At 45.0% G+C, this 70,960-nt stretch overlaps 2 protein-coding genes across 4 annotated transcripts; both read left to right on the top strand.

Annotated features, from left to right (window-relative positions):
- The first annotated feature begins 12,109 nt into the window (after positions 1 to 12,109).
- ARPIN (actin related protein 2/3 complex inhibitor) lies at positions 12,110 to 20,628 on the top strand. Of its 3 annotated transcripts, none has more exons than XM_027521973.1 (6): positions 12,110 to 12,339; positions 13,621 to 13,696; positions 17,078 to 17,210; positions 18,205 to 18,411; positions 18,831 to 18,994; positions 19,829 to 20,620. In XM_027521973.1, the coding sequence occupies exons 1-6, from the start codon at positions 12,248 to 12,250 to the stop codon at positions 19,835 to 19,837; spliced, it is 681 nt and encodes a 226-aa protein (XP_027377774.1). In that variant the 5' UTR covers positions 12,110 to 12,247; the 3' UTR covers positions 19,838 to 20,620. The 3 variants fall into 3 exon arrangements, with proteins under 3 accessions (XP_027377774.1, XP_027377776.1, XP_027377775.1); XM_027521975.1 differs by lacking the exon at positions 12,110 to 12,339 and adding an exon at positions 12,507 to 12,586 and having other exon boundaries at positions 19,829 to 20,628; XM_027521974.1 differs by lacking the exons at positions 12,110 to 12,339; positions 13,621 to 13,696 and adding an exon at positions 15,408 to 15,705 and having other exon boundaries at positions 19,829 to 20,628.
- A 3,809-nt stretch (positions 20,629 to 24,437) lies between these two features.
- On the top strand, positions 24,438 to 65,670 carry LOC113880014 (AP-3 complex subunit sigma-2). Its single transcript, XM_027521976.1, has 6 exons — positions 24,438 to 24,583; positions 29,070 to 29,161; positions 29,853 to 29,964; positions 34,779 to 34,850; positions 62,325 to 62,432; positions 63,999 to 65,670. Exons 1-6 carry the CDS (start codon positions 24,515 to 24,517, stop codon positions 64,125 to 64,127), a joined length of 582 nt encoding a protein of 193 aa, XP_027377777.1. The 5' UTR covers positions 24,438 to 24,514; the 3' UTR covers positions 64,128 to 65,670.
- The last annotated feature ends 5,290 nt before the right edge of the window (positions 65,671 to 70,960 follow it).

Here is a 70,960-nt window from a genome sequence, read left to right as displayed (position 1 = left end):
ATTCCAAAACACTTGTCAAGGGCCTAATATGTGCCAGATCCTTGCTTCTAGAGTTGGTTCAGTTGTTCAATGAATATCATCAGAGACTTTAGTCCTTCACAGATTTCCAGTTGTCCGTTTTCTGTGCATCAACAATGTTCCCCTCTGGGGACACAGTGGCTGCAGCAGTCCCTAGCATCAAATCCTCATATGACAATATGCAAGAAAGCAATCTCCCCTCACTTGTCAATTATTATTAAGGGAGAAACCTCAGCAGATTTCCTTGAGGCTCAAGGACTTTTTCCCATGCCCATCTCCAATTATTGAATTGTCTGTTTCTGCTGAGAAGACTCTTGAGAGTCCCTTTGCCGGAAGGAGATCAAACCAGTCAATTCTAAAGAAAATCAACCCTGAATATTCATTGGAAGGACTGATGCTGAAGCTGAAGCTCCAATATTTTGGCCACCTGATGCAAAGAGCCAACTCATTGGAAAAGACCCTGATGCTGGGGAAGATTGAAGGCAGGAAGAGAAGGGGATGACAGAGGATGAGATGGTTGGATGGCATCACTGACTCAATGGACATGAATTTGAGAAACTCTGGGAGATAGTGGAGGACAGAGAAGCCTGATGTGTTGCAGTCCATGGGGTTGCAAAGAGTTGGACATGACTTAGTGACTGAATAACAACACATTCTGCCTCTGATACTCTGATAAATGGAACTGGACAAATGAATTATCTATATAAGTAATAAATTGCATCCCTCCCTAAAATCAATACCAAAAAATCAACTCAGTTTATTATAGACCTGAATGCCTGGAATAAAACTTAAAAACATTTTTTAAAAATATAGGGAATATCTTTCAAATTTTAGAATAGGGAAAGATTTCTTAGACAAGATGCCAAAAAATTCTAACTCTGAAAGAAAAGATTTGTATGTTGCATTTAAATTAAGAGCACTTATTCATCAACAGACACTGTAAAAAATGAGAGGAAAAAGGGGAGAAAATATTTACAACATATGTATCCAAACAAAGAATTGCTGCCAAGAATGCATAAAGAATGTCTTCAAATCTATGAAGAAAAAAATAAACAACTTTATCAGAATATGGGCAAAAGACACAAACAGGCATTTTACAAAAAAGAAAATACATATGGTCAATAAGTACATTAATTTCCATATTAATCAGGGAAATGCAAATCAAGATCACAATGAGATAACTTTTAACAACCATGACAAAAATTAAGAAATCTGACTATACCCAGTGTTGAAGAAGATATGGATTAATGTGACCTCATAAATGTTGCTGGTGAGTGTATACATTGATTTAACTACTTTGAAATATTTGAAATATAAATTTGAAAGATATTCCCTATATTTTTAAAAAATGTTTTTAAGTTTTACTCCAGGCATTCAGGTCTATAATAAACTGAGTTGATTTTTTGGTATTGATTTTAGGAAATTATTGTATACATTTGAGCATTCTTAAATCCTATGGCCCAGTGACTCCTAGGTGGATAGCTGAGAGCACTCTTATACACATGCGCCAAGAGACACATAGGAAGTGTTCACACATGTATTGTGCAGTGTAGTAAAAAATTAGAATTGATGCAATGCCCGTTGGTAGAAGAATGAATGAATAAAATTTGGTATATTTACACCATGGAATATTATACAGCTCTGAAAACAAATGAACTATAGCTCTAGGTGTTAGACAATAGGTATGAAGCTGGACAGCATAATGATGAGGGGGAAAAAGTACTTATCAGATGACCATATAGAATGCAATATATATTTTATAAGACTTTAAAACAAAGAAAACAATACATTGTTTGAAAGTGAAAGTCGCTCAGTTGTGTCCGACTCTTTGCAACCCCATGGACTATACAGTCCATGGAATTCTCCAGGCCAGAATACTGGAGTAGGTAGCCTTTCCCTTCTCCAGGGGATCTTCCCCAACCAGAGATTAAAGCCAGGTCTCCTGCAATGCAGGCAGATTCTTTACCAGCTAAGCCACAAGTAGGCAGCCATATATGTGATAAAACCATTTTTAAAAAGCAAGGACTATACGTATATGAAACCAGAGGCACAGACAACAACAAAAACCTACCCAATAAAACATGGGCAAATGGGAATTGCCTGGAGGTCCGGTAGTTAGGTTAGTAGTTAGGACTCCATGCTTTCACTGCTGGGGCTGGATTCAATCCCTGGTCAGGGAACTAGATCCCGCATGCCGCAACTAAGACCTTGGCACAGCCAAATAAATAGTAAAGAAATAAATATTTTTTAAATGGTTAAGACATTAAATTTTATGTGATGTGTATTTTACCACAATTTTTTTGAAATGAAAAAAAGCAAAGCAATTGTAAGCATGAAATTCAGGATGGTGTGTACTTTGGTTGTGGAAGGATGGGGATGGGAAAGGTGAGGAGCCAACTAGTTATCGGTAATATTCTAGCTCCATGGTGGATTCGTGGGGGTTCATTATAGAAATGCCTACATAAACAAATCAAAGTAAATAAAATGAAAATGATCAGGCACGGAATAAACAATGACAGTGTGATCTTATCTAAGAATTAAAATCTAAATACATGCATTTCAGGTCCAAAAAATAAAAATCATCTTTAAAATGCACTTCAACAACAACAAAAAAGACAAAAAAATAAATAAATAAAATAAAATGCACTTCAAGCAAAAAGAAGAGACTGTAAATCAGTCCCTATTTACTGTTGGAATATTTTCGCAGTCCTTCTATGTATGTGTGTGTGTATATACATACATATATTTGTGCTAACACTAGAAAACGGAACACTCTCTTTTGTACTTTTATTTTTCACCTAACGATAAATTGATAACATGTTTGCATGTCATTAAATATTTTAAGAGTATTTTAAATATAGTCATAAAATTCCATTGTATGGATATACCATAGTTTAGTTAAATAAATGAATATTGTTAGAATTTAAATTGCTCCTAAAATTTCCCTATTAGTAAATGCTAGATTTAATATCCTGGTGGTTAATCTTTGTACCTATTTTTTCTTTTTTTTTTTTTCTTTTTGGCCATGCCAACAGGCTTGGGGCATTTTAGTTCCCCAGCCAGGGATTGAACCCAGGCCACTGCAGTGAAGGTGCTGAGTCCTAACCACTGAACTGACAGGGAATTCTCTTTGTACCTGTTCTTAACTCTTTCTTCTGGGGAAATTCATAGTCATTAAATAGCTGAGGCAAAGATACAGGAAAAAGTTTAAGGAGTTTGATATCAGAAAAAGTTCCATGATCCTTCAGAAAGGTTTACCAAGACTCATTCCCACCAATAAAATAAACAAACAGTACACAAGTCCATTTTCTCATATCCTCATCGACTCGGAGCTTTTCGAGTTTTTAAATCCTTTCTAAAAAGTCTTATTTCTGTGAAGTTTTAATTTGCAATTCCCCGATTACAACTGACATTGAATATTAAGATGTTTCCATAACTTAAAAAATTAAGTAGTTTTTAATTGAAAAAGTAATTCATGTACATGGTAAAAATATAGAACAGCATAAAAAGATACGCTGTGAAACCTGTCTCCTTCCCACCTTGGACCGCAGTCCCCTCCCTGAGCAGCCACCATGACCAGTTTCCTGTTTCTCCTTCCCAAAATATAATGTACATAAGCAAGCACACAAGTAAGAAGAAATGCATTTACGTACAACCATATTATCCTTTTTAAAAGCCAATGAGAGGGACTTCCCTGGTGGTCCAGTGGCTAAGATTCTGTGCTCTTAATGCAGGAGGCCTGCGTTCGATCCCTGGTTGGGGAACTAGATATCACAACTGAAAGAGGCCAAGAGGCCCTTTCAACTATGCTTCATCACAGTCTGAACAGGGAGAGAAAGGAGGAAGAATTTGTCTGCCAGCTGCTGTCCCCCACTGGTCAAAGATTCTCTCTCACAGTGTTATACAAGCCCTGGTGCCCAGAGGGCCCTGGTGCCTCGTGCTTCAGCCTCAATAAGGACGCCCCAGGATAAGAGTGGGCACAAGTGACGCAGGAGCATCTGAGGCACTGTTGGGCTGTACCCACATGAAGTGAGTTGAAGCACTGGTGGTTTGTTGCTATAGCAACAGCTGGAACGGAACAAGACGCCAAAGCCCCCAGAGACAGGTGGGGCTGAAGGTCCGACCCTAGCACGGACACTCAGATCTGCTTGGGCTGCCCCTCACCCACCTGACTGCCATACTGCTATGGGGTATCCATTTTTGTTTTTCTTTTAGCCAAACCATGTGGCATGTGGGATCTTAGTTTCCCGACCAGGGATCGAACCCATGCTCCCTGCAGTGGAACTGCCCAGGAAAGTCCCAGACATGAGAAAAGATTCCTTAGTCTCAGAATTGCCTTCAAGATGGTGGCCAGCCACACTTCCCTGAAAAGACTTTTACTTGGGAGTCTAGTTTCCTGGTGGTGCCCATGTGTCTACTCCCACAACCCCACGGGGCCTCTGAAAGGTAACGACTGGTGGCCGTGTTCTTCCTCAGTGTCCTTGAGCCTTCCTGGGCCTAGTCAGATAGTGGGTTCTCAGTCTTACATAGTAAATTCCTTCTTACATTCTCCTCTCCCTGAGCTTTGCAATCACCTTGTCAAGACTGTCAAGGAGGTTCTGGCATCTCCACCTCATCGTCATGTACAAGTTTTGTAGCCATCTTCACATACAGTTAAGACCAGCTCCAGGGCTTCCCTGGTGGCTCAGTGGTAAAGAATCCGTCTGCCAATGCAGGAGATATGAGTTCAATCTCTGGGTTGGGAAGATCCCACGTGCCAGGGAGCAACTGTGCTGTAGAGCCCACATGCCCAACTACTGAAGCGCGAGCCCATGCTGCACAACAAGAGAAGCCACCACAGTGAGAGGCCCACACGCCGCAACTAGAGAAGAGCCCCTGCTCGCCACAACTAGAGAAGAGCCCACACAGCAACCAAGTCCTGGTACAGTCAAAAACAAACAAATAAATTATTAAAAAAAAAAAAAAAAGACCAACTCCAGGCATCTTCACTATAATGTTGAAGGCCATCTCGCAGGCAAATACCAGCTGGCAATACATTCTCTCAGGACTTCCCTGGTAGCCTAGTGGTTAGGACTCCACAGTTCCAGTGCAAGGGGGCATGGATTTGGTTCCTGGGAACTAAGATCCTGCATGCTGCATGGCGCAGCCAAAAGTGCCTACGTTCTCTCCAACCCAGCCGCATATTTTACTCCCCTGGTCGATCACCTCGGATCCACTGCCACATGGCTTCCCTCTGTTCCAGATGGCCTGCGTGGACCAGGTCCTGTGATTCCTCGGGTGAGTCAGCTGAGTCTCTAGGAGGAGGGACTGTGTAAACTCCTGCTCAAGTTGTGGCGAGTCCTGATTTTCATTATGGTCCTGGAGACAGTGAGCGGTGATGGAGGCAGATCGTAAGAAAAGCAAATGACATCTTGAGAGGCATCTGCTTCCAGTGACGTCTGCACACTGTCTCCAGATTCCAGTGACAGGGGGCTGCTTCTGCTGGTCATGAACACTCCTGGGAATCTGTGGGATTAAGGTTTCTGTTCTCATCCACACAACACCCCCATCCCAGAGTCCCATGCTTTTCCGAGCGGAGCCTGGTTTTGACAGGAGATTTGTCAAAGCTACCCATTCAGTCTCCTTTGGCAGCACGGGAACCCTTACAATCAGCTGCTGAGCCTGACATTTAGCAGTTGGCCCTGAAGCTGCAGGAGATGAAAGTCTCCTTAAAAACTGCCATAAAGCTCTAGTGGCTTTTACACAATCTTAAGTTGGCTGTGAGCTACTCGAAGCCTATCATTTTCTTTTTTTTTGCAAGGTTTCTTTTTTGCAAGGCTCTTACTAAAAGCCAGCCTATTCTACATTTCTTATAATTATCATTGCCAACATACAATCAAATACTGTGTTCTCCTCTCCAGCTCAATCTCACCTTCCACTTGCACCTCACCCCCAATTAACCCCAGATGAAAACCTTAGTCATTCTGATACCACGTCATGCCAAGGGTTATTACCACCACCCACTTACCGTGATCAATATTGTCCCTACTGCAGTCAAAACAATAGGAACTCCAGTGTCACAATCCTATCCTTTTGTGGGATCTTAGTTCCCTAACCAGGAACCGAAGCCTCATTGGCAGCACGGAGCCTTAACCACGGACAACCAGGGAAGTCCCCACAGTCCTATCCTGAAAGTCTGCTTTTCAGGATCACCCTTGGGACCAACTGTCTCTGGGGGCCAGTGGCGCAGTGTGGCCTTGAGATGACGTATGGGGCATCGTTTCCGCGTGGAGTCAGTTGGAGCCCAGGTGGAGCTGGGTCACTACGGAGGGGCTAGGACAGGACAGGTCAAAGACACTGGAGGCTGAGAGGCTCGGATATGGCATTGAGAGATGTCTGCTACAAAGGCTCAGCATAGATTTTCTTTCCAAACTAGGTTTACCCCATTTGCATGTATTGATTCGATGTGATGGATAGGTTTAGTTCTCATTCTGGCATTCTGTTTGACGTTACGCTTTCCTCTCTTGAGTGCTCCCTTTGTTTTGCATCTTTTGCTCTGTGCTGGTGTGTATGTGTGTTTTCTTCAGGCTATTTTGCTGCATTGGTGGTAATTTAGCACACTATTTCTTCTGGAACCCTCAGACTTTGTCAGGGCAAGATGTGTCAGATATGCTAAAATGTGATCTGAGGCATAAAAGCCAAGAATCCACACACCCTCCGCCTCCTGCTTTGTTTTACTGTTACATATTTGTGCCCAGTGGAAATCTTGATAAATTCCATTTTTGCTTTCCACCAAAGGATGAAAAGAAATTTGGTGTGTTTATGATTACATGCACAGCTTTAGTGAGAACACTCCCGAAAGTGCTTCCATTTTGAGTAGGGTTTTTTATTGTTGTTACTGCTGCTGTTGTTTTTTTTTTTTTTCCCTTTTTTTTCCCCTGGCCACCCTGCACAACTTGTGGGAATCTTAGTTCCTCGACCAGGAACTGAATTAAACCCACCAGGCCCGAGGCAGAGAGCGCATGGAATCCTAACCACTGGACCACCAGGGAATTCCCTTGATTAGGGTAAATGAGAACCAAATCCTTTGCTTACAATTTTACCTGCCAAGTGGAAGAATTCTCTTGCAGCCGCTTTTGGCTCCTCAGTTTCACACTTTGTTCCCTCGACACTCCCCACAGTCGGAGCATGTTTTCCTGTAATGGGACCCCTTGACCTTCTCCCCTGTGTTACCCACTTTGTGCCCTACGCCAGATGCATCATGGCGCCAGAGGGTGGCAGGGCACTCCTACACCAGGACAGCTGTCAAAAACTGAATTATAGGTGGGAAGGACTACAGACCACATAAATTTATTCTACAAAAACCAAACTAGATGTATCCCATGTCAGCTTTCACTCCATTATCTGACATAAGGCAAATAAAAATTTGGGCAAAAGGAGGTAGTGTTCTTAACTGACTACACCAAAATTGCCTTCTTGCCTATGAAAATTTTACAAAAGCAGATACCCACGTGAACACCTTGTTGCTGCTGCTGCTGCTGCTAAGTTGCTTCAGTCATGTCCGATTCTGTGCGACCCCATAGACGGCAGCCCACCAGGCTCCCCCATCCTTGGGATTCTCCAGGCAAGAGCACTGGAGTGGGTTGTCATTTCCTTCTCCAATGCATGAAAGTGAAAAGCGAAAGGGAAGTCGCTCAGTCGTGTCTGACTCTTTGCGACCCCATGGACTGCAGCACACCAGGCTCCTCCGTCCATGGGATTTTCCAGGCAAGAGTGCTGGAGTGGGGTGCCATTGCCTTCTCCAGAACACCTTGTTAGGGAACTTCAAACCCTCCTTAAAAGAGACCATGGAACTGAGGAAGCTTAAACGATCTCCATGTTGTACCTTGTGTGTGCTCAGTTGTGTCTGACTGTGTTCGACCCCATGGACTGTACTACCAGGTACAGAATTATCCATGCAAAGATACTGGAGTGGGTTGCCATTTCCTCCTCCAGGGGATCTTTCCAGGGATTGAACATGAGTCTCCTGAATCAGCAGGTACATTCTTTACCACTGAGCCACCTTGGAATCTTTATGCTGTACCTCATGGTTTATAATTTAATATAGAGTCATTGATAACCCACAAATAGTTGTAAGAAAGTCCAATGAAGCTCTGCTGTTTTTTTTCCCCCATGATGATTGATGCTTTTTTAGGAAATGAATATCAGAATTAAAAAAAAATTTTTTTTCTTGTTCTTTTTGGTTCCCTGTCTTGCTGGTGCCTGGTCAGCTGACTGTGCTGATGAAGTCACAGAGCTCAATAAGCAGATTACCCTTCCTAAGAAAGGATTTCCAGCCGTGCAGTCTAATAGGACTTTCTGCAATGAGGGAAAGGTTCTTATCAGAACTGTCCTACATGGTAGTCACTGATCACATGTTGCTAGCTTTTAAGCCCTTGAAATGTGGCTAGTGAGACTGAAAAATTGAACTTTACATTTTATTTAGGTTTAATTAACTAAAAAATCCAGATGTTCAAGCTGGATTTAGAAAAGGCAGAGGAACCAGAGATCAAATTATCAACATCTGTTGGAACACAGAAAAACCAAGAGAATTCCAGAAAAACATCTACTTCTGCTTTATTGACTACGCCAAAGCCTTTGACTGTGTAGATCACAACAAACTGTGGAAAATTCTTAAAGAGATAGGAATACAAGACCACCTTATCTGCCTCTTCAGAAATCTGTATGCAGATCAAGAAGCAACAGTTAGAACTGGACATGGAACAACAGACTGGTTCCAAATTGGGAAAGGAGTGTGTCAAGGCTGTATGTTGTCACCTTGCTTATTTAACTTATATGCAGAGTACAGCATGCAAAATGCTGGACTGGATGAAGCACAAGCTGGAATCAAGATTGCTAGGAGAAATATTAATAACCTCAGATATGCAGATGATACCACTGTTATGGCAGAAAGTGAAGAGGAACTAAAGAGCCTCTTGATGAAAGTGAAAGAGGAGAGTGAAAAAGCTGGTTTAAAACTCAACATTCAAAAAACTAAGATCATGGCATCCGGCCCCATCACTTCATGGCAATAAGATTGGGAAACAATGGAAACAGTGAGAGGCTTTATTTTCTTGGACTCCAAAATCATTGCAGATGGTGACTGCAGCCATGAAATTAAAAGATGCTTACTCCTTGGAAGAAAAGCTATGACCAACCTTGACAGCATATTAAAAAGCAGAGACATTACTTTGCCAACAAAGGTTCGTCTAGTCAAGGCTATGGTTTTTCCTGTGGTCATGTATGGATGTGAGAGTTGGACTGTGAAGAAGGCTGAGCACCGAAGAATTGATGCTTTTGAACTGTGGTGTTGGAGAAGACTCTTGAGAGTCCCTTGGACTTCAAGGAGATCCAACTAGTCCATCCTAAAGGAAATCAGTCCTGAATATCCATTGGAAGGACGGATGTTGAAGCTGAAACTCCAATAATTTGGCCACCTGATGCGAAGAGCTGACTCATTTGAAAAGACCCTGATGGTGGGAAAGATTGAGAACAGGAGGAGAAGGGGACAACAGAGGATGAGATGGTTGGATGGCATCACCGATTCGATGGACATGAGTTTGAGCAGGCTCCGGGAGTTGGTGACAGTCAGGGAAGCCTGGTGTGCTGCAGTCAATGAGGTTGCAAAGAGTCAGACACGACTGAGCGACTCAACTGAACTAAAATTTAAATTTAAATAGCCACATATAGCTAATGGTTGCCATAAAAGGCAGTAAAGATTTGGAGCCATTTAAGGAAAAGATGATACAAAAAGGGGAAGGAGGTGGTGGGGGCGGTATCCTGGCCATGGGGCTGTGACCAACCTGAGAGTATTTTGGTTGGTTGGTTTTTTAAATCATTTTATTCAGGTTTGTTTGTTTGTTGCCCCTTGGTGCAGCATGTGGTATCTTAATTCCCTGATCAGGGATCAAACCTGAGTCCCTTGCATTGGAAGCACAGGGTCCTAACCACTGGACCACCAGAAGTCCCCAGGTATGGATGACATACAAAAAGCTGTACATATTTAAGGTATACACTTCATGAGTTTGGAGATAAGTACACACTCATGAAACCATCACTACAAGCTATGCTGTAAACATATTGTCATCTGCAAGTTTCCTCAAGTCTTATTATTATTTTGTAGTGTGTGTGTGTTTGTGTGTGTGTGTGTGGAAGAACACTCAACGTGAGATCTACCCTCCGTTAATGTTTAAGTATATAATACAATATTGTTAACTACAGGCACTCTGTAGTTATAGATCTCCAGGTATCATTCACCTTGTACACCTAAAACACTGTGCCCTTTGACTACTACCTGCCTGTTTCTCCCTCCCCCTTTCAGCCCCTGACAGCCTCTCCACTCGCTGCTTCTATGCATCTGATTATCTTAGATTCCTCATGTAAATGAGATCACGCACTACTTGTCTTTTTGTGCCTGGCTTCTTTCATTTCCAGGTTCATCATGTTGCTGCAAATGGCAGGCTTTCCTTCTTTTTTTCAACCCAAATAATATTCCATAGTATGCATATACCACATTTTCCTTTTCCATTCATCCACTGATGGACATTTAGATTGCTTCTACTTTTTGGCTGTTGTGAAAGAAACACGGGAGTGTGGACATTCCTTTAATGTCTTGATTTCAGTTTCCTTGTGCATGTACCCAGAAGTGAGATTGCTGGATCACTTGGTGGTTTTCTTTTTAATTTCATGAGAAACTTCCATAATGTCTTCCATAGTGGCTGTACCAATTTACATTCCCATCAATGCCATACAAGGGTTCCCTTTTCTTCATATCCTTGCTAACACTTATCTTTTGTTTTTTTGATAATAGCCATTCTAACAGGTGTGAGGTAATACCTCATTGTGGTTTTGGTTTGCATTTCTCTGATCATTAGTGATACTGAACCGCTTTTCATACATCTTTTGTCCATCTGTATGTCTTCTTTGGAGAAATATCTATTTAGTTCATTGGCCTATTTTAAAAAATCATTTCCCCCACCTTTTCTATTGAGTTATGCGAGTTCCTTACATCAGCCTGGGGAGTTTTTGTTTTTTTTGGTTTGAAAACTGATTTTATTTACCAGCAATGTGATTTTGGTTTAGTGACAAATTTTATTTTTAAAAAAAATTTTTATTGGAGTATAGTTGATTTACAATGTTGTGTTCGTTTCAAGTGTACAGCAAAGTGAATCATTTCACAAATACACATATACCCACTCTTTTTTAGATTCTTTTTCCATATAGGTCATCACAGAGTGTTGCCTAGAGTTCCCTCTGCTATACAGTAGGTCCTTGGTAGTTACCTATTTTATACACAGCAGCGCACAGCGCGCGCATGCTTAGTTGCTCAGTAGTGTCCGACACTTTGCGACCCCACACTTTGCGACCCCGTGCACTGCAGGACCCGCTAGGCTCCTCAGTCCAAGGAATTCTCCAGGCCAGAATACTGAAGTGTGTTGCCATTTCCTTCTCCAGGGGAACTTCCCAACCCAGGGATCGAATCTGCGTGTCCCGGGTTCTTTACCGGCAGGGTTCTTTACCACTGAGCCTCCAGGGAAGCCATTAAACCCGTACAACCTCTCTGATTCGGACCCCGTTTTACAGAGTAAGAAGCTCAGAGAGGTTGAGGCACTTGCCCAAGCTCACACAGCGCGGATTCCAGCCTTGGTAGGTCAGTTGATCCGACACCCAAGCCCAGGCTCCTTCGTGACAGATCCCAAGAACCCCTCCCTCGGCCACTGTGAGGCCTCACCCGGGCAAAATGGGCAGCTCGGCACTTACACCACCCAGCCGCCTCTGGGGCCGTTTCCTTTTTCCTATTCTTGCTCTCTGGAAACGCATCCTATCGGAGCTGATCCTATGGGTTCTCTGAGCCTCGATTTCCCCTTTGTGGGTGTAGGGAGTAGGGGTCTCCCACTAGTAACAAGGACGAGGGAGAGAAAAGAGGAGAGAGTGGCTCTCTCCCTCATCCCACCCCCACCTCCGGGCTAAGACCCCAGCCCGGTCCTCCCGGAAGCGCACTTCCCACCAAGCAAGGTCCTGCGGCAGGAATGGGGCTCGGCCCCTTTAAATCCCGCGCGGGAACGCCCGGGGCCGGGCCGCGCAGCCCGTGATCGGCCGTCGGGAATTGCCGGCCTCCGCGCGTCCTCCGGAAGCTTCCCCTCGCGCTGCCCCCAGCCCCGCGTGCCCACTCGGTTCGCCATCCCTCGAGGGCGCCGCGGCCGTGGGGAGGATGAGCCGCATCTATCAGGACAGCGCCCTCCGCAACAAGGCGGTGCGGAGCGCGCGGCTGCCGGGGGCCTGGGACCCTGCCGCTCACCAGCGGTAGGCTCCGCCCGCGTCTCTCCACCGCCTCCCGGCCCGGCCTCTGTCGGCTGGCGAGCATCTGCTTTGAATCCAGGCTCCCTGATTGCGCGCGGGGGTTGGGGTGGGGATGGCGCCACCGGGATGGTGTGCGGGTGGGAGGAAAGGCGGGGCTCGCCGAAGACCTCCGGGGCCTCGGGATCGTCTCTCACAGTGCTCCCCTCGGATCGCACCCCAGAGACACCGATCCGCGTGAAGCTCACGGACGGTCGGTCTCAACTCCTAAACGGGTCTCAAAAGGCGGTGCTTACTCACCTCCACCTTTGTCTTTACCCCGCCCCGGTGACTCCACGCACCGCCACTTGCCCTTGCCTTGTCTTCAGGCCTTTGCACAGCTCCAGAAGGACAGTGTCCTGCAGGGACGGGGACAGCGGGTGGGAGTTGGCCTGGAAGGGTTGGGGGAGCGCAAGGCCTGCCCGGAGGCCTGTTGGGTCGGGAGGGCCCAGCCCTGCCATTATGGACCCGGAGGTTATGAGAACGAATGGACCATTCCATTTGCAATGACAAAACCTAAAGAGTTTGAGCAAACTCCAGGAGATGGTGAAGGACAGGGAAGCCTGGCGCGCTGCAGTCCATGGGGTCGCCAAAGGTCGGACACGACTTTAACCACTGAACAACCAACCACCACCACCAAAGACTGAAGGGCTTAAGGGGGGTGGGTAGGGACAGGTAAGGTCCAGGGAGGTTTCATTTCATTCCCAGCCTTTCAGTTGCCCCCACCCCTCTTCCATTTCCATGGTTCCGAAGGCGGTAGTCCCTAGGTTCTGCTTTTATGAAAACTGGAATTGGGAAGAGAGGGTCCAGTTCCTCTCAGTGAGGGACCCTGTGACCTTGGGCTTCTCAGGAAACTTCTGAGTCTGGGTTTCTCCATTCTAAAAATGGATAAGAATGAGAACAGAAATAGGAAAGTGCTTTAAAACAGGTGAAAAGGGAAGATACTTTATAGCAGCTTAGACCTTAGAACCCCACCCCCAAATTTGGTTACCTAAAAAAGTAAAGTTCTTTATATTTTGTAAATGCTTAATAGTTTACAAAGCACCTTCGCAGTTTACAAGACACCTTCACGTAGGTAGTCGGATGTCACCCTCAAAGAAGCAAGTGAGGTGGTTGTTACTCGCATTTGGCGGATGTGAAGACTGAGGTTCTGGTTACAGTAACGCCCTGCAGGTGGGGCCATTGCACTTGTGGTTCTTTGCTGAGGACGACAGAACCAGTGAAGCCCTCATTCTCTCTCTTCCTCAGAGGAGATGGCGTCCTGCTGGAGGGAGAATTACTGGATGTATCCCGGCACAGCATCTTGGATGCCCACGGCAGGAAGGTGAGGATGTTTCCCAGGGGGCGCCCTCAGGGCACTGGCTTCAGGGTTCCCACCCACCAGGGTATCTCTCTCTGCTTGACTCTGCCAGTGCCAAGACTTGGGGTCCAGCTCTTTCCTTGTGAGGCTCACAGGGCAGGTAGAGGGTTGGCTGGGAGATTGGCAACCAAAAGGGGCCACGGATGGAAGGGATCAGTAGGGCTGTACTGGGTGGCAGACAGACCAGGGTTGGGGGTGGGGGGTGGGGACTGGGGTCTTGATGAGAAGACAGACCAGGCCCTAAACCAAGGGGTGTGTTTGGGGCCAGGACTGGGAGGGCTGAGAGCAGGATGGGGTGAGGTCAGTGGTTCAGGACTCAAGCTGGGGGTCCTGAGTGGGCTGGAAGGCCCTCTGAAGAGGTCCTGTCTCCCGATGGAATAGAACTAGAATGCGGGGAACTTCTCTGGGTAGGCAGGATGAGTGGCTCTGGGCTGAGGGCCTGGCCCCTATCCTCTGGTCTGGTGGTTCCCATTGCTTCCAGACCTTGATGAACAAGGTCAGAGCAAAGTTACCTGCCTATACGGGTGCGAGGTGAACCGTGACCTTCCCCTTTGGGGTACCAGCTGTGTGGCTGGGAAATCATGTGTACCTTGAGTTGTTTAGAGTTGAATTACTTTAGATGTACTGTTGGAGTCTGCTTTCAGAAGGAGCCCTGAAGCAACTCCATTTGCAGAATGGTGAATATCTTAGCAGGGCTTTCGCATCTTTTTTTTTGTCCACATATAGCTCGTTTTGCAGGGATCTTAGTTCCCTGACCAGGGATCAAACCCGGGTTCCCTGCAGTGGAAGTACGGAGTCCTAACCACTGTACCATCAGGGAATTCCCTTGCTCATCTTTTAATATCCCTGTGTGGCTGGGTGTTTTGGAATACTGGATTTTTATAAAGCGGGTCACCAGTGTGGACCTGGACATTCGTGTGTGCATGAGTGTGGAGCCCTGAGGTGGGAGGAGGGTTGCTGTGTTCTGGGCCTTTGTTTCCAGCTTGAATGTGAGGTCTACCTTGCTGATACCACCCGAGGCTTCAGCTCCCACGTCCATGCCCTTCTCTTCTTGTCCTCTCAGCCTCCTAGTGTCACGTCCTTTATCACCCCCTTCTCAGACGTCCATGGACACACCTGGCTGGCATTCACCATCCCCTACTAGCAAGGGTTTCTTTCCTGAGCACGAGTTCTGAAAAGCTTTTTGGAAGAAAAGCTATGACAAACATAGACAGCGTATTAAAAAGCAGAGACATCACTATGCTGAAAAGGTCCACATCATCAAAGCTATGGTTTTTCCAGTAGTCGTGTATGGATGTGAGAGTTGGATTTTTTTTTTTTTTTTTGAGAGTTGGATTTTAAAGAAGGCTGAGTGCTGAAGAATTGATGCTTTCAAATTGTGGTGCTGGAGAAGACTCTTGAGAGTTCCCTGGACTGCAAGGAGATCAAACCAGTCAATCCTAAAGGAAATCAACCCTGAATATTCACTGGAAGGACTGATGTTCAAGCTGAAGCTCCATTACTTTGGCTACCTGATGTGAAGAGCCAACTCCCTGGAAAAGACCCTACTCGCTGGAAAAGACCCTGATGCTGGGAAATACTGAGGGCAGGAGTAGAAGGGGGTGACAGGATGAGATGGTTAGTATCACCGACTCAATGGACATGAGTTTGAGCAAACTCTGGGAGATGGTGAATGACAGGGAAGCCTGGTGTGTTGCAGTCCATGGGGTTGCAAAGAGTCAGACACAATTTAGCAACTGAACAAGTTCTGAATCTGTACCCCTCCCCCCTTCCAAATAACCCCAGAGGTACTGACCGACTTATCTCCTTGATCTCTAGAACTGAGCTCAGCAAGTTCCAGAGGCCTGCGGCTACCTGGAGCCAGTTTCTCACCCACACCCCTTGTGAACCGCTTCAGCTTCCAGCTCAGCACTAGTTTCAGGCCAGGAGATGCTTTGCTTCACCCTCCCTTCCTTAGCACACGGGTCAGCAGGGTGAGCACCCCAGCCCGTAACCCCAGCCAGCCTGCCCAGCAGAGCCCAGCAGGACCTGATGTGGGGCTGGACTGCCCCGGCTGTCCTCTGCAGGCAGGGTGTTCTCCAGCCCCTCTCCAAACCTTCCTCCTCCTTGTTCCTAATGACAATCACTATATGCCCCCGACCACCAGCCTGCAAGCCTCCAGTCTCCTCCAGCCCTCCCACAAGTGGGTAATGCTTGGCCCTGCAGGTTTCCTACCTTGACCATGTCACACCTCCCCTTCCATGTCCCCACATAGGCCCTTAGGAACTCAGCCTGTCCTGATTAAACCTTGTGCCCCCTCTCCTGCCTTCTGGCTGCAACCCAGCGCCGGTCCCTGCCCTGCAGCCTGCTGGTCTCCTGAAAGACATCTGTCATAGTCTAGGTGCTGTTCAGAAACCTTTCAGGATTCCCTCTGGTCTGCCATGTAAAACCCAAACTCCAGATGCCAACTCAAGGCCTGTCTTATATCATCCCCCACGTGCTTCCGCAGCTCAGACTCCCCTGAGGCTTCCAAGGCCCCTCCGTTGTTCAGACGTCCACATGGGACCTTGACTTTTGTTTTCTGTGCCTGTCCAGGCCTTTAAAATCCTGCCTATACCCTTACTCGCACAGTTGCAGGTTTCTCCACACTATGAGGACTTGCCTTCCCTCTTTGTCCCAGGTGGTGGTTTCCTGTTCTTCAATCTCTAGTTTTTGTTTTGGATTATAGTGTTTATTTAAAATTTTCTTGATGTATAGTTGATTTACAACGTAGTCGTCTCCTGATTAGGACAGCTGGCAGACAGCATGTGTCGCACACTTCATGTTTACACTGTGGTTGCTCCTTTGTTATCTCTTGAATCCTTACAACATGCCTGAAAGTAGACCTCACGTTGTCTCCAGGCAACAGGGGAAACTGAGGCTAAGCGTCACATGCTGTAAGACCCACATTTGTTGGAAGGGGAAAGTGGCAGCCCTCACTCGGAACTCCATCTCAGTGCCCTTTCTGTGGCATCTCGGCTGCTACTACTCCTGCTTTGTGATATTTGGGGTCCTTGGGTTATGGTTTTCTATTCTTTCTGGCTCTGACCGAGTGGAAGCTGTGGGGTTGGGCTCTGAGCCTGCCCTCTCATGGATGTGTGGCCATGGTTCATCACGTGTGGCACATGCTGTACTCAACATGTGAATGAATGAATGATGATTATTGGGAGTGGGGGCCCTCTGGCCAGCTTGAATATCTTTTGGAGCCAAGGTGGGATTCTAGGGTAGAGAGTGAGGCTGGGGGGCTGCAGCCAGAGCACATGGGGAGTGTGTGCGTTGTGGGGTGAAGGGAATGAACAGCCCCTCACTCTCTCTGCTTGGCCCCAGGAGCGCTACTACGTACTGTATATCCGGCCGAGTCGCATCCATCGCCGTAAGTTCGACCCCAAGGGAAATGAAATTGAGCCCAACTTCAGCGCCACCAGGAAGGTGAACACAGGCTTCCTCATGTCCTCTTACAGTAGGTGCCCTCTGCCCTTCCTGCCCCGGGGCCGTCCTACACTGGCCTTCCTTTGCCTCCAGAGGTCTCTTAGGCGCCACAAAGTGTCTTCTCAGCATGACTGAAGTCCGTGTCTGGTCTGAGGGACATCTGGCTGGGCTCTTCCTGCTCTCCATTCACGCAGAGGGTCCCCAGTGCCCTCCCTCAGTGCTGAGGGCCTGCTGCCTTCCCAGTGCCTCCTGTCTCCTGCAGTCTGGTGGAATCATTCTCCCCACCCCCAAGCTGAGATCAGCAGATTTGGGACTTCCAGGGTGGGCAGTGAGAGGCTGTTGGAACCCTGGCTGAGCCCCTGCGCTCTGCCCAGGCCAGGATAAGCAGGCCAGTAGAGAATCTGAGGACCATCCAAGTTTGCTGCTGGTTCCAGCAGACCCCATCCCAGCCAGGGGAGACCTCTGCCTGGTCCCTGGGAAGGCAGAATTGTGTGAAGGGCTTGAATCCTGCCTCCTCCATGGACTAGCTGTGTAACCTTGGGCAAATCACTTAACCTCTCTAAGCCCTGGCTTTCTCATTTGTAAATAGAGAGTAAGAACACTGACGCCTGCTGAGGGTTTGCTGTGTGCTGGGCCTCATGCTAAGCACTTTATGTACATTAGCTCTTTCTTTTATACCTCATGTCAGTCCCATCAGGTAGGTACCGCGTTTCACCCTATTTATCAGGCACAGAGAGGTTAAGTAACTTGCCTGTGGTCACACAGCATGTAAAGCAGATGTGTACCAGGCAGCCTGGCTCCAGAGCCCTTACCCATAATCCTCTGCATGTGCTCCTTGATGAGCAGGGGCAGGATGGGAGCGCGGGTGTTTGTGAGCAGGTACAACAGTCAACCCTCAGCTGGCTTCTAAAGAGCCCTCCCAGAGTGCTTGCTGTCACACTGGTAATGACCACCTCATGCTGGTAGAAGCCCAGGGGGACAGCTGGCAGAGAGCATTTATCGCACACTTCACGTTTACACTGCAGAGGTGGAAGCCAAGGGTGACTCGGACAGACTGACGCCTGAGGCGCTGAAGGGGCTGGTGAATAAGCCGGAGCTGCTTGCGCTGACAGAGAGCCTCACCCCCGCTGAGACTGTGGCCTTCTGGATGCCTGAGTCAGAGATGGAAGCCATGGAGCTCGAGCTCGGGGCTGGGGTACGGCTGAAAACTCGAGGCGACGGCCCCTTCCTGGGTGAGCAGTGCAGCCCTCGCTGTGGCCTGATGCCCCTGTATGGCCTGTGGGGGGGCTCCTGGCTTCCTGTCTCAGGGCCCCTCACCCCTCCTGCTTAGGGCTCACGGAGCAGGTCAGGTCTGGCCTCCCTGCAGACATGACCCCTTGAGATTGATTTCTCAGTTCCCTGGACAAGTGGCCTGGAGGCAACAGCCTGGACGTTCTGGATCCTGGGGTGCTGCTCAATCCTCTGGTTCCTGTGGGTGCCCTCTCTTATCTGGGGCCCCCTCCAGGGGCTCCCTGAGCACACTCAGGCCTAGAGGACCCCAGCAGAAGGGCCGGGCTCCACCAGGTTTCCACCACATGTAGAGAGGCCAGACAGTGTGAGGGAATTCTGAGGGAAAGGAAGGGAGTCTGAGGGAATTGTGAACTTCTTTCAGATTCATTAGCCAAACTCGAGGCTGGAACAGTGACCAAGTGTAATTTCGCTGGCGATGGGAAGACGGGAGCATCCTGGACAGACAACATCATGGCCCAGAAGTCTTCGGAGGGGGCTGCAAGCGAGACCCGCGAGCAGGGGGATGGCGCGGCGGACGAGGAGTGGGTAGGTCCAGGGTGTGGGCCTGGCGCTGGTGTGGTTTCTCTCCTGGCGGGAGTTTTGTATGGACTGGTTGCAGTTGGGTGGTAGCAGAAAGAGACAGCAACTTAACTTTACTCCCAGCTTTGGTGGACTTCCTGAGTGTGAGTCTGATGAAAAGTCCCTCAAGACATGAAGGGACCTTTCTTCCTGGTGGGCCTGAACTGTGCCAATCAACACGAGAGCCCCACAGATTTATAAGAGCAAAGGACAGGACAAAGGGAGCGTAGAGGGGAACCAAGGAGACTTAATGCCAGGAAGGCTCCAGACATTTCCACTTCACGTGAATACATTAGCCGTGTTGAGCCGCTGAATGAACATTTCCACCCACTCTGTTCTGGGCTTCCTGCCCAGAGTGGCTGGAAAATGGCTGACTTGGACCTTAATAGCTTTTTTGGCTCAAAGGTCAGCCCCCTAGTTGATCCTCAACCGATTCACAGTTGATTTGGTTTTTTGAGCTGCATTTCACCCGAAGATTTGAATTGGTGTCAAAAGACTCCCAAATTGAACATTTAAAACCAAGTCTCAAAAAAACGGGCTGTCTATCTAGCTGATGAAGTGAAGACATTAGCCAGAGAAAACGGGCAGATAGAGGAAATGGATTGTCTTTTGTCTTAATAAAGCGAGTCTTTGACTATAAAACAATGGGAATTGCCAGGCTGGCTCCCTGGGCCAACGCTAATGAGATGAGGCCAAGGCAGGCAACTGAGGGCCCGACCGGTACCACTGGAGCGAACCCTTGTTTGATGACAATAGAAGACGTTTATGAAATACACTCTGTTTATCTCTCTTTACCTCTAGGACGACTGAGGTCAGGGAGAGATGGGGTACCTCCCGGACCCACCGGCACCACTGAGCATTTCTTCCATCAACTTTCACTCTGGAGCTCAAGGGAGCAGGTCCACCAAGCCTTACTTGATTCTTCCTTATGGCCGCCATGGAATATAGTCTTCAAACAAGCTCTGCTAAAATCAAATCTAAGACCCCGATGTTAGCCGTGGGGCGCCAGGCTGTGGCTCGTGGAGGGTCACTCCCTGGCTGTGAGTCTAGCCTTCCCCAGATTTTCATGGTAGCCCTTGCCCTGAGCAGCAGGCTTGTTTGTGAAGGCAGGCAGGGGGGTGAGTCCCCCTAGGGCAGTCAGAAGATCTGGAGTTGCTGCAGAATTGGGGGGAATCCCTCATCTGTACGCAGAGTGGCTCCAAGGAGAAGTTACTGGGGCCTCCTCCTTCTGTCCTTCTATTTCCTGTTTTCCTCCTGCAGCTGCCCTCCTCCCCAGTACTCTGTGTTGGGGGCCTCTGCCCTCTTGCTCAAGCCTGCTCTTCCCTCGTGCCCTTCTCAGCCCCCAGAACTGCCAGTTCTTTTTCTTCCTCTGGTTCTCTGCTACATTGGGGGTTCCTGTCTCCTGACCTCCCTTGGCTGTTTTCCTGGGGATGCTCTTTTTACCGAGGCTGAGCTCGTTCATAGGCACGGCCAGCTCATCTCCTTCTCACTGACTCCCTCTGCCAGGCCGCAGAACACATTTTGGATAACACCTTTCTTTCTTGTTTTGTACCTTGAGAATTTTTTATGAATGAGTAAAATTTCAGGAAAGGATTCCTCTATACTGACTATTTTATTATTAGGTATAAACTGAGCTGCTGCTGCTAAGTCGTTTCAGTCATGTCCGACTTTATGCGACCCCATAGATGGCAGCCCACCAGGCTCCCCAGTCCTTGGGATTCTCCAGGCAAGAACACTAGAGTGGGTTTCCATGTCCTTCTCCAATGCTTGAAAGTGAAGTCGCTCAGTCGTGTCCGACTCTTAGTGACCCCATGGACTGCAGCCCACCAGGCTTCTCCATCCATGAGATTTTCCAGGCAAGAGTACTGGAGTGGGGTGCCATTGCCTTCTCTGATAAACTGAGCAACCTCCCTATAAGAAGACAGCCATATCTTTTTTTTTTTTTGGCCACACCACGCAGCATGTGGGATCTTAGTGCCCCCACCAGGGATCGAACCCACGTCCTCTGCATTGGGAGCTCAGAGTTTTAACCACTGGACCATCAGGGGAAGTCCCAAAAGCCCTATGCTTTTGATCATGAACATTATCTTGCAGGGTAATGTGCCCATATCCACATCAATGAAGAGAACAGGTGTTGAAATCTACATATCCTAAGAATGGGTAGGGACTTAGAATGTAGATCCTGCTTGCCTCAGGGAAAGGGGGGTGGTGGTAAACTAACGAAGTCCCCTAATGGGTCAAACACAACACTAGATGCTTTCCGTGATGATAATTATAGTCACTGACTGCGGAGGGCCTCTTGGTTCTAGTACTTGTGCCAAGCATTTGCAGTGTTTTACTTGTTACAACCATCCCAAGAGGCACAGGTGATTATTATCTCCATTTTTTTTTTTTTCAGATGGTTTTCATGGTTGAGATCCCAGCATGTATTATCATGGTTCAAACTGTCATTTGCCTTCCCGTATATTTGAGCCTGGGCTCAACAGTATGGCTGTGAGGCTTGGGATTAACACTTCATTTAGACTGACCGAAGTTACAGGTGGCTGGAGCGCTCATGAGTCTCTTCTGTTCTTGCTGCCCTTGTCTCGGTTCACATCTTTTTCTCTCACTGCGGCTACTCTAGAAGCCGCTTCCCTAGTGTCCTGTGCCTGAATGGGGCTCGCTCACCATTGAGCATGCTGGGACCTCAAGCACGTGGTGGCCAGGGAGGGCTTAAACAGGAGGAGGACTGGGTACACTGACTTGGGGAGAGGCACCCAGGGAGGGCATCCTGCTGCCCAAAGGGTAGGGTAAGCTCCTGTGGGCAGGCCACCATCCTAAATAAGCAGGCACAGTGTGTCAATCGGGAAGCCGGGGGCAACAGCTAGGTTCCGGGATCTCAGCAGGTTGGGGAGGGGCTCCTGGAGGAAAAGGCTATCATGGCTGGCGCTCAGAGAGTGATGGGAGTGGAACTGCGTTGGAGGTGAGGCTGGAGGTCAGGCATGGCATCTTCAGCATGTTAAGTGTTGATGTTTTGGGACATTATCCTTAATATCTTGGAAGCCAGTGATCCCAGGGAGAGTAATATGATCTTATTTGTATATTTCAAAGATTGCTTGACTGCAGAGAAACTGAAGGCAATGAGCCCAATAGGAGACTGCTGCTGTGGTGGGGGTGAGAGCCTAGAGTGATCTGGTCTATAGCAGCGGCAGAGGAGATGGAAAAATATTCAGGCAGGCAGGTGGAAAGGGACTTTCCAGCAAGAGAATAGGACCTACAAAGCCATGGAGATAGGGGAGTGGCCTGACCTTGGATATACAATTTCTGTACATGGTTACTGCAATATTATACCAACACATAAAATTTGATAATCCTTTTTCAACTGATGTTATATAACCATTGTCTATATTGCCACATAGTCTTCATACATTGTTTTTAAGATTGATTAACCTTAATGAAGATGCCCTGGAGGAGGTCATGGCTACCCACTCCAGTATTCTTGCCTGGAGAATCTTATGGACAGAGGAGCCTGGACAGGACTGAAGCAACTAAGCAGCAGCAGCAGCCTTAATAGTTCTGTCATTTTCCAAAATTTGGGTAATTAATTGATCTCTATTTGGAGCTATGTCAAAAACAATTTTAAGTTACATAGTTCTCTCACCTGCCTGCCCCTCCCCCTTGACTATATTTTGGGGGTAATTTCCTTAGGGATGGATTCCCAGGAGACAGATTACTGGAAATCTAGGGATTCTTTGTAAAGATCTTGTCATATTGCCAGATTGCTTTACTAAATTATCTCACCGGCAAGGCAGAAAAGGACTTATTTTCATGCTACTCTTGCCAGATTTGGATGTGATAATATTTTAAAAATGGATATTGATAAGGTGAAAATAATATTTTAACTTTAAAGTTAATACTTTAATTTTAATTAGCCTTTTCCCCCATTAATAGTGAGCTTAAATATTTTTTTCATCTTTGTTTCCTAGATGTATATCCTTGTTTGTTATTCAGTACCTTTGCCTATTTATTACTGAGGGCGAAGGTCTTTTGGGTTGGTCAGTTATATTTTAAATATAACCATTTTCCATATTTTAAAAACTTTTCCATTAAAAAATTGATTTACAGACATAAAAATTTTATATATTAGTAGCTATGCTGTTGCTAAGTCATGTTTGATTCTTTTTGACCTCATGGACTGTAGCCCGCCAGGCTCCTCTGTCCATGGAATTTCCCAGGCAAGAATACTGGAGTGGATTGCCATCTTTTCCCCCAGGGCATCTTCCCCACCCAGGGATCAAACCTGCCTCTCCTGCTTGGCAGGTGGATTCTTAACCACTGAGCCACCACGCAAGCCCTTTTGTGTATATACTTCTAGTCTTTTACAAAGTACAGTGTCCCTGTACATACTTCGTGTAATCTTTCCACTCACAGCTATGCCATGAACATTTCCCTAGACATAAACCTTTCACAACATGATTTTTTATAACTTTAATATTTCTCGTATGCACGTGGATCAATGCATTTAACCAATTTCTCATTTTGGAATAATGAGTTGTTGCTTCCCATTTCCCCCGAAATAAGACTACTGAGATGCACGTTCCTGAGGGTAAATCTTTTCACACATCCACAGTCGTTTTATTATACATTCTAAACTGCAAATGCTGGGTCTAATGTTCAATATATTTTAAAGGCTTTTTTATACGTATTGTCAACAGTCCTTTGGGCAGGTAATTCCCATTTGCAGCTCTATCTGCAATATAAGGACGTGCTCCACTCACCCCCACTAAGGTATTAAAAGAAAGTACAAACCCTACCAATGTGGAGTCGCAGGTACCTTTTAAAAGGAATTGCATTAAAGATCCCTTAATTCCACCATTCGTTATCTACCATGGAGAGACAGCCCTTTTGCACGAGGAGGACTTTTGCACGAGGAGGCACATATGTAATTCACTACAGCACTGCTTGTAATACCAAAAAGTAAAGATGTTCCCTAATGTTCGGAACGCTCTGCAGTGTCAAGCGAAAAGCATGACCGTGTGTGTTGACGCAGACCCAGATAAAAAGAGGCGCCCGCGCGTCTTCAACCGCGCTTCAAAAGAGCGCGGCTGCTTTTGCGGTTTCTGCTTCTCCATCCCATCCTTTTCCGACTGGCTCGGCTTTGCGCAGGGCCGGGATTCTGCGGCAAGCAGTCGTTCTAGACAAAGGGCAGAGAGCCGCGTTCGCGCCCTGGCCAGACCCTGAGTGGGCAACCGACGCCGGCCAAGGTGACGGCCCTCCCCAAATTCGGTGTTCGCAGGAGCCTTTCCCCGCCAGCCAGCCTCCCATCCTAAAGAGCCTTCCTCCAAGGCTTGCCGGGAAGCCGGACTCTTCGTGGTCAGGTCCCTGGGCGCCGGGACATGTTTCCGGGGACCACTCTCAGCAGCGCACCAGCCGGAAGAGTCCTTGTTGTGGCGGAAGGAGAGGCTCCTCTGGAAGCAGCCGGTGGTGAAAGGAGCGTGGCGGGCAAAGATGATTCAGGCGATTCTGGTTTTCAATAACCACGGGAAGCCGCGGCTGGTCCGCTTCTACCAGCGTTTCGTGAGTGCGCAGCTTCGTCACGTCCTTTCAGGGCGCCTGCGCCCCCTTCCCTTTTTTGGGGCCGTACGGCGCTCGCGGGCAGCGGCCGCTGACCTCGGGGTCCAGCAACATGAGTGACCCCAGACTCAGCCTTCCGCGGACGGCAAGTCCCGGAAGGACTCTTCCAGTCTCAGGCCTTGGGTCCCACGCCCCGCTTCACCGGCTCTTCCCTCCCTCTTCCTGGACCCCGACATTTCTGTGCTATTCTGTGACACTTCTCCTAGAGTCTCGGGGCACTTTAAATGATGGTGGGGATGTGCCTCCTTGACAGCTTGAACCAAGTCTTATTAATCTTGTTGGTCGCTAAACGGAGTTTCCTGAGGAGGAAGAAATATGCAGCCTTTTAATGGTTTTGCTTTAGCCAGAGGATTTGAAAAATGCTTTCTTGGAATTATTTTACTTCAGTGTAGGCTAGGAGTGCCCAGGGACTAGACAGCCTTCATTCTGTAGAATTGAAGAAAGTTTCAAAGTGGGAAATATTGAGAAATTATAAATGCTGCCGCGTGGGGGCTCAGTGAGTGAGAATGCGAGTTCTCACTCACGAATTTTCCAAAGACGTTCCTCTGAAAAAATAAGCATCATCATTTGCCTCCTGCACCCCGACGTTTTATTTCTTCGTGGCTAGGTTTCAAAATGTTACGTATATAATTGGTGGACTGAGAAAACCATAAAGGGGAAAGTGTCAGAAAACTTACATTCAGGCTTCAGCAACACCTTCTTTTTTAAACCCTTGTGTCAAGTTAACAAATCTCTTTCAGACTTTATTTCCTCTTGTTAAATAGAATGAATAGAAATGAGAGAAATTTTTTAGGGGGGGTACCTTTTAAATAGACTTGTATAGCTTGGTTACATTTTATTAAATCATACCGATTTATATTAACATTCAGTAACTATTCAGTTTGCATTTGTGTGTCAGTTTTTCTCAGGTTTTTAAAAGTGTTATTGTGATATGTTACATACCTACAGTTCACCTTTTAAAAATATACAGTGGAATGGTTTTTACTACTTTAAAAGTTATGCAACCATCACCACAATTTTAGAATATTTTCATTATCCCCAAAAGGAATCCCTACCCATTAGCAATTACTCTGTATTTCCTCAATTCCCCTAGTCTTAGGCAACCAATATCTATTTTCTCTCTCTCTAAATTTGCCTGTTCTGGACTTTTACGTAAAATGGGATCATACAATATGTGGTCTTTTATTACTGACTTCTTTCTTTTAGTATAATGTTTTCAAGGTTCATCCATGTTGTAGTGTTACCAGTTCTTTATTCCTTTATATTGCCAAGTTACATTCCATAGATAGGTTTCCCAGGTGTTGCTAGTGATAAAGAACCTGCGTGCCGATGCAGGGGACATAAGAGACCTAGGTTCAATGGCTGGGTGGGGAAGATTCCCTGGAGGAGGAAATGGCAACCCACTCCAGTATTCTTGCCTGGAGAATCCCATGGACAGAGGAGCCTGGTGGGCTACTGTCCACAGGGTTGTAATGAGACGCTAGTAAAGTGACTTGGCACATATCCCATTGAGTGGATCTATCACATTTTGATTATCCATTCATTAGATGCTATTTCTACCTCTGGCTCTTGTGAATAATGCTGCTACAAACATTCATGTACAAGCTTTTTGTGTGAGTGTGTATTTACATTTCTCTTGGGTATGTATCTCGGAGTAGAATTGCTGAGTCACGTAGTGACTTTGTAGTTGTCATTTGGATGAACTGCCAAACTGCTTTCTAAAGTGGCTATGCCATTTTACATTCCTATCAACAATATATAAGCAATACAGCTTGGGACTTCCCTGATGGTCCAGAGGTTGAGAATCCACCTTCCAATGGAGGGGACTCCTTGATTGGGGATCTAAGATCCCATGTGCCCTGGGGCAACTAAGCCCATGCCGCAGCTACTGAGCCTGTGGGCTTCCCTGGTGGCTCAGACGGTAAAGCGTCTGTTACAGTGCGGGAGACCTGGGTTCCATCCCTGGGTTGGGAAGATCCGCTGGAGAAGGAAATGGCAATCCACTCCCGTACTCTTGCCTGGAAAATCCCATGGACAGAGGAGCCTGGTAGGCTACAGACCATGCGGTCGCAAAGAGTCGGACACGACTGAGCAACTTCACTTTCCTTTTCTTTTGTGTGCTGCAACTAAGACTCAACGCAGCCAAAAATAAATATTTTTTAAATTCTAATTTTTCTACCTCTCTGTCAACATTTTCTATTATCTTTTTGATTAAAGACATTTTAGTAAGTATTAAGTGGATTCTCCTTGTGGTTTTGTTTTTTTTCTAATGACTGATTTTTTTCCTGCCCTTACTGACATTTGTATATCTTTGAAGAGCGTAGGATTTTTAAGAACTAAATTAGCTCCTTAGTGAAAATAACCTTGGAAACTGCAAAGTACTAAAAGATATGAGGGATTATGAAAATCACTGAGAGATGTAAGCAGTTGGTAATTTGCTATTTTGTTGAATTAGAAATTAGGTAGCCTCAGCATTTCATACTGCTTACCCACTGACTACCATCACTTCCCGGTAGAGTCAGATAAAAGGCTTTAGTTTTCAAGATTTCTTTCAGTTTAAAAATGCTGGTGCTTAGCATGTTTTGTATTTCTGGGTACCCAGAGTTAAGCCTTTACAGCATCCTGGCATCTTTGAACTTTGTGAGTTCTTTAAAATGGGAACCAGAAAATAGTGATTGATTTACTTAAACTTACAGTGTCCAGTTATTAGCAAGTTTTATTATTCATCCATTCATTAAATGTGGAGAGCCACTGTGTACCTGTGTAAGTCAAAGTTTTGAAACATAATTGCTCCACAATGATGTTTTTCCTCTTTTTTCTTCTGTTTGTTTTAAATAACCACTTCTAGCCTAAATTCAGTGCTATGGAGGGAAAGGGGTTAATGTTACTTGAGTTTATTTTCTAACTCTGAGGGTGAGTCCAGTCTGACAGTTTTCTTAAGCTTTGCTACTCAAAATGGTTCTCAGATCAGCAGCGTTCTTATTACCTGGAAACTTGTTAGAACTTCAGTCTCAGGACCTACCCCAGACCTACAAAATTAGCCTGCATTTTAACAGTATTTCCAGGTGAATCATTATTCAAACTCACTGGGTGGTTGTTGCTTTTTTTTGGCTGAGACACCTCGCTTGAGATATCTTAGTTTCCCTGCCAGAGACTGAACCTGTGTCCTTGGCAGTGAAAACGCAGAGTCCTAACCATTGGACCACTGGGAAAATCCCATTATACATTGAGATTTGAGAGCACTGGTTTATAGCTTTTAATTACTTTTGTCTTTTTTTTTTTTTTTGACCAAGAGACACATGGGATCTTAGTTCCCTAACAAGGGATTTGAATCCACACCCCTAGCAGTGGAAGTGCAGAGTCTTAACCACAAGACTGCCAGGGAAGTCCCTGTTTTTGTTTTAATAACTGATTTCTCCCTCTCCATATCCTTTTTTTTTAAACATACTTAATATGAACCTCATATGTATAAATAGAAATCAAACGTGGGTCATCAAGAGATCCCATCACATTTGAGCTTTCTGGTGTGTAGTAAGTGAATAGTAAGTGAAAAAAGGTATTTATAGATCTGCAATTGTTCAAGATTCAAATCTCTCAATAGAATATTTTCTGCTTTCTCAGTAGTACTTTGTTGGTCACACAGCATCTTATGTATAATGTCTGTATTACCGGTATTCAGTTCAGTTCAGTTGCTCAGTTTCCAACTCTTTGCAACCCCATGGACTGCAGCACGCCAGCCTTCCCTGTCCATCACCAGCTCCCAGAGCTTGCTCAAATTCATGTCCATCAAGTCGGTGATGCCATCCAACCATCTCATCCTCTCTCGTCCCTTTCTCCTGCCTTCAGTCTTTCCCAGCATCAGGGTCTTTTCCAGTGAGTCAGTTCTTCGCATCAGGTGGCCAAAGTATTGGAGTTTCAGCTTCAGCATCAGTCCTTCCAATGAATATTCAGGACTGATTTCCTTTAGGATTGACTGATTTGATCTCCTTGCGGTCCGAGGGACTCTCATGCAGGTTTTTAAAACATGTACATGACTACATCTTGACTTCCTTACAGTCGTAGATCTATTGACATTTGTTATTTGTCCTGGCATAGATGTTTTCTAGGGTAATATAAAATATTTCAGGACTGTGCCTTCTAGGTATTTTTTAACCTTGTATGAGAATTCTTTGACGCTGTATGAGAAATATCAGCTCACCTAGCAGGACAGTAATGGTTAGGGACTAGATATCTAGGTTAATATACCTTATTTTATTTCCTGTAACAGAGCCTTTTCCATTTGCTATAGATTCTCCTTTTATTTTTACCTCCACTCATCATTTCTGTCTTTTCAGGAAACTGGTACCAAATGTTCAGATCATTCCTGTTTGGAAGGGGTATAGTTTTTCAGGCTTTCCCACTGACTCACTTTATTTCTTTTATTCCATAGCCAGAAGAAATTCAGCAGCAGATTGTTCGAGAGACCTTTCATCTAGTTCTCAAGCGGGATGACAACATCTGTAACTTCTTGGAGGGTGGAAGGTAAATCATCAGTTTTCTCCGCATATATCCACTTTCGGGTGGCCTTCATCATGCCATTATTGCTTCTTCACGCAGTGCTTAAGTGTCGGGCAAGTATCTGATGCAGTTGAGCTGAGCTGAGCATAGTCTGCTCAGGGAGAGACTCAGCTCTGTTTGGGAAGCTATTAAATGATTGTGCTTCAGATATTTAAATGTTTGGTTCCTGGGAGAATGCTGCTGCTAAGTCACTTCAGTCATGTCCAACTCTGTGCGACCCCATAGATGGTGGCCCACCAGGCTCCCCCATCCCTGGGATTCTCCAGGCAAGAATACTGGAGTGGGTTGCCATTTCCTTCTCCAATGCATGAAAGTGAAAAGCGAAAGTGAAGTCGCTCAGTCGTGTCCGACTCTTAGCGACCCCATGGACTGCAGCCTACCAGGCTCCTCCGTCCATGGGATTTTCCAGGCAAGAGTACTGGAGTGGGGTGCCATCACCTTCTCTGTCCTGGAAGGATGGGTAGAAGAAAAAATGAAGTAAAATGGCTTTAGGCACCTCTGCCAAATTTGGTTGCCCTTCACCTGGTAGAAATGGCTTATTGTTTGGCCTACCCTCCTCCTTTGTTTTGGGCCCATTTTCATTCCTTGGCACAGAGCTTCTCTTTGATATGTTCAATTCCAATACAAGCTTTTAAATGTTTCCCATCCTCCACAGTTTGATTGGTGGCTCTGACTACAAACTGATTTATCGGCATTATGCTACCCTCTACTTTGTATTTTGTGTGGATTCCTCAGAAAGTGAACTTGGGATCTTGGACCTCATCCAGGTATGTGTAGCAGGTAATGATGGTAGCCACTTCAGAAAGTTTGGTCTGGATTTTTAGTAGCTAAAAATCTGTAGTAGCTAAAAATTTTTGATCTGTATGTAGATCCTAATTTAGTCAGTCTCTTTATTGATACTGGTAAACATTGCTGCATGTCCACCAGGTGGTGCTCTGAGAAAGCGCCTTAGCAACCCTCAACCATTCTTAGCGCTTTTAGGTTCTCTGCTTCTCCAGCTCTCACTGCCCTTGGCTTTCTTATGAGTCTGACACCAATTCCTATATGTATACTCCCCCCACCCCGCACCTGAAGCAAGTAACTCAGTTCTCCATGGACACTCACCAGGGGTCCCACAAATTTACTCAGCTCTGACACTTGTCTACCCAAAGATGGACACCGATGTCAGGTCCGAGTTGTCTGTCGCCTGTGCATTTGACTGACAGCCTGTAGATTGACTACGCCCAAGATTGCCTCCTCGCATGATTTCCTCCTCAGGTTCAGTTAATTTGCTAGAGTGGCTCACAGAACTTTATAGAGAAACATTTTACTCTGCTAGCTTAATGTGAAAGGATATAACTTAGGAATAGTCAGATGGAAGAGATGCATAGCACAAGGCAGGGGAAAAGGGCGTGGAGCTTCTGTGCCCTCTCCAGGCGTGCCACTCTCCTCAGATCTCCACTGTTACTAACATAGAAACTCTCTGAAACCTATCCCTTTTGGGTTTTATGGAGGCCTCTTTACATAGGCAGGATTGATTGAGTCATTGCCATTGGTGATTGATTGAGGCTGCATCCCCTCTCCCCTCCCAGAGATCAGTAAGTGGGACTCAAAGTTCCCAGTCATACAGTAGGTTCCCATGGCAACCAGCCCCCATTCTTTGGTGCTTTCCAGAAGTTAACCTTATTAGCAGAATAAGACAACCCTATCACTTTGGAAATTCCAAGGTTTTTAGGAGCCAGCAACAAGGATGAATACCAAATATTTGTCATTATAAATTATACTATCATGTCATGTTTTGAAATATTTTTTTAAGTATCAAACTAAATGATATTTTAAAATACATACTTTATATTTTCACTTGTAATTCTAGCCTGAAACAAAGGAACTTGATGTTTTATCTAATAAGTACAGTCTTGACATAGGTAAACATGATTTTTTAAGGCTTTTTGAAAATTAGAAATGGCTTACAGATTTGTTTTCATTACTTTCATGGAAATTGAGGTATGGGGGACCCTATACTGGGAACCATTAATTAGGACAATAATGGGTACAATATCATGTACCCATTATTTGTTACATGATATTCTAGATAGACTTTGTGTGACTTTAACAAGTCACTTAAGTTGAAAGCACTCAAAAAGAGCATGTGTAAAACCTAATAACACCAATTATAGAAAACTCTAGCTATAAAATACAAACTTTACTTGTTTACAACTATATTTTATTAAGATAAAATTAAAGAAGCTAAATTTAATAAACTTTAGGATAAAGAAATGGAAATTTTGAATGTGTATTTTTATTTTACATATACTATACTCTTCCAAAAAGTTATATTCTTGGATATAGTAACTTTTCATTTTATTTATATATTTTACCCATTCACATTCAGAAAATGATTTAGTAGTAGTTTAAAAATTTCATGTATCATATTCACTTATCATATGTAAAAGTATAAATAAATACTGGAAACAGCCAAAAAAGACTCATCTCTGTGGTAATTTTAAATGCTTTCTTAACACCTGAGTCAGATTGGATATTGAGAGTCAATGTGGGATAACAGAAAGAGCTCAAGATCTAGAATCAGAAAACCTAGGTGTGAGTCATGGATCCCCCATCTGGTATAGAAATCTTAGGTTGTTAGGATGGAAACAGACTTGCAGAGAACAAATGGATGTTTGTCAGGGACGGGGGATGGAGGTGGAAGGCAGCACAGGCAACGAGGACTGAGAATACAGACCTCTGGGTGTCAAACAGATGAGCCGGGACATAGTATACAACTTAAGGGATGTGATCCGTAATATTGCAGTAACTGGGTTTGCAAACAGATGATTACTAGTCTTATTGTGTTCATTGTATCATAATATATGCAAATGTAAAATCACTATGTAGTATATCTGAAGCTAACATCATGTTGTATGTCAACTATATTTCAACTAAAAAAATCCAAAATACTATGTCATAGAATTCAATTGTGACAATGTATTAAATATTTTACACTATAGAATGCCATAGGAGTATGCATGTAACACATGTATTAGAAAATAAATGAAATATAGCGATAATATATTTTTTAAATTGAGATGCAGTTTTTGGAGGAGATGCACTTCAGATATCTATGTTAACAAGACAAAGAGAAAATGTAACTTTATGATATTACGGACATTTATTAAATACTTAGGGTGCATTGGATTTGGGAAGATAGATAAATAAAAAGTGAGAATAATAGTAAGTAAGAGGTTTGATCTTTTAAAAGACAATAAAATCAATAGTTATCCTGATAAAAAGAATAAAAGTCAGGAAAAGAAACCATCAAAATGTTTTTAGAGGTTGAAATACATAGTTATAATGCCAATGTATTTGAAATAACTGACTCCAAAAAATAAATACCCAAAGTAGGTCCACAGAAAGACCTTGAATCCAATATCCTGATGAAATAAGAAAGGTTAAATGAAAAACTGACTCCCTAATAGACTCAGTAGATTTTTTTTAAATGTTAAAGTACAAGAAAACCTCTATTATGTAAGTTATTTTTTAAATTCAGACTAAAAACATCGTCCTGTTTAAGTGTATTTTATGGAGTAGATTGGTTATGATCCAAAAGCCTCTCAAAAAGAAAATATTAGTCAGATATGACATATTACTATTGGACAGAATTGTTCAATAAAATCTTAGCCAGTTATTTGTTGAAGCAAGGAGTCATGAGACCTGTCTCTTGTTTTAGATTCTCCCATTAACAAGCAGTGTGATCTTAAATCATTCATGTTTTGTTGGTGTAAGAATTTTTGTTTCATGTTTTGGCTCTGTGTGTATAAGCATTTGTTTTGATTTATAAGTAAGATGTTCTTTTTTAAGTTTTTTTCTCTCTGGAATACTGCATACTAAAAGAATTATTCAATATGTCCTAATAGTCTTTATTCCAAGGGTACAAGTCAGTTTAACAATGAAATATTCTTGTGTATGTGCTTAGTCGCTCAGTCATGTCCAACTCTTTGCAACCCCATGGAATGTACCCCGCCAGGCTCCTCTGTCCATGGGGATTCTCCAGGCAGGAATACCGGAGTAGGTTGCCATTTCCTCCTCCAGGGGTTCTTCCTACCCCAGGAATCAAACCCAGGTCTCCTGCATTGCAGGTGAACTCTTTACCATCTGAGCCACATCTCTGTTACAGCAATAAGAAAGATAGTAGAAACTAATGTAATTTCATCCAGTAGATGCTCAGAGAAATAATTACCCAAATTATTTTTCTGAAGTACTCTTAAATTGGAATAGGAAGTATTTTTACTTGGGTATTCAGTGTTTATTGTTGAAGAAATAATACACTTATGTGGCTCAAAATTCAAAAGGTATACCAAGAATATAGTGAAAACATCTTTCTTCTCCTCTCCCCGTCACCCAGAAACAGCCAATTTTAGTTTTAAAACCAAGAGCCAGAGTGTTCTCAGGGGAGAAATCTACAGGCATTTATCAAAAGGGTGTCTCTTACTGTTCACTCTAATTTGAGCAAACATTTTAATGAATGATTAAAAAATTAAGTGGACCCGCACTGTTCAAACCTGTGTTGTCCAAGGATCAACTGTGCTTCCAGCTTATAAATTACTAAAAACCCAATCAGAATCCCAATAAGATTACTGTTGTTTTTAAGTAATTTTTATTGTGAAACATGTATACATAACAAATACAGAAAACATGCCTATATAGTTTGAAGAATACCAATTTAAAGAAGAAATTGTCACCCAGATTAAGAAATAGTACGTTGCTAGGGCCTTAAATCTCCTATATGTCCCCCCTCAGTTCTATCCTTCTCATTCACTTTTTCATACTTTTAAGTTGATCATTGCTTTGCTTCTCTGTATTGTTTTATCATGTGGTATGTATTCCCTAAATGATACTTTGCTAGTTTGGAAAAACTTGAGTGTAAGTAGCAATGTAAGGAAAGGATAATTTGCCACCTTTTATGTAGATTCAGGGGCTGGCAAAACTAAATTGATGGCAGGAGTTAGGATGGCGGTTACCTTTGGAGAGGGGGCTTCTAGGGAGCTCTAATACTGCATTTCAGTATCAGGATGGCATTTATATGGTGTGTTCATTCTGAACTCATTATCATTTGTACACTTTTCTGTTTAAGTCTTATATTTAAAGGTAAATTAAAAGTGTTAAGCATGTTAATTAAGTTGATTCATGGAAAAGTATTTTGAAGTTAACGTTCATTGAAATTAGCCGGATAGATCTGTTAACACCATCATAATGAAAAATTCTTTCGCATGTGTAAGTGGTGGCTTGGGGAAAGGACATAGTTAAATAGTTATTTTGTTATTCTTTTGTATATTGATAAATTAGCATCTTATAAAAGGGGAAAGAAAGCCATATGTGTCTGCTGGTTGTGTTGCTATACTGACAACAAGGTGGTCCTATCCTCAGTTGCCCCCTTCAGATTGGGATAAGTAGGGAGATCAGCTGGAAGGTTTGGAGTGCATTGGGGTTTTTTGAGGGTTTTTGAGATCTATCATAAGGCAAATAGTATCTTGACTGCCCCCTTTACTTTCTCATGTGACATTTTATGAAGATAGGAATTGTGTATCTATTTCTCCTTGTTTCCTAGGTTTTCGTGGAGACTCTGGACAAGTGTTTTGAGAATGTTTGTGAATTGGATTTGATCTTCCATATGGATAAGGTACTACTCTCCCAAGCCGGGGTTACTGGGAAGCTAAGAACTTTGACCATCTCTAGCCACCTGTACACTTTCATGTACTTCTTCTTCTTTTTTTTTTTTTTACTTTGGAGATAGTCTTAGAACTTGTTTTATTTAGTAACTTAAGTTTATAGTTTTGGGAGTACTTTGCTAAGATTTGTTACCAGTTTTAACACACACAGGATTATTACTGGGCCTATATTATGGTTCATTTTTCACAGACAGACTTGTTGGTTTAGGACAGTGATGGCTACCAGGCCAATGGTGAGATAAGTAGGTTTATGTTGATTTTGAAATGAGTTTCCTAGGTATAGTCCAGTCACAGTGAAGCTTTGAAATAAACACTGCGTGGAGTTATTTTGGGTTTTTTTTTGCTGCTCCGCAGGGCATCTTAGTTCCCTGACCAGGGGTCACACCCATGCTCCCTATACTGGAAGCACAGAGTCTTAACCGCCAGAACACCAGGGAAGCCCTGACACAAGGGTTTTTGACTTAGTGAAATTTACATTTTTCCTAAAGAGTAATGTAGTGACTGAGACATCAGTAACATGTTTTGAGGTCAGGTGATTGATATTCTATAGCCTGCCAGGCAGAATTGAAGTGGGCCAAAGTACATGTCCGTAGTTACGAGTTGTTAGCATCTAACAGCGACATGGCTAATATCCTTGTGTGAAAAATTATATGTGGGAGATAGCCAGCAAGGGGATAGATAGGGGCTTCTTTTATCCAGCTCAGCACACGCTGTACCCAGTGCTGTTCACTGGTGGAGGTGCGTATATCTTAGGTTTGCTTGGCTCTGGTCTTTCTCCCACCGATTATCATCTCTATGATCCATGGCCCTTGGAGGGAGATAAAGATGTTTAGGAGACTATTCCTCATTGCTGAGCCATGATCCTTTATTAGTCTGTTTTCATCATGACAAGGCAGGTTATTTTTAGATCCATCATTGCCATCGTGAGGACTTTGACATCTCAGTAGAATCTTCAGTCTCGGTTAACTTTCCCAGAGTTTTCCTGGGGCACATTCTGGGCCAGTGCAGTGGGTGTTGGAATGGAGTAACGTTTTCTCTCTCAGCATCTGGCTTGGCTCTGTGGCTCCCTGAGCAGCCTGGTACAGGAGAATCACAGAACCTCATTCCTTTGGTATTAATAGGTACTTAACTTGGGGCTCCCTGATAGCCTCACAAGGCTTCCGGGGCTCACCAATGCTTTTGAGGTGGTCAGTCTCTCTTTTCATATGAAAGGATCTTAGAAACTTCAGAGACCTCTTACCCCTCCTCTTTGCAGCTAATAAGAGTTGTTGTAGACCAGGGCTTCCCTGGTAGCTCAGCTGGTAAAGAATCCACCTGCAATGCAGATGACCATAGTTCTATTCCTCGGTTGGGAAGATCGCCTGGAGAAGGGAACGGCTACCCACTCCAGTATTCTTGCCTGGAGAATTCCATGGACAGAGGAGCCTGGCGGGCTACAGTCCATGGGGTTACAGAGTCAGACACGACTGAGTGACTTTCACTGTCAGTTGCTAAAGATGCTGCTCTCTGGTAATTTCTGTCAAGGAGAGGCATAGCTCAACTCCATTTTCCTTCTGTACCAGTGGGGAAAAAGGTTAAGATTAAAGAGACTTGAGAATATGGAAGGAATCGAGGAATGCCATCCATAGGCCGTATTGTTACTATTATTTTAAAGCAATTAAAAAAAATTGTGAAATACAAGGTGTTACCTTGGGGTTACCACCTGGTTTCAAAGTGGATTCCTTTTCAGTCATCACCTGTTGCTTACCAAGCCGGATCCACATCTCAGATCACAATTTAAGGGGTAGATTTTCCCAGGGAAAGGAAATTCCCAAGCAATAGAAGAGGAGGTACTGGTCTTATCCTCCCGTTGTCCCCATGGGGAGGGCCTGTCTCTGCTGGTATCCCCCACCTCCCCCCCATACCCTCCTCCTCCTCCCAAGGCCCTCTCTTTTTATCACGCAGCTAAGGGAGCAAACTTACTAGTGAGATACACAAACTGCCTGGATACTAGACAATCTGTGTTTGGGTGCCAGCTTTCTGTAGAAGTTGTCTCAGAATGCCAGCTGCCTAACACCTGAAAACTCAGGGGCCTATGGGATGATATACCTGGAGGAGGCAATTGAGGGTCCTGTGGGAAGTTGAGCTTGGGTCCTTTGCATTTTAGTTTACAATTTAGGGTCAGTTTTTAAGTTACACATGTGCTCATGCACACACACACATGCCTGCTGGAATTTTGATTGGAATTGCATTGAATCTATAAAACATTGAGGAGAATTTACTTTTTATAATATCGTTTTATCCATGTTATGGTATATCTATTTATTTAGGTCTTTGAGGTTTCTCTGAACTTTTACAGTGTTTCCCATAGAGATTTTACATATGTTTCATTAAATTTGTTCTTAGATACTTGTTTTTTTATGTACTGATGTTTTAAATATTCATTTTTTCCTTTATTGCTGCTGTCGTCATATAGAAATCACTTTATTTCTGCATGTTGATGTTCAATTCAGAATTATGTTAGACTCTTACTAATTCTGATGTTTTATCTGTAAACATTCTGCTCCTTTCTTTTCAGTCCTGTACATTTCATGTCTTTTTCTTGCTCTACCCTACTGACTAGGAACTCCAATGTAATGTTGAATAGAAGTGGTGATAGTACTCATCTCATTTTGATCCTGATTTCAAAGGGAAGTTCTCTTCCTGTCAGTATTTGCTGTATATATAGTATTTGAAGTATAGTAAATTTGGAGGGAAATGTTCTTTATTAGGTTAAAGGAAGTGTCTTCTCTTTTTAGTGACTAAGAATTTTTAGTCATGGAAAATTGTTAAAATATATCAAGAGCTCTTTGTCCATCTCCTGAGGGAAACACTTTTTTTTTCTGTATTATTCTAACATTGTTTTTTAATTATTTATGAGGATACTTGCTAAAGCAGTAAAGTCATCTCAGTCCCATCTATTTTATTGCACATGACTTTTGCAGGAAATAAAAGGCCATAAAAATATTGTTCTTTCTCGTATGTCTTATCTTCACATGAGTTCTATACAGTGTTTTGCTGTGGCTGCACATTTCTTTTACAGGTTGTAAAACTGTTTTATTTTTAGTTGCTCTATGACATCAGGAAATTGCTATCCATATCTCCTAAGGCTTTTGAAAAGTGATGATCCAAGGGACCCACATCTCACTCTACTAGCCGTATAATGTCAGCAGGTATCTTCCAACAGGTGGCTTTCTTTCAGTGGGATTTCAGGCTCACCTTTGCCCTCAGTGTAGAGCAGCTGCTAATCCAGGCGTAGCTTCTGTTGATAGAAGAAAATGGTCTTTTTACTCAGATAAGTAAAGGATCTATCAAAAGACAATAAGAATGTCACCTTTAATGCCATCCTTCTTAATTGAAGAGTCTCTCCACCTCAAGTCAGGATTCCCCTCAGATGGTTTTACACTGTGCATTGAGTCGTCACAGGGAGCTGCCCCATTCCTCTATGCAGTGGTGGCTGGAGCAGGAGGCCTGTGTAAGGACCAGAAATGACTGAATTCCTGCGGTCCTAGGAGTTGTTTTTCTTTCTAATCTTGAGATTTCTTTCTCAGCTTCTAAGTTATTTTTGTCAATGTCCTGTTTTTATTACTGTGGCTCTCTTCACCTCTTCTCTCACCCTTTCTTCCTGTATTAAAGAAAGTGTAATCCATTCCATTTCTAGAACTAAGTTCTCTTCCTGTCCCTAATATGCATCATAAATCTCACTTGTTCAGCTCATCTCTGAGATGTCTTTATTTGCTCTTTCTTCTGTAACTGCAAATTTCCCCAGATTGCCCCAGTCTCCCACAGAATACAGCTCTCCCATGCTTCTGCTGCTCCTTCTAACTGTCATTTCATTTCCATCATTTCATTGAAGGTAAACTTCTTCAGTACCCAGTCTTGCATTTCTACTTTATCTGTTCTTTTTCTGGAGCCTATAGCCTGGTTCTCACTTCTACCCAGAATTCACTGATTATTTCCTAATTCCATTTGCCAGTCATCACCTTCTGTAATGTTTCTGCAGCATTTGATGCTGTTGATCATTCCATGGAGCACTGCCTTAATCCTTTTCCTGCCTTAGTTTCTGTCACATAGCTCTCCTGGTTTTTCTCTTATCTCTTCCCACCTTCTACCAGTAAATTACGATGTCAGTCCTCTCTCGCTTTACTCATTTCCTTCTCATGCTTCCCTCTTAGGTCCCAGTTGCTCAAAGACATTTCTTTCTCATTTCATTCTAGTGTGTTGTTTCTTCTTGCCACTTCTTATCTGTAGCCAGGTTCAACATGTGTCTCCTGAAAACTGTTTCTTCCCTTAGCTTCCCTTTTTTGGTGGCAGTACCAGTATTCTGTGTCAGGTACATGCAAAACCTTTCCTCCTTCTTTCGTGCCCCCAACAGCCAGCCAGTCACTAAATCCTGTGCTTCTTTCCATAGGGTCCTTCTTATATCTTGTTCTTAGATTCACTGGTTATTAACATTTGTCACACTTGTATTTGTATTAATCTCTCTCTAGATGTATACGTTTTTTTCCTGAACCATTTGAGAGTTGCAGACATCATAACTTTTCAACCCAAAGTACTTCAGCAGACATCTCTTAAGGACAAGGACGGCATGTTATATAATACGTTGTGTATAATTCTCTAACATACTGAATTACAGCATAATTAATTATTAACCACAACATAATTAACTCTCAGGAAATTTAACATTAATAAATACTGTTATCCAATATATAGTTTATGTTTAATTTTCCACATTTGTTCCACTAATGTCCTTTATGTGTATGTATATTTTATGACCCTAGTTTCAGTTATGAGTCCAGCACGCCTTTAGTTATGGTAGCTCCTGATTTCAGTTGTGTCTGTCAGATTTTCTAACTGTGTTGTCCTTTATGTGTATGTATATTTTATGACCCTAGTTTCAGTTATGAGTCCGGCACGCCTTTAGTTATGGTAGCTCCTGATCTCAGTTGTGTCTGTCAGATTTTCTAACTGTTTTCTCTTATTGTTGGTCCTACACACTGGAATTAGATTCATTTTCTTTCTTTTTTTTTTTCTTAGATGTTTTCAGTTCATTTATTTATTTTTATTTATTCAGTCATTCATTTTTTTGTGCCATGTGGGGTCTTAGTTCCCTAATGAGGGATTGAACCAGTGCCTCCTGCAGTGGAAAGCATGGAGTCATAACCACTGGACCGACAGGAAGTCTCCTAGATTCATTCTCCAAACACTTTAAACAAGCTCCCTTGATCACAAACCTTTTTTGGTCCCCCATTGTCAAGCTTTGACACCGTGGCCGGGCATGCAAGGTTCTCCACCATTTGTCCCTGTTCTATCTTGTCCTCACTTACCATTACTTCTAGCCAGATACCTTCTGCTCTAGCCAGACTGAATCAGTCTTTATCTCTTTGTAATTCCTGCTCCAGAGCCTCTGCCTGAATTGCCTTTCAACATCTTAAACAACTGAATCCAGCTTGTCTTTTAAGCTCAGCTCAAGTCCTACCACCCTAAAGATTGTCCTGGTTACTCTGGCCCGTTGTCATCCCTGTGAACAATACGTAGTGCTATTTCTGATTTGTGTACCTTAGTTTATGTAAGTTTGTATGTTTTTCCTTCTTCATTAGACTGTTCTTTTCTTTGTGTTTGCCCTTTTCTCCCTCACTGGATCTAGCGTGGCCCCTTTCACTGTGGGAGTGTCTCCAGGTGTATATCAATAAAGAGTTCTCATGCCTCTAGCCTCACAAATTTCTTCATGACTTAAAGTGCTGCAGGTTGGAGTCAAGTTTGTTTTCATAACCTCTGGCATAGTCCCCAGCTCTCTAGACTGTGCCATTTGGAGCTTATCTTGCCTGGGGCAGTTGGTTCCCTTCCACTTTCAGAAATCCCACCAAGTACATCCTGGCTGAAGTGGGAATTGGCGTTGATCTTGGTGAATTGAGTTTTGTTCAAAGAAAGTCATGTGAGTAGCCTCCTATTCTGTTCTACTGGTGTCTCAGCAGCAAAGCTGGAACTCAGTTGTGCTTTCACAGTTTTGGTCATCAGAGTCATCATTTAGTGGCTGTGTCAAGGGAGGGCATCTGGTTTTTATAGATTTCACTCTGCAATGGGCTGTCTCAGGAGATTTGGAACATATGTTTTGGGGCAGGTCTGAACCCAAGAAACCTTGTAGTATAGAATTTAAAATCTCTGCTAAGTATAGGCTGCTGAAATGGGAAAATGCTGACGGCTCAAAATTGAAATGAACTGTTGAGCCTTAAGATGAAAGGATTGTAGATAGTAATAATGCATGGTGCTCCTTAAATGTCCCTTCTGAAAACAGATGCTGTGATAAGAAAGCTCATTAATGCTCTCTACACCAGTGACATTTGAAGGAGATATCCTGATTTCTGTCTCAAAAACTGGAGGAAGAATAAAGGACACACGTTTTGTGTGGTTTCAGTGAGGAAGGAGGGGCTGTTTGGGCCCAAAAGGACAAGATATTCTGCTTGAGTTTCAGTTCTTATGAAGGGTGGTAGTTGGCATATCTGGCTACCTGTGTTTCTGTTTCTGAATGGTCCCAAGAGAGTGGAGGGGAGCTGAGGCCTGTCTTTTGTCCCATTGCATTCCCAGGCCCTGATGCTTGAGAGAGAATTTTGTGGCAGAATATTTTTCAGAGGCCAGTATCTCTTTCCATCAGGACAACTCAGAGATTAGCAATAATGATTTCTTAAATTTCTAACATTGCTATACTTGGTTTAAAAAAAAAAAAAGGAAAGAAAAGCTTAGTTCAGTTCAGTTCAGTCGCTCATTCGTGTCCAACTGTTTGTGACCCCATGAATTGCAGCATGCCAGGCCTCCCTGTCCATCACCAACTCCCGGAGTTCACTCAAACTCACGTCCATTGAGTTGGTGATGCCATCCAGCCATCTCATCCTCTGTTGTCCCCCTCTCCTTCTGCCCCCAATCCCTCCCAGCATCAGGGTCTTTTCCAATGAGTCAACTCTTTGCATGAGGTGGCCAAAGTACTGGAGTTTCAGCTTTAGCATCATTCCTTCCAAAGAAATCCCAGGGCTGATCTCCTTCAGAATGGACTGGTTGGATCTCCTTGCAGTCCAAGGGACTCTCAAGAGTCTTCTCCAACACCACAGTTCAAAAGCATCAATTCTTCAGCGCTCAGCTTTCTTCACAGTCCAACCCTCACATCCATACATGACCACAGGAAAAACCATAGCCTTGACTAGACGGACCTTTGTTGACAAAGTAATGTCTCTGCTTTTGAATATGCTATCTAGGTTGGTCATAACTTTCCTTCCAAGGAGTAAGCGTCTTTTAATTTCATGGCTGCAGTCACCATCTGCAGTGATTTTGGAGCCCAAAAAAACAAAGTCAGCCACTGTTTCTACTGTTTCCCTGTCTATTTCCCATGAAGTGATGGGACCAGATGCCATGATCTTCGTTTTCTGAATGTTGAGCTTTAGGCCATCTTTTTCACTCTCCTCTTTCACTTTCCTCAAGAGGCTTTTTAGTTCCTCTTCACATTCTGCCATAAGGGTGGTGTCATCTGCATATCTGAGGTTATTGATAGACTGCTCCAAACTACACTTAACATTGGGTACAGTACACACTATCACTTTACTTACTTGAACTTTGCACTGCCTCAGCGTGCAGTGTCATTGATTCCCACTTGAAATCGCAGAGAACCCTTTTGGTTTGTTTAATTGTTCCTTATTGCCGGTTAAGGGCATTAGGATGACAGTGTACACAAAACAGCCAGATTTGACCTTTAGAGCTATCTGTTTGTATCCGGCCTTTTCAGTAAAACCAGTGTTTGATAAGATTGTAGTTAGAGCAGAGCGTATTACCGATGATGTTACTTGGTTGTGTTGCTGCTGCTGCTGCTAAGTCGCTTCAGTTGTATCCGACTCTGTGCGACCCCATAGACGGCAGCCCACCAGGCTCCCCCGTCCCTGGGATTCTCCAGGCAAGAACACTGGAGTGGGTTGCCATTTCCTTCTCCAATGCATGAAAGTGAAAAGTGAAAGTGAAGTCACTCAGTCGTGTCCGACTCTTAGCGACCCTGTGGACTGTAGCCCCCCAGGCTCCTCCGTCCATGGGATTTTCCAGGCAAGAGTACTGGAGTGGGGTGCCATTGCCTTCTCCAGGTTGTGTTGCAGGTAAATTGTATATCCCTTTGATAGCTAATGTGTAGGTGCCCTAGAAGTTTGGAACAGAGATTTAGTTGTGTTGTTCTTGCTGTTATCCTTTAGGATACACAAGAGGATTGGCCTGCTCTGAGATAAAAAGCAGAATTTCTTGATCCCTAGTTGAGAACCCTTTTTCAGACTTGATGTTTGTATCAGTCTAGGTAGACTTGGTCACGTGAGCTGTGTGTGCTAAGTTGCTTCAGTTGTGTTCAACTCTTTGTGACCCTGTGGATTGTAGCCTTCCAGGCTCCTCTGTCCATGGGATTCTTCAGGCAAGAATACTGGAGTGGGTTACCATTTCCTTCTCCAGGGGATCTTCCCAACCAAGGAATCGAACCCATGTCTCCTGGGGCTCCTGCATTGCAGGTGAATCCTTTGCTGCTGAGCCACTGACTTTAATTTTCAATAGCTTACAGCAGAAAGGCTCACTTCTCACTCATGCTGTGTGGCCATTGTAGTGTCTCTGCCACTGTAGTCACTCGGGCCCAGGCTGATGGAAATCTTCATCAACGTGCACTTCCACCTGGGCACTTGATGTGTTGGCTCCTAAAGTGGCATATCTATCACACTCACATTTCACTGGCTAAAGGCAGGTCACACGGCCACGCTTAAAGACCTGGGGAAGTGCATTCCTACCCGTGTGCCCAAGATGGGGGAGAACCTGAAATAGTTTTGAATATACTAATGACTACTACAGGGTTTTTTTGTTGTTGTTGTCTTCATTTATTTTCTTAGGGGAAAAATAAATCTGACACTTGCTTCAGTATCACTTTATAGGTGAAAACAGAAATTTTTAGTATCAGAAAAATAGAGGAACACACTTGTAAGAAGGAAACATCATTGACTCTTAGTAAAAGGCATCTAGTGTAGCCACTTTTCACTTTCTCTAATGAAATACTTGGTATTTTTCTCTTCTATAGTTCTCCAATGAATTTCAGGTGACTTACCAAATTAAAATTCCCTAATAGAATAAACTGCTTCCATATCTGCAAATGCTATAAGATATGATGTGTAAAAATTTACTGAATTTGTTGATTTCTGTTTCCAAAACCAGAATTTTAGGAGACCAAATGGTAGGAACAAAGGTTAAAGGTATGGCAGGGGATAAGGAGGCATGGGAACATTGCGGGTGAAGACCACTGGGACTGGGAACTTGGCATCAACTCCGGCTAGTCAGAGGGTCTGCCAGCAGGGGCACTAGTGGCGTTCTGGTGCAGTGCAGTTTCTCACTGAATTGCTGATATCCTTGATCCCCTCTGCTGAATGCCAGTGGGGCCTCTGCCTGATACATTTCCAGATGCCCTCTGGGATGGGAACAATGCTGCCCTAGATGAAGAGCAGTGAGTAAGAGTATGGAGTTGGTCAGAGAGAAGTTTGAAGAAGTAGTTGATGATCAGATTGTGGAGGGCCTTGACCCTTGAATTTCTTGAGTCCAGTGTACACTCCCCATTGCCCTTCTTGTTAAGCACTTTTGATATTTCCTCATTCTTAAACTATTCTTTGTTTCTAGTTTCCATGGTACCCATTCACCTGATGTTTTTCTACCTTTCTGGCTGTTTGATCTGGCACGTTGAGCTTCTTACCTCTTAAATGATCTCTCTTTTCTTTTAGACATTTACTTCTTAGGACATCTCACACAGTCCCATGATTTCAGTTATCTTTCTGCTGGTGGTTCCTAAAGTACCATCTGAACTCACTTCACACTCAGTTATGTCCAAAATAGAATCTCTAGCCCCTTCCATTTCCAGACTGACAGTTCTGGAAAAGTTTTTAGGGAAACCTTTCTTGGCATTCCCCTTCCTGCCCGTAGACTGAAATAGGTGTGTGCATGTGTGTGCTCAGTTGCTTCAATCGTGTCTGACTCTGTGACCCTATGAACCGTAGCCCACAAGGCTCCTCTCTCCATGGTATTCTCCAGGCAGAAATACTGGAGTGGGTTCGCCATGCTCTCCCCCAGGAAATTTCCCGACCCGGGGATCAAGCCCTTGTCTCTTACGTCTCCTGCATTGGCAGACGGGTTCTTTACACTAGCGCTGCCATTTCCCCAGCACCCTCAACTGCTTTTGCCGTGACATTTAACACCGTGTATTGTTTTTGCTTACTTGCCTGGTTGAGAGCACACACCCTGTGTGTGTTGGGACCTGATTCCTGGCTCTGCCACTTAAGAACTGTATGGCTTGTGCCTTTGGAACTTATATGTGGACAGGAACTCGTGATAGCACCTAGCTTTTATGGTGGATAGCAGCTGGCTTATATGGAGCATTAAATGTACAGCAGGTACTTAGAACAAGGCCTGTACATAGTAAGTATTTTATTCTTTTGTTTGTTGCCCGTCCCCACTTCAAGATACTGTTAAGGTAAGGACCAGACTGTCTTGTTCACCCCCCTGTATTTCCAGATAATAGCACAATACTTGACACGTACTGCTTATTTATTGTTGACTTCATTTGTCCGTCTGCTAATAGGGAAATAGTTAATCAAACTTTCGTTTTCTCATGAACCTTTTATCTACTAGAGAGAGAGAGACAATAAATGTTAGGTGGTGATAAGTTCAGGGGAGAAAATAAGCATGCTAAGGAGTGGGTTGGTAAGGCTTGATGTTTTATACAAGGTGCTTAGGGAAGGCATCACTGATACAGTGGCATTTGAGCAAAAACCAGCAGAAAGTAAGAGAAGTCAGAGATAGGTTCTTCCCTGGGGAATTCCAGGTCAGTGGATCCAGTCCAGAGACCTTGGGGCCAGTATACCTGAGTGGAAGTGAGAAAGGGGGAAAGTAGCAGGAGATGAGGGAGGGATGGGGAAAGTGGGGCAGGTAGGTCATCGTAGGTTATTGTTACAGAAGAGATTGACATGACTCCCTGCCTCTGGAGAGGGCAGCTGGGTAAGTGTGGGGACTCACTTTTCCAAAATGTTGGGCCATGTGCATTTATTGCCGGTTTATCACCCTGGGGCTTTAGGCCCAGTGCACTGAAGAGAACAGTCCTCTCTCGGTTCAGGCTTTATTGCCTAGGACAGCAAAGAGTTTAGATTGCTCTCTACTGCTCTGAGACAAAGTCTGAGCTTGAAGCCAGATAAGTTGATAGGTTGTCTACAGATGACCCCTTTCCCCTAGCCTAGGAACTGTGATTAACTCCAGAGGATGAGTGGGGAGGGCTAGTGAGTGTGCACAGCAGCAGTCATGGCCCTGAGTACACCTCAGGACCCAGTTATGAGTCTGAAAGATCGCTCCTGATTGGGGAAAACAATACACTGCATCTTGGTCCTTGATAAATCTTTGTGGCTTTATCTGCGTATGACCTCAAAAATTAAAGTCCACATTCTGTAGAGAATAAGTTGGTCTATTTCTGAAGTTAGCCAAGTCTGCACCACGAGACATTTTAAGTAGCTTAGGGGTGGAGGGAAGCCCAGGCCCGTCCACCTGAGGTTTAACTCCAGACAGCCCTGAAGGGAGGTCACCCTGTCATAGCCTGGAGCCAAGCACTTGCTGTTTTTTAGCCCAGTCGCTACGCGAGTACTGCCTTTTAGATTTTCAGGATCCATGTATCTGAATTTACCCTACAACAATCATGTTCATGTTGATTAGAGAAACCTCAGGAAAGGAGTGGACAGTTCCTTGCTGACTGCGCCCGACCCCTTGGCCTTTAAAGCTGCTGCTGCTTATCCTACTCACAGAGTGAGAGAAATGGGCACATTCTGCACAGGTCTGTCCCTGGCACCCTGCTGGCTTTCTCCTCATACCTTGACCCTTGGGCGCTCGTCTGCTTTGATGCAGACAGGGAACAGATCCGCCTCTTGTTCTGGCCCAGGCTGAAGGCCTGTGTTTCTGTGGGTGCTCAGTGCCTTCCGTCTTTATGAGCTGGCGCCACTTCCAGCCTCATGTACACCCACAAGTCCACTCACTTTCTCCTCCCCCCTCACCTCCTTTCCTGCTCCCCTCCACCCACTTACCCACTGAGTCACTGTCTTCCCATTCTGCCAGTGTATCAATACCGTCTTTCTTCAGAGTATGAAATCTCAGGGATGCCTGCTTTGCTTTCTGTTTCCAAGTGGTGACAAAATGATACTGGTTCTTTCTTCAGGTCTGCTTCCGCCCACCTCTGCCTTTCCTTTCCCTTTCCTTTTCCTTGCCAGATAACTAACAGATCAGCTCTGGGTAACTACAGCAGCTAAGCCAGTCTTTCTCCCAACTGTTTTCACTCAGTCTAATCTTTCATAGAAACAGTTTCCCCATTTTCCCTTCGGTCTACATTCTTCCCTCTGGTCTCAAAGGATCTCTGGCTTGTGGATTCTCTCACTCCTGGGGCTCCCTCTGCGTTAGAGCATGGACCCCCCAGGCCCATCGGGCACATCTTCCTGTTTTCCATATGTACTGTGATTCATTCCCACCTTTCTGCCTTTGCCCATGCCTTGTCGCCACCCTGAAACATCCTCATCTTCCCCCCAACAAGCTTTGGAGATTTCAGAACCCAGCTCAAGTTTTACATTTGATGAAGTCTTCTTTGAACTCCACTATTGTAGATCTCCAACCTATTTCTCTTCTTACTCATGCTTTAAAGTTTGTATTCCTAATTCTTTCCAGTAGGTTTTAAAGTCTTGGAATAATGTCAGTATGTCATTCTTTGTTGGTCATCTGAACAGGACAGGGCACTCAAATATAATCTATGGGTTGATTATTACGGTTGATTGATTGTCCAAATTTGGTGTGTTTTCAATTTTCAAAGCACTTTTCAGATATAATGTCTGATTCACACAGCTAAAGGCTTGTTTTTAAAAACTGGTTTCTAATTAGACCTCCACTTTCAAGATTATGACCTATGTGTGCCCACTGGTTTCAGGGCATACATCAGCTTAACTTTGCCTTTGCTCCCTTGGGAGGTAACATGTGGTGGGCTCAGGAGGAGCCCTGTGTTCCTTGAGTGGGATTCTGCCTGAAATGGCTTCGTGGGTTCTGGCTCTGACAGATTCTGTGTGACTTAGGCAGCCCTCTTGAAACCTTCTTGTACCTCAGGTTTTTTGGTTGTAAAACAGGGGTGACACCATCTTTACTTGACTCTTAGACCCCCCTTTTTTGGGTAATATTTATACTTTAGCATATCAAATCCAGTTTGCCATACAGGCAGTGGCATTTCATAGTTCACTCGCGTTTCAACATTATCTTTTTTAGTGATACATAAAATAATGGTATGATTTATAATCAAAAACTCTTTGCTTTGATTAAATACATTAATATTCACCATTCATGGTTATTTTGAGGATTGAAGTTGGTGAGTAATTGCTTAGCTTAATAAATGATGACTTCTGTCTTTATTTTTATAGTTTTCCTACTGTTCTCTCTGCTTTCAGAATTACCCCCTTAAATCCATCCTTTACACACCTGCCTAATGACGTGTTACAGGTGTGTTGAAACTGACTGCCTCCCCTGTTTGAATTATTCAGTGGCTCTCTCCCCCCACAGCAGTGACTCTTCCTGGGAAGAGGTATGTGCCTCATTCCTTCCCCCACCGTCCTCAGAACCCTTGTGAATACTGAGTGACACTGGCTGCTAGAGAGAAGTGTGTTCTACAGGTGAAATTTGGTGAATGTAGGAAAAGAGCTGGGGACCACTGCCATAAGGATTGAACTAAGGCCCTTTAACATCAGCTGCAAAGACCTCCAAGACCTTCTTCAACCTGCCTCTCGAGCCTCACCTCCTGCCATTTCCTCCTTGAACTCTGTGTTCCAGCAACACTGACTATTTATATAGCTTGCCTTTAGGGATGTTATAGCTTTGTAAATTTTTGACTCAGCATATAAAGGGCTAGAGAAGATGGGCAAGGTCCAGGGCCGTTCCAGGAGCAATGCTTTAGAAGGAACAGGAACTGTGGGGATGGGGATCATCTCCTCAGAGACAGGATTGTGGACCCAGGCATGGCATTTGGAACTTTTTCTTGATGGTCAAATAAATTGTGCTTCCCTTTCCTGACTGCCTGCTATTTGTTCAGATTAGAGAGAATGATAATAGTTCTCCGCATTTTATAGTCGAAGAAACCGAGTTTTAGAGCTGAGATGACTCAGTAAGTGGCAGAGGCAGAATTCAGACCCTGGACTCTGGTTTCAGAGCCTGTAGTCTCACAGCTATGCTACCTGTAGCGTCCTCTTCTGATTTAGCATTCTCAACGTGGTAAGAAATACATTAAGCTCATGTTTTGCTTTTTATGATTATTATTATTATTTTTATTTGGTTTCACTGCAGCTTAGTTGGAGCATGTGGGATATAGTTCCCTAACTAACCAGGGATCGAATCCGGGCCCTGTGCATTGTGCATGTGGAGTCTTACCCACTGGACCAGGATGTCCCTAAGTTCATGTTTTGTTAGTAGATAATCAGCCAGAGAGAGGATAAAATTGAGGAGAACAGGCCTGGACCATTTTTTTTTACCCAGTGTTGTACTTAGTGCATTTGGGACCAGTGTTACAAACAGGCAGGAAATGGCGGAGGGTGAAACAGTAGACAATAAAGAAAAGGTCCTGCTAGAACATTTTTATAAATACTTTAGAGAGAACTCTGACTCATGATGGGAAGTTTCTTTAAAGGAAGGAATAATATGCAATGAGTATAATTTGCTAGTCAGCGATATAGATGTAACGGCACAAAACATGAAACCTGCGCTGAGGGACTCCCTGGTGGTCAAGTTTCACACTCCGTGTTCCCACCACAGGGGCCATGGGCTCCATCCCTGCTCGGGGAACTAGGATTGCACATGCTGCACAGCCTGGCCAAGGGAAAAAAAGCAGAAAGCGAGTAATCCTATTTTAAAGAAGAAGAATCACTAGCAGAGCACACAGAATAGTTAATGAGTTACTGGGTAACTTTCTATTCCCCTGTCTGGATAGCTTCTCTTTCATTTACCAGTAAAGGCCCACCCTCATCCAGACTTCATAGCATTTTATACTTGGGTCATAGTACTTACCACTTCCTTTTATTATAGTTAATTCTATACATGCTTTATCTCCCCTACTTGACTATAAGCCCTTTGAGGACAGGGTCCAAATCTTATCTTTATTTCTTCCTTCTGGCTCTTAACATTCTGTGATGTTAAGCATATTTAAAAATAGACATTGTTACAGATCACGTTATTTTGGTGAAAACCAGTGATTACTTGAATCTAATACATTATCTCGTGTGTGTGTGTGTGTGTGTGTGTGTGTGTATACAGTGGACTCACATACAAATATTTAGTTTATACAAAGTCATCTCTAAACCATTTGGCAAAAAGAAAGAGAATAAAAATCGTAAATACAGAATGATTCCGCCCACAGTTCTCCTCCCTCAGTCTGTGTCTGGAGTGAGTGTGAGATGGAAGGTTTGAATCTTTGCCTCTGCCCTCATGTGCCTGTCACGTGCCTCCCATGAGCAACTTAGGGTCTCTGGAGTGATTTTAATGCTTAAAGATACAGTGCAGATTTTCAATCTGTGTAGTCCTTTAAGAAACCAACCACTTCATCTAGCACTTAACTGGAAAAAAGAAAAGAAAGGTCTGGGTTGGACCTTAGGTGATTTTAAGGGCTTTTGGCCATGTATGGTTTCCATCTTACTTCCTTAGAACTTGAACCTTATATAAGATGAGACTCCACTATTTTCTCATTTTTTTTCATTGAAAATATGTGTGATCATGTGAGTAAAAGAGAATGAAAGGCAGGAAGTCAGGGGCTAAGTATTGAGTCTTATGGAATTTCATGACAAGTCATCTGAAGAAAACTGTGGAAAAAGTCCAAAGACCAAGGAAGTTCATAAGGAGTTCAGGAGACACTAATAGCAAGGAAAAGAGAAAAATAGAACTTTATTAAACAGATTGCTTTGTTTACCTGTTTTCTTTAGCAGAGGATGCCACGTTTCTGGAAGGTGTTTTTATGCCCTCTTCCCCTTTTTCATTTCTTTTTAAAATGGATAATACAGGAACTAGAGACTGGCTCTGAGCAAAACGATTCAGACGATTTTCCCTTCCCCTGTCAGTGAGGGTCCTCCTACCCACTGACCTGTTAAGAGCCACCACACCCGCTAACACAGACAAGGAGATGATGCATGCATACCCCATCTTACCTAGAATCTCTTCCTTCCTTACTCTCTGGAGGCGTTTCCTAGGAATTGATGAAACCAAACAGGCTTTGTGACTTGGGGTAGAAAAAATTATCAGCACTTAGCTTTTATATAGTAGACTGTTTTATTAGTGATTAACAATTCTCTTTCAGAACTTGAGTGTTGCAGTATTGGCATCCTCCTGTTCCAGTGCAGCAGACTCTGTGACCATGCTTTCTTGTTTGATTAGTGTCTTACTGTCTTCTCTGTGGTGATCGTTGTTTTAAAAAAGATAGGAGAGTATGGCTAGCCAGTGGGGATGTGAGCACTTGTCTTTTGTGCATGGCAGGCTTCTGTCCTCCAGTGTGAAATACTTGAAGAGGATTGATCTAGTTGAGAGGTTTCTGTGGATATAAGTGAACTTGCAGTGTGGTATGTGTTAACGTCCCAGTAGTGTCCTGGAAGATCTTACCTCCCGCCTCTGCCTGTGGAGTTCCTCCAGAAGGGTTCCTGCCGTCCCCATATAGAACTGCATTTTGCTGTAGGAACAGTGTTACTCATGGTGCTTCGTTGTCACTGCACGGCTGCTCTGTGGTACCACGTCCTGAGTCAGCATTTGTCCTACTGGCATGAGAGCCTTGTTTATTATATCTGTAGAAAAATACATTGTTAAGTTTAATACTTAAACGTTTGGAATATGGCCCACAATCCCTGGAGACAGTATTTTTACTGGAGGAAAAAGAGTAATGTTTGTTACCGGGCTCCAGATCACTTTGCTTTCAGTGATTCCTGGAGGACCAAGGGAAGGAGAAGTGCCCACTCAACTGAGAAGGTATCTTGAGACTGAGAGACAAGGCAGGTGGCTCTATATAATCAGTGGATCAGTTTATTATTATAGGGTAACTTACTCACAGGGTGGGGTTAGGCAGACAGTGCTCCAGAAGCTTTTGTAGCTGCAGTCCACACAGCTGAGGGGCCACTGAGACAGTTTCATAGCTTACCTAGTGCAGGAGAAGGTGTATGCTTGGAAACAGTCATGCGTTCCTAAATCATGACTTATGAATGGGTTACTAGTCTCATGGGTGTTAAGCATAAGTGAGCAAAGGTCTTCATCATTGTTTGGGGACTAACAGAACATAGAGGCCACCTGGTTCTAATGATTATTAAACACTATCTATTACGTACAATTCCCAACAACAGAGAAGGGATTACCACACAGTACAGTCTTGGGAAGGGTCAGCAGAAGGACAGGAGGATCTGTGTGGGCTCAAGATGGCATCAGTTACGCTAATGGCCATAGACAGTGGTGGCTTCTGTTCACCTGGAATTGGATTCAGGACGTTTTTTACTTCAGTGAGAAACATAACCAAGGATGAACTTTTGAAGATCCTAGAATCCTCTGTTCTTGGATAGGGTTGTTGAAAGTAACTTGCCTCCATTCCCTGCAGTTCCAGAGCTGTGTCCCCAAGGAGCACATCTGTCCTTGAAATGACACTTTTATTTTCCCCCTTAGATTGCATCAATCCTGACATGAAACAAGCAAGCTCATTTTAACCCGCTTTTACTTGTAGAGGTTAACTCCTCTATGTCCAGGCAGTAGAGGGTACTTTTCAGTGCCAGAGTGGGAAGCCAGGCCAACTCAGAAGGCCTGTGTCTCCTCAAAATCAGGACTTGTGAACCATATAAGCCCCTTTCATCCATTCAACCAGATTTGTGAAGTACCGCTGTAACCACCACAGCGCTTGGCAGTGCAGACCCAGAGATGAATGTGACATAGACTCTGCCCTCAAGATCATGAACTCCTTATTGCAAAATTCAGACTTAAATTGAAGGAAGTAGGGAAAACCTCTAGACCATTCAGGTATGATCTAAATCAAATCCCTTATGATTATACAGTGGAAGTGACAAATAGATTCAAGGGATTATATCTGATAGACAGTGCCTGAAGAACTATGGACAGAGGTTCGTAACATTGTACAGAAAGCGGTGATCAAAACCATCCCCAAGAAGAAAAGCAAAAAGGCAAAATGGTTGTCTGAGGAGGCCTTACAGATAGTTGAGAAAAGAAGAGAAGTGAAAGCTTTGCAAAGGAGAAAAGGAAAGCTATATCTATCTGAATGCAGAGTTCCAAAGAATAGCAGGAGAGACAAGAAAACTTTCCTCAGTGATCAGTGCAAAGAAATAGAGGAAAGCAATAGAATGGGAAAGACTAGAGATCTTTTCAAGAAAATTGGAGATACCAAGGGAACATTTAATGCAAAGATAGGCACAATAAAGGACAGAAATGATATGAACCTAACAGAAGCAGAAGATATTAAGAAGAGGTCGCAAGAATACACAGAACTATACAAAACAGATCTTAATTACCCAGATAACCACAATGGTGTGATCACTGACCTAGAGCCAGACATTCTGTAGTGCAAAGTCAAGTGGGCTTTAGGAAGTATCACTATGAACAAAGCTAGTGGAGGTGATGAAATTCCAGTTGAGCTATTTCAAATCCTGAAAGATGATGCTGTGAAAGTGCTGCACTCAACATGCCAGCAAGTTTGGAAGACTCAGCATTGGCCACAGGACTGGAAAAGGTCAGTTTTTATTCCAGTCCCAAAGAAAGACAATGCCAAAGAATGTTCAAACTACCTCACAATTGCTCGCATTTCACACACTAGCAAAGTAATGCTCACAATTCTCCAAGCCAGGCTTCAACAGTACATGAACCATGAACTTCCAGATGTTCAAGCTGGATTTAGAAAAGGCAGAGGAACCAGAGATCAACTTACCAACATCCACTGGATCATAGAAAAAGCAAAAGAGTTCCAGAAAAACATCTACTTCTGCTTCATTGATTTTACTAAAGCCTTTGACTGTGTGGATCACAACAAACTGTGGAAAATTCTTACAGATGGGAATACCAGACCACCTGACCTGCCTTCTGAGAAATCTGTATGCAGATCTGGTTCCAGATTGGGAAAGGAATACGTCAAGGCTACATATTGTCACCTTTTTTATTTAACTTACATGCAGAGTACATCATGCGAAATACCAGACTGGATGAAACACAAGCTGGAATCAAGATTGCAGGGAGAAATATCAGTAACCTCAGATATGCAGATGATATATCTGTGACCCTTATGGCAGAAAGTGAAGAGGAAGTAAAGAACCTCTTGATGGAAGTAAAAGAGGAGAGTGAAAAAGCTGGCTTAAAACTCAGCATTCAGAAAACTAAGATCATGGTGTCTGGTCCCATCACTTCATGGCAGATAGATGGAGAAACAATGGAAAGAAGAAACAGTGACAGACTTTATTTTCTTGGGCTCCAGAATCACTGCATATGGTGACTGCAGCCATGAAATTAAGACACTTCAAAGAAAAGCTATGACCAACCTAGATAGCACATTAAAAAGCAGAGACATTACTTTGCCAACAAAGGTCCGTCTAGTCAAAGCTATGTTTTTTTTCAGTAGTCATGTATGGTTGTGAGAGTTGGACCATAAATAAAGCTGAGCACCAAAGAATTGATGCTTTTGAACTGTGGTATTGGAGAAGACCCTTGAGAGTCCCTTGGACTGCGAGCAGATCAAACCAGTCAGTCCTAAAGGAAATCAACCCAGAATATTCATTGGAAAGACTGATGTTGAAGCTCCAATACTTCAGCCCCCTGATGTGAAGCACTGACTCACGGAAAAGACGCTGATGCTGGAAAAATTGAAGGCAGGAGGAGAAGGGGATGACAGAGGATGAGATGGTTGGATGGCATCACTGATCGATGGACATGAGTTTGAGTAAGCTCTGGGAGTTCGTGATGGACAGGGAGGCCTGGCGTGCTGCAGTCCATGGGGTTGTAAAGAATGGACACAACTGAGCGACTGAACTGAACTGAAGGTCTCCCTTCAAGGAGAAGAACAGACAAGTGAAAAATATGACAGTGCACTGAACTGAGTGCCTCGGGCGAGATGCATACTGGACACAGCAGTATCACTGAGAAGAGGTGATTGCCTCAGCCCGGAGAGGTCTTCAGTCTTTCTTGAATTTACTTCACCAAAGGCTTGGGTGTTCATCACCTCAAATCTTGGAAGGCTCCTTTTGCAATCTCTGATTTTTATGGAACTACTTAAGAAGATCAGCATGAAGAATAGTGGAAGGTAGTGAGGGTTAGGATTAGCAGTTCTCAGCAGAGTCGGCAGCACCATAAGCCCTTGTTCCAATTAGAGAAGTGCTTTCTTTCCATCAGGAAGTCCCAGCAGGTTAGACAGTCATTTAACTCTCCTTTAATACCTCCCAGGGCTGTTTTCCCCTTTCTATGCATTTTCACAGTGCAACTGCTTACCAAGCCTTTGTTGGCACAGAACCTCTGATTCAGGTCCTTCAGAACAGAAGAATCACACCTTCCAGGAGTCCCAAAGCTATACCTAAGCACTAGTGAATGCTCAGCATGCACCACATTTATTCTTCTTATTTTCTATATCAGTAAACTGGGTCACAGGAAAACTTCTGAGAGAGCCCAGGGTACAAACTTACATTCAGGTCAGGACCTTCATCTTGCCTCTAGGGAATGAGACGGGGAAGGCCTCAAACAGTTAGCTTATACAGACAGAAAAGAATAGAGGGGGCCACACTGGATGCCCAGCGGGACCAGTTATAGAAGCAGGTACCTCCTCTGGAGGGAGGGTGATGTGACAGCTTCCTGGAAAAGAAAAATGGGAGACAGATGTCCACGTGTGGGGGGAGGGGAGAGGGAAATAGTCTTGATAACAGGTTAGATTGCTTTTCAGAGCTATACACCTCTTGACTTCTAGTCATTCCTACTTTTTGACTGTTGTGAGGGGACTCTCGAAGAAGTCTGCTTTCTTCTGTTCTTGTGCCCCCTCCCTGATCAGGTTTTGGATTTCTTCTTCCTCTACCTCCCTTTGTTGATTCGATCTTTAACTCTCAGTGTTCTCTGAGGTTTTACCTATTGCTTCTGGCATCCTCAAGTTCAGTCCATCAGTCAGCTCGTGTCGTTTGTCAGAACCATTCTTTATGATTTGTTACCTATAGTTTTTTAGGTACATGAGTTTGGTGCTGATTCTCCACTGTCTTCTCCCCACATTCATGCTTGGCAACCTCCAACTTTCTCAAGGCTCCTCTGTCTCCACTCAGAGAAAGCTCACCCACTTTCCATGGTTCGCTGCAGGTTCAGTGAAAGAAGGTCTTCACCGACTTGTCAGGTTAACCTGGGCATCGTGCGCTAATCCCCTGTGGCTCATCCTTGACTCGTTGACACCACATGAGTCACTGTGGTTACCAAAGGTCAGTTGTGATAGCTCCAGCCCTGTTGATGCCAGTTATATTGGTATTGTGGGTAAGTCATTTATCATAATTAATAATATACAGATAAACCATACGTGAGAAAAGAGATTTGTTCTATAAAACTTATCTTGCTTTGGAAAGGCAAGATACTTAAAAGAGGAATGAAGTTGAACTTGGTTTGGGCAGGATAACTAAAGGAGACCAGAGCAGGAGGACTCCTAAAGTCTAGAAAAATTCCGTACTTCCTGTTTCACAGAAATCTGAGTCCTCCCTCTCCTTTAGAGAAACTGGAAATTGTAGATGATACATTATGAGTGAAGTGTATACAAGAGAAATTGCATAGACGTTGTTTAGTTGCTAAGTCGTGTCAGACTCTTTGTGACCCCCGTGGACTGTGGCCCACCAGGCTCCTCTGTCCATGGGATTTCCCAGGCAAGAACACTGGAGTGCATTGCCGTTTCCTTCTCCAGAGGGAGCTTCCCAACCTGGAGGTTGAACCCGTGTTCCCTGCATTGGTAGATGGCTTCTTTACTGCTGAGCTGGCAGGGAAGCCCCCACTGATGTCTAACCGGTAGAAAAGATCCTGTGGGCTCTACACCAAAAGTTTGGTGGCTCTCAGAGTAGTGTCTGTAGTAGATGGTTGTAGTAGAAGCTTGGACTTTGAGGGAAAAGTCACAGTCAAAGTCAAAATAACTATCTTTATTACATGAGTAGTTGGTTTTAAATGCTCTTCATTGGGGTAGAGAAATCAGTGTTACTAATCTGCTGCCTCCCTCTTTTCCCCCCATCTTCCTAATTCTACTAGCTCTCGTTTTTCTGCATTGTCAAAGCATATAGCATTGACATTCTCTTGTCACTCTAACCCCACTTATCTTAGTCCTACCAGTAAGGAATCAGTGCTCACTGCCAGTCTTTTTGCCACGGTTTTTCCAGTCACCTCTTGGTTGGCAGAGTTTTTTCTTCAAAACAGGAATTTCTCTTCTGTTACTCTTAATTGACGGTCACCTAGGTGTAAAATTCTTGAGGTTACCTTTTCTTTCCTTGGGAATTTTTGTAAATACTGCTCCTTTTTCTGCTAACATTGAATTTTACTGTGGGAATTTTCAAGCTTGTGTCCCTCTTTTAAGTGATTTGATCATTTCACCTGCTTGTGGAAATTGAGAAACCTTACCTTCAAGGTCTGTCTCAGCACTGACTGTTCTGGGTCAGTTTTTCCCTGGAATGCAATGTGCATTTTCGGGAACATCTTGAATTACATTTTTGCATCATCTTTATGAGCTGAAGGAGAAGGCAATGGCACCCCACTCCAGTACCCTTGCCTGGAAAATCCCATGGATGGAGGAGCCTGGTAGGCTGCAGTCCATGGGGTCGCTAAGAGTTGGATACGACTGAGTGACTTCACTTTCACTTTCATGCATTGGAGAAGGAAATGGCAACCCACTCCAGTGTTCTTGCCTGGAGAATCCCAGGGACGGGGGAGCCTGGTGGGCTGCCATCTATGGGGTCGCACAGAGTCGGACATGACTGAAGCGACTTAGCAGTAGCAGCAGCAGTTATGAGCTGAGTCTTTACATCCCTCTTCTGTTCCATGTTACAGGTCTCTTTTACATTATGTTTTATCTCCTTGGCTGTCTTCTGTAACTTATTTTCTCCCTATTGCTGTTAACTCTTCTTTTTGTCTGGTTCCTTTTATTTGCTTTTTAAAAATTTCTCTCCTTTTTGCTCCTTCCTGTGTTTTTAGCAGTGTCTCTTCTCCCTTTTCTTCCTTCCAGATTCTTCTTCATTTCTCTGTGTTTTTTTTTCCTTCCATTTATGTCTTCTCTTCTTGTCTCCATTTCTCCCATATAAGCTCTTACACTTTGGCTTTGAGCTCTTGCTTCATAGTTTTCTTTTTTCAATTCTGTAAAATATTTTGTTGCATTTTATGTGCTCTATGACAGCATTTTTCTGACATGTAGTCTTAGTCTGCCCTTTGGTTTTCTTGTTTCTTTCCTAATTTTTTTCTTGTTGTATCTTTATATAGATCCCATGCAGATTTCATTTTTATAACTCATCTTTAAATAGGTGGGTTTTTCAGGGACCAGCTATTTGCAGGATGCTGTTTAGGGGAAGTACCAAGTCTGTGTTCCAGGTTGACTGCAGTTGTTCTCATGATTTCAGGTTCCAGCCGAGTTTCTTTACTTTTATTTCTACCCAGCCAAGAGAGGTGGACATCTGTGATTTTTCTACCATGCAAAGACTGCCCTCTCTGCTCCACAGAGACCAGCTCTGTGAGGCAAAATAGAGCTCATTTGGATGATTTCTCATTTAGCCCCAACTTCAGGTCCAAGGAAGCGCTTATCTTCCAAAAATCAGGAAACTATTGGGTCACAGAGGGTGTGTCCTTCACCTACAAGAAGCATGTTTTGCAGGCCTTCCTGAGCTCTCCAGCTCCCATGCCCTCTCTCTGTAGCATCCTTTCTTTTCAAAAGGAAAGGAGCCCTTGCTTGGGCTCCCTGCTTTTGACAGCTTTTACACCCACTTAGTTGGCTCTTCGCATCAGGTGGCTAAAGTATTGGAGCTTTAACATCAGTCCTTCCAATGAATATTCAGGGCTGATTTCCTTTAGAATTGACTGGTTTGATCTTGCTGTCCAAGGGACTCTATAGAGTCTTTCCCAGCACCACAATTCAAAAGCTCAATTCTTCAGCGCTCAGCCTTCTTTATGAGCTGACTCTTACATCCATACATGACTACTGGAAAAACCATAGCTTTGACTAAACAGACCTTTGTGGGCAAAGTGATGTCTCTGCTTTTTAATTGGGAGCCTTGGATTATGGTTATCTTCAGTTTGTTGAAAATGGAGTTTGCATTTTTGTTTATTTCTCCTTCTTGCACTTGAATACCTTTTTGAATAATATTTAAAAATTATGACTTCACAATGCAGTGTTCAAATCAGACTAATGTTTTCTATTAACCAACCACTGGTCCCCTTATATCCTCTGTTAGGCCTTTTACTACACCTTCCCCATGAAGCCTCTCCACCACACTGTTATCCATCTTTTAAGCACTAAAGCCCAAGGAGGATTCTGTTCAGATTTATGAAAAGCCTGTTATTCATTCAGCACGCCTACTCCACACTGGGCATTGGTCTAGGCCTTGGGAAGAAAACATGGAAGAATTCCTGCTTTATCTTTGACACACCAAAGGCAAGTCCTAAAGCGATTCCATGTAGAGTCTTCCTCTATGTTTAGAAGAAGAGAGTAAAAGACTCAGTTTGGGATTTTGAGGAAGTATGGTGGAAACATGAGCTCTGGAGTCAGACCTAGATTCAGTGATCAGGTCACTAAATATGACCTGCTAAATATGTGAGGTTGGGACAGTTTATTGACTTTCCATGTATTAGTTTCCACATACCAGTTTACCTCAGGTGGATGTTATAAAGTTAAAATAAGTTACATATAAAGTGCTCAGCACATAGTAGATGCTCAACAAGTACCACTCCCCCCATGAAAAAGGCATTCTTTACAAAGAATAAATACTAGGAGTACAGGTATAGAGACCCCTATTTTTTAATTGTGGTAACATTTACATAACATAAAGCTTACTATCTTCATTTTTAAATGTACTGTTCAGTAGTGTTAAATGAGTTCACATTTTTGTGCAGCCCATCTCTAGAGCTCTTTCTCTTGCAAAACTGAAGCTGCATACCACTGAAGAGCATCCCCATTCCCTCGTCCCCACAGCTCCTGGCAGTCACCATTCTACTTTCTGCCTCTATGATTTTGACCACTAGGTACCTTATATAAATGGAACCATACTGAATTTGTCCTTTTATGTCTGGTTTATTTCACTTAGCATGATGTCCTCAAGGCTCATCCATGGTGGAGCACATTGCAAGATTTTCTTGTAATGCTGAATAATATTCCATTGCCATGTATATGCCACATTTTATTTATCCGCTCACTCATTGATTAGGTTGCTTTCTACTTTTGACTATTGTGAGTAATGCTGCTGTGAAGATAGGTGTACAAATCGCTCTTTGAATCTTTTGAGGATAATCCCAGAAGTAATAAGGTAATTCTATGTTTAATTTTTTAAGGAAACATCATACTGTTTTCTGAAGCCTATTTCTTGATGGGGAAGTATAAACAGTGTAGTTCCCCAGAGACTAATTTTAAAACCAGCTTGTTTAATGTTTTATAAACTATCTGTATATGAGAGTTTCACTATTAAATCTCCTTTGCATATAGATAATGAAATAGTTCATATTGTGTAAAATATAAGAACACCTCATATGAGTATAGACAGAAAAGTGGTTAATAAGGCTTAATTAGTGTAGGGAAACATATTTGTATCTGAATGTATGCTTTAGTATCCTCCCTCAAGGTCAGAAGTACTCTAGTTGCAGCTGTTAGTGTATTTCCCCACTTACTGTGAACAAAACATGGAGAACTGATGGGCCAGTAAACTTCATATGTCAAAAGTACACAGACACACAGACATGTCTTTTTTCTTGACTCTCCATACTGTGGAGTATATTGGCCGTCAAATCCTCCACAGTCTAGTCTAGTCTAGACCAGTGTGGTCTCAGCTGAAGACGGTTGTTGCCCCTGCAGACATTTGGCCATACCTGGAGACACTTGTGTTGTCTCAGCTGAAGGGGTGCTCTGGAATCCAGTGGACAGAGACCAGGAGTGCTGCTCCACCTGCCACAGTGCCCGGGGCAGCTCCCCACCACAGAGAACTCTCCAGCCCCAAGTGGCAGCTTGAGAGACCTTGCCCTAGACCCAAACTACCTCCTCAGCATTGTTCTCAGCCTCTCTCGCGTGTAAACCTGACATTCCAGCCAGACCCGGGTGCGCCTCAGACTGTACACCAGCTGAAATCCTCCTCCCTGCTTCTCTGGTGTCAGGCCCAGCTTCAGGTCTCTCACTGTCTGTGAAGCTGGCTCTGGCCTCTCTGACCACCACTGTCTCCCCTCTTGGACTTCCTGTAGGGCTGTCCCACTAATTTGGCACTTGGTTGACCATACAAGGTGGTCTCTTTCCAAGTTGACTAAAGTGCCTTGAAGGCCATGTTGATATGACTTGATGTGAAATGTGACATACCAGCCCTTACATACCCCAGTGGGCACCTCTGACCTGACCCACCTGGGGCTCCATGAAAGCTTCCCTGCATGCATAGTGTAGAGTTGCTGAATCAGCACAGTACTCGACCATCACCGCAGTCTGAGAACTGTGAGCTGGGTGGAAGGCCCACATGGGAGCCCCATGACCAGAGAGGTGTTCCTGCTGAACCTGGTTTCCTCTCTAAGCTAGAACATATGAGGAGGGTGCCAGAGGATGGGCCTGTTATGACCTAGCTTATGAAGCCTGGAGGATAACGTATTTCACATGGAAATGTATGCAGACAGGAACTGTTCTGTCATAGCTGGGCTAGTTGAATACCAGTTGGTATTTATGATGATCACACTTATAATGAAAACCATCATTATTTATTTAGAGCCCAGTGTGTGCCAGGCACCACGTAGGTGCTTTATACAGCTTATCACATTCAGCCCTTACTGCAGTCCTGGAAGGAACCTGAAGCACTAAAAGGATCATTTGCCCAAGGTCACTCAGCTCACAAATAGTGGAGCTGAAATTTACACACAGTCTGACTTCACGCAGCATCACCTTGCCTTGAGTGTAGCCAGGCCCTCCTGCCACTGGTCCTGGGGGACATCTGTGTCTTGACACACTGAAATGTGGCCTCACCCGGGAGGTGGGTGATCCACGGGGCGGAGGCGTTCATTGCGCATCAGGTGCCAGTGTCGTGTCTGGCCTCTCTGCTGCTGCAGGAGAGCCCACAGGGTTTGCTCTGGGGCCACAGCCTCAAAACCACAAGGGGCTCTGACCCTTCTCACTTCTGCTTCCCCTGCAGGTACACTACATCCTTCAGGAGGTGGTGATGGGTGGGATGGTCCTGGAAACAAACATGAATGAGATCGTGGCTCAGATTGAAGCCCAGAACAGGCTGGAGAAGTCCGAGGTGAGACACTGCTGGAATTTTGCCGTGGCTGGTTAGAGAAGACCTGGGCAGAGGGAGGAATGGTGCTGTGTGGAGTTGGATTATTGTGGAACCTTAGGAGTATTTTCTGCTCCATCTTCTTTTTTTCCCTGACTCAATTGACACTCATTTGGTTGTTCGAAGATTAAACAGGTGAGAATGAGGCTAAAAGTGTGAATGGAAAGCCAGGTGGCACAGGAAGGCAGACCGCTTCTGGCTTGGGGGATTATGTGGGTTGTAATTCCTCCTTTCATGACCACATGTTCCCTGGGGGACCCAGAATCACCTCAGATTCCAGTGTGGTTTCCTAGCTTGTGTGCCTGAGAGTCTGGCTCCAAGCAGCCACTTCTTGTGGTGTCTGTCAAACCTGAGTGGCCAGTTTCCAGTTAGCCTGATAAAAAGCTACAGTAGAGTTTGGGCTGAGTTTGAAAATAGCTTACTCCCAGGTCACCCCCTGATAGTGCTGTCTGATACAGATGCTCCCAGTACGTTCTACCCTGTTCCCCTGAGGTCTCTCCATCACCTTCGTCAGCAGTACCAGGGAGCAGAGGTTACCGGCACACACCTTCACAAATGGGACAGCAAGCACGACAAATTACCTCTGTAGTTATCTGAGGGTCTTAAAGAACTTCACCACTTTGTGTATCAGAGCTTGATCTTGCGAAACCAGGGATTCTTTCTGTGAGGACTGGCAGTCCTGCTGAAGAAGCTTTTCCAAACCGCAGCTATTGTGACAACTAGAGTTCTCTTAGAAATGCAGGCTGGGAAGCTTCCAGGAATAGTAAGTGAGTCAGAGGCCAGAGGTTTGGAAACTGGAAGAAACAGAGACTTGCTGGGCAAGGGTGGGATTGGAGTCAGGATCCTGAAAGTGGAGGAAATGGTTTTAAGAATGTCCTCATCAGCTCTGCCCTTCTCCGCACGCCTGGGCCGCTGGAGGGCTGGGGCTCACCGCAGGTACCCTGCTCTGTCTCCAGCCCTTCCGTGTCTGTGTGTGCTCCACCTCCTCTGTGGCCTCCCCCGTCTGTGGCCACATGTCATTTCCAAAGCCAGCTCTTCTCCATCTCATGTTATTAGTTGGCAAGCAGTTGTCCTAAGCTGGGACATTCCTTTTTCCATTAAGAATGTCCCTGTGACTGCACTCGTCTGTTAAGAGTCTTCAGTTTCTTGAGGAAAGTGTTGTATTTTTGTTTTGTAACCTGAAAAGTGACCCTGATACTGAAGACAACTTGGTTAAACCGAGCTGGTTATTTCAGCGGGCATCTGTTGGGCAGCCCCTGTGTGCCAGGCACTGTGGGCGCTGGGGCCAGGAAACTGCACGAGACACAGCACGTGTTCTGGGGTGCAGAGTGTGGGCCCCTTTACTGCGGGACCCACTGACCTAAAGAGTTGTGTTGGCCACCTTTGAGGTATAGGATGGAAAAATCAAAGCTTGAGTTACATGTACTCAGTTTGGACATTTTCTCTCCCTCTTTCACTTGTTTTTTTGTTGTGAAAACATTAAGCAGATTACAGTGAGTTTATCACACAGCCGCCTTTATACCTCTGCAGGGTGGCCTTTCAGCCGCACCTGCCCGGGCGGTGTCCGCTGTGAAGAACATCAACCTGCCAGAGATGCCCCGGAACATCAACATTGGCGATCTCAACATCAAGGTCCCCAACCTGTCCCAGTTTGTCTGAGAGTGGAAGACAGCCGAACTGAGTCCTTGGAGCCAGCAGAGCCTAGCCAGCCCTGCAGCACAGTCCGCTCTGCGCCCTCAAGGAGTCCAGCCTCGGGCCCTGGCCCCCACTGTCCTGGAGCAGGAAAGAGCCCTGTGTCCACTGCCAGCCTTCTCACGTGTGCGGCCTTGCCCATCTCTCGGACACGGCGACTGTGGATGTGAGGGGCCCTGGCTACCTCAGTGGGGGTCAGGTGCCCGAGTCACACGCCCCCTTTCCCTCCTGTGTGCAGCCACTCCCAGGGATTGGGGACTGTAGGGAGAGCCCTCTCTCCACCCCAATCCCAGAACCCCCCACGAGGATGTGTGCTGACTCGAGGCTTCAACCTTGAGTTGAAGGCTCCCTGAAATCCTGCAGCATTGACTGTGATGGCGAGGTGCTGTAGCTGGGAACGGATTGACCCTCTAGATCTGGAAACATGGTGCATGGCAAACAAGGACAGGAATTGAAGGTGATCCAGAGTAGCCTGCTGGCTCTCCTAGGGTTGGCACACCTAGAATCCTTGGGCACAGCCCAGTCTTCTCACCCCACCTACGTTCCCCACAGCCACAATTCCAGCTCTGCTAGCCTAGCTGTGTGTTTACAGGACACAGTCCAAATTGTAAGCCTGTTGCTTGCCTGCCTGCACACTTCTGCCCATAGGGAGGGTACCTCCCACAGCCAGAGCGGGTCCCGTCAAAGGGGTGGGGCCCCATGTCTGTAGAAGGCAAAGTTGACAACATGTGGAACATCTCAGAATTGTGACTGTTCCAGGTTTAAAATACATTCTCCTCCCGAGGAGCAGATGGGTCCATTGCTGTGTTCTGAATGATGGGTGCTCTCTGGGTGGAAAGCCACTGCAGTCTGCACCAGCTTGTGGAGCATGAGAGCCTGTGCCGGGGCCCCCTGTTCTGGACCTGGGGACACAGGGAGCGTGCTGGCTGAGACCTGTGGCAGCACAGCATCTTTTCCCCACGTTCAGAGGGTCCCTCCCTGAGCTTGCTCTGGGCTCGCCCTGTGCCCTAAGGTGACAGTTCACTAGAGCTCACTGTGGAAACCTGTAAATATTTTCCATGTGGTGAGGGTCTTTGTGCCTGTGGTTGGTTATCTTAGAGCTGGAGCTGCTCCTCGGAGCGCCTCTTACCCCTGCACTGCCTTGGGGCCAGGCTCAGGTGCCTTGTTGAGCTGCCTTGAGGTTAGGGAGCTCGCTGTACCATGCTGTTAAGTCTCCCAGCCTGGGGACTTCTCGTGCCTGCTGGCTGTGGCCCAGACTGTTTCCTCAGGCCTCCTGATGTCACAGAGCCTGTCTGAGGTGTGCCCACCGAGACCATGTGTCAGGTCACGTCTTCTCCCGCTTTGAACAGTGCTTCCTGTGGTGGGTGTCCTTTATTCCCTGTAGCCTCTTAACTTCAGTCTTTTGGAACCTCTCCCAATAACCTCAGAGATGGGCAGTGTTGCTCAGAAGATAGACGCTCTTATGTGGGAAGAGGGAAATGTAAGTAAATATTATCTATCCAATGTCAAAGCCTCTGATGTTCTTTTAAAAAGTTTTCATTTTTTTTTTAACAGACATTTCAGCCTGTTCACATTCCTCTTTCATAATTTGCTTAAAGTGAAGTAGGAAAATGTTATTTATTTGATACTTTCTGTAAGATGGCATGAGCAAGATCCTTCCGCAGTCCTTACAACAGACATTAATATCTCTCATTCTGCAGGTCAAGAAAGTAAGACTCAGAGGGGTCAAGTAACTTGCTTTAGGTCACACAGAGCTAAGAGTTGAGACTGACTGCCCAAGTCCATGGTTCATTTTTTTTTCCCGCTGCTCAAAATGGCTTCTCCCAATTTTATTTTCTTTGTTATGGATAAGGAAACCTCAAAATTTGTAGATAGCTTCTCAGAAGCTGTGATTAAAACAGGTTTGGTTTTCTAAAGTAGCCAGTGAAAGCATGAAAGGGTATAAGAACTAGAAGGTCCTCCACATGCCTGCAGTGACCTGATGAGGAAACCGAAGCCCAGGGTGTCATGTTGAGGGTCACAAAGCTAGAACCAAGTCTCTTCTCCTTTTTAGAATTTTTACTGGAGTATAGGTGATTTACAGTGTTGTGTTAGCTTCAGGTGTGAATCAGCCATGTGTACACTCACCAAGTTGTTTTTCTTGTTTGCTTTATGGCCCATTGCATTGCTACGGCACAGCCACATGTCCTGGATTTCCTGGGATACTCTGAATGTCTTGCCTGCCAGAAACCAGTGATTTCCCCCAAACCATTGACTGGTCTGGAGACTCCAGCAGTGGAAATTCCAGCCTCATCCCTTGCACTGCCTCTAAAAAATGACATAGAACTTGAGCCTGGTCTGTGGTGTGGAACACTTGATCCCTTTGGATGAGCCACAGTAATTGTTCATTAGCTACTTGAGGTTGCCTGTAAATCAACCTTTCTGGCCTGGTATCAGCAAAGCCATAAACTTTAATCATAAGGAAATCCTTATTGGCCTTTTTTCGGAGAGGGACACAGATATTGCTGCTGAGAGACGTCAGTTGTGTAAAGGGGCTAGGTTTGAATTTGGGGGTCCTTGGCCCTGCGTGTCTCACACTGAGGATTTCCTAAAGTGGTATAGAACACTGGGTTTTCAGTGCTCACTGCCACTAATAAAACTCATATTCTTCCATCATTCAATTTCTAAGTGCCAGGCCAGTTCTAGGCCCCCAAAGATAGAGAGAAAAGAGGCTCTGGCCCCTGCAGCTGTCTCTGCTGTGTCTAATGCTCAGGTTGCATCTGGCAGCCTGAATGTGGAGACTGGAGTCAGTGACTTTGTGTTGCATGGAGTATTTAGCAGACAGTAACTCGTCTCCCAAGCCCAGCTGACCCTACTGTGCCCTGCTGTCCCTGCTCCAAACAGCCTGTCTTCAAGCTTCTATCTCAAAAATACCATAGGCCGGGTAGCTTAAAGAACGATGTCTCACAGTTCCAGAGGCTAGTCATGGTCAAGGTGCTGGCAGATTTGGTGCCTAGTGTGGACCAACTTCTTGTTTCCCAGAAGGCCATATCCTTGCTCTGTCCTCACATGTTGAAGAGAAAGCCCTGGGCTCCATCCCCGTATAAAGGCACCATACTGACCGTCGGGGTGCCCCCTCATGATGTCACCCAAACCTAATTACCTCTCAAAGGCCCTGTCTCCAGATACTTGCACATAGAGAACTGAATGTCAGCATATGAATCTGAGGGAGGACAGTGAGATGGATGGCATCACCAACTCGATGGACATGAGTTTGAGCAAACTCCAGGAGACGAAGGACAGGGAAGCCTGGCCTGCTGCAGTCCATGGGGTCACAAAGAGTCAGACATGACTCAGCGGCCGAACACCACCACCAAGCATTCAGTCCACGCAGCGTACCTAATGACCCCCTGTTCTGCTACGCCTGGTCATGGCCCTGTGCTTGTCACATTGAGGACTGTTAGGATATCTTGAATCTTCTCAAGTCCTTGTTACTCAGGCCTCTGCCACTGACAGAGCCAGCCTTTTGTCCCCACCACCTCCAGCTCCATGGAGCCAGCCCAGGGAAGCCCTCTAGGGCCCCAGCTTCACCACAGAAGAAAGCAAGAGAGTTAGGCTGAAACCAGGGTGCTGGCTAAATCCTGTCTTGTGGACCAGTATTTTGTAAGGGATGTCAGTGTGGTCTGTGGGTTTCCAGATGGGGTGCAGCAGTGATTGGTGACCTAAGATAAAGATCGGGAGAGATTGATAGCCAGGAGACAGCCTCTTAGGGATGGGCAAGACCCTGGGAGGAGGATGTTGGCTGCTAGCAAACATCCTGGCCGTCAGCTTCCCAAGTCTCCTCCCTGCCACCAGAAGGGTGTCCATCTCACTGTGGTCATTGTGAGCCTGGTGCCACAGGCTAACAAACAGCTGACCTCGAGATTAAGTTGATGCCGGCCAGGGAGCACTGGGGATCCTACATCTGCGGTGCTGGCAGCAGTTAGCAGATGGACAGGCCTCCTTTAAGAAACAGTTCATGGAAGTGATTACTGTTTCTGAAAAGATTCTTTCCTATTTCAGTACATTCATGTGGTCCAAAAAATAAGGAAAGGCTTTAAGCCAAACTCCCACTCAGTTCCCCCAAACCACTGAGCACCTCCCACCCCAATCCCTGGTAGCGACAAGTGTTTCCAATTTAAAAGATGAGGAAACAAAAGCCCCTGCAGTTTTATTACCAAAACAGAGTGTACTTTCCTGAGTTCTGTTCCCTTTGACCTTGGTGGTTGACCCCAGCCCTCTACCCCCAGCCGTCCTCTGTAGTGAGGCAGGGCCTCCCAGCCCACCCCGTTTTCCACGGGACTCTGATGTCCTGTGTGTTAGAGCTGTTCGTTTGCACCTCCCCTACTAGAATGTACGCCCCTCAAAGGTGGGCTCTTGTCTCTCCTGCTGAGTTCTGTGTCCCAGCTGCTATGAACAGTGTGCATGGTATGTATCAGTAAATAACTATGGAATGAGTGAGCGGTTGAGACCAATGGTCATCATTCTACCAGTCGTTCATAGCTTCTGCTCCCGAGGGCCCCATGCTCAGTCAGTGTTTTGGGTAATGGCATTGGGAACTGCCGGTAGAGAGGGACCAGGTAATGGAGAGGAGAGTTGAGATAGGAGCTGCTTCAAGTCAAGGGAGGACTCTCGGTGGGAAGGACCCTTGCGAGACGCCAAGGAGTGGAGACTAAGAGATGGCCTCTCTTGGTCCTGCCATTGCCTCCACCAGGTTCCCTCAGGGAAGTGAATGAGGGAACTGGGAAGGGGTGGTTAGCCTGGTGGGGCGGGTCTAGACCACAAGGTGGTCCTGACAGCGTGGGTCACAATCCATCTCTGTGATGTATAGAGCCTTCTTTGGAAGGTCAGCATCTGCATCCATAAAAGGATGCCAATAACTCCTGCCTCCGGAGGTGTTTGAGGGTTAACTGAGGATTGATGAAGACCACGGAAGAGTCGGTAAACACAGGCTGCTGTCACCACTGGGGCTTTTGCAGAGGCAATGGGAACTGAAGTAGATGCAGTTAGCTAGGAGAGGTTTGGTGGTGCTGGGATGCAGAGACCAAAGTCCATGGTGCTCGAGTCCTGGCAGAAGCTCTCAAAGGTGGGGCCACAGATGGCTGCTGGGGACAGAACCTGATGGCCTGTCCCCCCCGCCCTCGCAGTGCACCCCATGGACTGTAGCACGCCAGGCTCCTCTGTCCATGGGATTCTCCAGGCAGGAATACAGGTGTAGGTTGCCTTTCCCTTCATCAGGGGATCGTCCCAACCCAGGGATTGAACCCAGGTCTCCTGCACTGCAAATTCTTTACCGTCTGTGCCACCAGGAAAACCCACATCTAGAGGCCACCACTGGATAAAGTAGGGGTAGGGGAAGCAGTGGAATCTGGAAAGTGAAGCTTCCCTTACAATGAGGGGTTTGAAGGCACCAGAGAACAAATGTGTGATTGGTGGGACCAGAAGTGCGGGGGACACAGCCTGGAACTCACGCCCCCCCAGAGTCAGGGCCATGGAGAGACCCCGAAGGCACAGTGGCAGGAGTTGGCACTTGGCCAGGACTGGGATGAGGACCTCTGACCGTTCGGGCCTGGCCAAGAGTTGGGGTCCTAGAGGAACTTCATGCTTCCCATGAGACATGGGAGCTTTGGCCTTTCTCAGGAGCTAACCTGAGAAGGCAATGGCAACCCACTCCAGTATTCTTGCTTGGCAAATCCCATGGACAGAGGAGCCTGGTAGGCTGCAGTCCATGGGGTTGCTAAGAGTCGGACACGACTGAGTGTCTTTACTTTCATTTTTCACTTTCACGTATTTGAGAAGGCAATGGCAACCCACTCCAGTGTTCTTGCCTGGAGAATCCCAGGGACGGGGAAGCCTGATGGGCTGTCATCTCTGGGGTTGCACAGAGTCGGACACTACTGAAGTCACTTAGCAGCAGCAGCAACCTGACTTTTTTTTTCAACACTGATATCAGCCTGGACTCCTGAGAGCACCTAGGATGGGGCCACACCTCTAAGAGGGCAGATTGAAGGTTATCTCCTGTATTGGTGATAACAAATGCCTTTGACAGACCCAGGGAGTAAAGGCACAGCTGACATAATCTGGAGAAGGAAATGGCAACCCACTCCAGTATTCTTGCCTGGAAAATCCATGGATGGAGGAGCCTGGTAGGCTACAGTCCATGGGGTCACAAACAGTCGGACACGACTGAGTGACTTCATTGGCATAAGAAGAGGAGGTACTGGTCAATTTGTACTTTATTCATTTTTTTGGTAAGAGTTCGGCTTTTTATATCAAACATGTTACAAAAGAGGTTTAGTCAAAAGCCCAAAGCCCATGTCATGATCAGACTCCTCAGGCCCCTCTTTCTCAGCTGTCTTCTCAGATGTTGGGGGCAGCGGGAACTCCTGCAGCTGCAGCCCCAGGCACTGGGCAAGCTCACCAACCCCTGCCCTGCACATGAGGTTCAGAGTGTCGACACTGGCCAGAGCCTTGGCAAACCATCCTGGCCAGAAAGGGTCAATGTTTACACCAGCCGCTTAATGAGGGCATTGCTCCTCCATGACCGTCACCTCATTGTGCAGGGTGAGGGCCAAGTTAGATGCAGGCGAGCTTCAAGATGGAGGCCACGATACAAGCAAACGTGAGGCAGGCACTGCTGGGCAGGTGCTGGGTACTGGGTGAAGTGAGGGCCTCACTGCAGCACGACCCAAGCTTCCTCCGAGGGACTCCGCACCTTAGTGGCAGCTGAGAAAGGGAGCCAGGTAAGTTTCTCAAGGACGGGATCCACGGACTCTTCAGGC

This window comes from Bos indicus x Bos taurus, chromosome 21, assembly GCF_003369695.1.
Source record: "Bos indicus x Bos taurus breed Angus x Brahman F1 hybrid chromosome 21, Bos_hybrid_MaternalHap_v2.0, whole genome shotgun sequence".
Taxonomy (NCBI): Eukaryota; Metazoa; Chordata; class Mammalia; order Artiodactyla; family Bovidae; genus Bos; species Bos indicus x Bos taurus.
Note: the sequence above shows the minus strand (reverse complement) of the source record. Positions and strands in the feature narration are given on the sequence as shown.

Excerpts from the sequence above, each read along its gene's own strand:
- ARPIN (XM_027521973.1), top strand. The coding sequence starts at position 12,248 with ATGAGCCGCATCTATCAGGACAGCGCCCTCCGCAACAAGGCGGTGCGG. Across the intron at positions 12,340-13,620 it reads GACCCTGCCGCTCACCAGCG|AGGAGATGGCGTCCTGCTGG; the intron begins GTAGGCTCCGCC and ends TCTCTTCCTCAG. Across the intron at positions 13,697-17,077 it reads TGGATGCCCACGGCAGGAAG|GAGCGCTACTACGTACTGTA; the intron begins GTGAGGATGTTT and ends GCTTGGCCCCAG.
- LOC113880014 (XM_027521976.1), top strand. The coding sequence starts at position 24,515 with ATGATTCAGGCGATTCTGGTTTTCAATAACCACGGGAAGCCGCGGCTG. Across the intron at positions 24,584-29,069 it reads TCCGCTTCTACCAGCGTTTC|CCAGAAGAAATTCAGCAGCA; the intron begins GTGAGTGCGCAG and ends TTTATTCCATAG. Across the intron at positions 29,965-34,778 it reads GGATCTTGGACCTCATCCAG|GTTTTCGTGGAGACTCTGGA; the intron begins GTATGTGTAGCA and ends CTTGTTTCCTAG.